Raw genomic sequence first — 72,089 nt, 5'->3', positions numbered from 1 at the left:
ATCCGGTGAAGTACGAAGACTTGCCCAAGTAGAGGGCCTCATAGTATCACAAAATTGATTTTAGGAGACTCTCCTATTCATTTAGAGATGCAGTTCCAAACCATCATTGTCTAAAAAATGTTGATGTATATTGTATAGATAAGGCCCGTCTCTAAAAATATTTTTTAAAGACGGACCATGTAACAACATTGGTTGTGTAAATATGGTCCAAGGGACATATAGCCGTGACTAACCCTAGAAAACTACCTCTCTCACCTTCTCTCTCCAAACCCGCACATCTCTATTCCACCCTCCTGTCTTCGGCAATGGTGAAGGGAGAACCGAATCTGATGAAGAGATGTCTCCATCACACTCCTCCAAACTCACTTCTCTCTGGTCCCCGACTATCCCAAATCACTCAATCGCTCAAACTCTACTGATGCCACCCAGTGCACCTCTCAGTCACCTCCCCATTGCTCATCAATCTCCACCCCACTCTATTTCCCTCAGCCGTTGCCTACTACTCATCTCGGTCCCTCCCTCTTCTATGTAGCGAAGGCACGGGATCAAGCAGCCATGTCTGAATACGTCTAGGAGGGCACATCGGGTTCATGGCATACTTCATTGACTTCCCTGACCCCGCCGAGATGCCACTTTGTCGGTGTTTTGTAAACCGGACTAGTAAATTTATACAATTGTCGCACTGCTCTAGAAAGACGATGCTAGCATCCAAAAGACACGAGGATTTATATTGGTTCAGGCCAGAGCCCTACGTCCAGTCTCAGATATGATCGAGTATGTGTTCCTCGCTTGAATGCTCTGAAGTCCTTATAATGGGGGGTGCAAGAATGGTAGAAGAGGTAGGAGAGCTAGAGCTAGGAGACGAGCTGCTTGAAGGGATGCTTCAGGAACCCTTCTACGGTGTAAGAATGAGTGAATCAATTTAGGATGGGTGCCCTGGCTACCCTTATATAGAGTTCGGGGCTAGCGCATGTACAAAAAAGAAGGTTCTCCCAACCAAAGGGTCATGAGCCTTAGGGAGGACCTAGCTAACTTGGCTTGCAAGCTACGCCATCTTGTGGTGCATGTCCGGGCGTGGTTGTCGTCATGGTCCTGTGGCCACGTCGCGGCATGGTGTGACGTGGTGCTACTGTGCCAGCCGTGGTGGCACTATACGCTCGATGGTGGTTCGCCAGCCGTCCTGTGCGATGTGGTCTATGTCATCGCCTCTTGGTTTCTCGGGGCGTCATACAGGAGTTGGTACACTGGTAGAGAACCGAGCTTTACTCCCGGTGGGGAACCCCCTCTAGTCCCGGTTCCCCACCCGGGAGCAAGCATCCGGGACTAAAGGGGGGTCCTTTAGTCCCGGGTCAGGAACCGGGACTAAAGGAGGACCTTTAGTCCCGGTGGATAACACCAACCGGGACTAAAGGTGCCTCCTGACATGCCACGATGGCCGGCACCTTTAGTCCCGGTTGGTAATACGAACCGGGACTAAAGGTTTTTTTCTTTTTTCTTTTTTTTCATTTTTTTGTTTTCTTTTCAAAATAGGTTTTCGAAGTCGTATTGTACGCTGCTAATTATACATTTATACGCGCATATAGTATGTTTCGGTTCAAGCACAATGAACGTATTAAATCACACAATTCAAGCATAGAAATATATATATATATATATATATATATATATATATATATATATATGCATCATATATATATTTACATGCATGCATGCATATGTGTATTTTACATTATATTATTTCATGTGCATATATTACAAAAGATTGCATTATAGTTGTTGTGACATAACAAGTTTCTTCTCATCTTCTAGCTTGGCTTCAATGGCAGTGTTGGGTCGAAGTAGAACTCGCCCTTGGAATCGATGACCTGCTCATTAAAAAATCCGGCTATAGACTCTTGAATTGCTTTGATTTGGTCTTGCCGTATGACCTTTTCCTCCAACCATCGAGTCTATAGGTTTGAATTAAAGGAAAATAAATTAATATATGTATATATATATATATAAAGACATAGTAACACAATCAATAATAACAATTAAATGAATATATAGTGTATTTTTAACGTACTTTGAGTCTCTCTGTAGGAGTTCTTTGGGAGAGCACCTTGATAAACTTGCAAACATAGTAACCACAGTAGTTGTTCCCCTGTTCCTGCCTCAGACACCACTTTACGAGAAAAAGATTTGTCATCCAATCTGGTGATCCGGTGAAAGCTATATGTTTAATTAATAAAGATGATGTGATTCAGGGGACTTACTTTCAATGGGATTACATTCAGTGGCGCTTTGCATTTTTCCATGTGTTGCTTCTCAATAAAGGTTTTCCAAACACTGCCCAATAAAAAATTTGCAACGTCATCAGATATAGTTAATCATTATGTTTGTGTGTATATATAGTTGCTAGAGATCCTGAAATTACCTCTGGATAATATCTATCATATCTTGGTAGTCTTGTTGTGGTTTTCTCATCGAGTCATAGATTATCAAGTGACTTTTCACCAGATCGATGTCCATTAATATCCAGTGATTACTGCATGTGTTTATAGGATATAACGCATAACACTCATTAATTAACTAGAATCATCATATGAGCCATTAAGGCTATGATCGACATGATTAACACTCACTTGAAGTTATAGGGAAAGAGTATATTCTTCTTGTGGTGTTGGTTCACTAAGAAGTTCATGAGGTTACTCTCTGACTCAGACTTCAATTAGTCTTTGGAGTAATTGGGTCTTTGAATACTATATGGGGATCAACAAAACCAATTTCATTGCAGCCTTCCTTTCTGAGCTCTGTCATTGTAAATCTGCATATATATAGTACTTGTTAGGATAATTTATATGCATATACACACATATGATGAGTTTAATAATAGATCGAAAGAATTATTACTTACAGGCAATAGCAGCTAATGATAACTTTGTCCAGAGAGGTCAGGTGGCATAGTTGATGAAATTCTGCAAAGTCAACATACATAACATCATCGCCACGGAACCAATGTTCGTCTCTAATTCTGACACCAACGCAGAAGTCTCCACTGGTAGACGCCTGCATGTACCACTTGTTTAGCAGGTACATTTACGTCCCCAGATCAGATAAGGCTTGAGGGTTGTATAGACTCTGGCCTAGTACAAATTTTTTTCTTCCAAATATCAACCTCCGCCGCACTCTCAATGTTTCCATCACCAAACATCTGGTAAAGGTCGAGACCAGTCTCATCAAGAAATTCACCAAGGTGATCCAAATCGACATCCGGAGGTATGTTTGCCTGATGCATTAATCCTAAATTCGAACCATATTCATTACCAACAACTAGCGGGGGGATTGATTGGTGCGCTTGTTGTCCGAGTTGGGCAACTCCTTTCCCTGCCCGCTTCTTTTTCTGTGCCGCCTCAATTGACTTGGTGAGAGTGCGGTCATAGTCTGATAACGTTGATTTGGACGGCTTACGAGATTCCCGCTGTTGTTGCTGGTAAGAAGTCACCTTTTTTCTTAAAATATCCGGAGCTACGAAGAAGTACGGTTTCTCCGGGTTTCTCCTTGCTTCTTGATTCATTTTAAGTTTGTCATAGAATCTAGACATGTCTTTTTATATGCATCAGTTCCTTCTTCCTTCTCTTCAGATATTATTTTGGGAATAGCCCTTGGTTTCACGGTGGCTTTCTTTGCAGGCGGGGACTGGTTCTTCGTTTGAGGGGCTGGCCTCTTGCTAGGCTTCTTGGTAGGCGGGGGCGGGGGAGGCGTTGGAGACCTCCTTGGAGGTGTTGGCAGCGGCGTTGGAGACCTCCTTGGAGGTGGCGGCTGTGGCGTTGGAGACCTCCTTGGAGAGGGTGTGGATGCAGCCTCGTCTTCCAACACAATGTCATCGTACAGAGCACTATGATGATCTGGCGATTGAACAATTGGATTTAGGTTGGGGGAGGATCTGCTACAAAAAAAGGAATGACATATTATTATGAGCAGATTGTTAATTATTTAAGCCAATACAAATTAATGATGTAGTGTTTTCATCCGCATGTACCTATGGTGAGGTAGTTCAGGAGGAGGTGGAGCCGACATCCCTGGAATGATGATGTAGCGCTTGCGCCATAGAATGAATGTCTTCTCCGCTTCTCCTAGAGTCTTCTCGCCATCACCTCTAGGAATGTCAAGAGGCAAATCACTAAAACCTTTTTCAGCTTTATCTACCGAGATGGTAGCATATCCTTCTTGGATTATATTCCCATGAATCCTTGGTGTCTTGGTTCGGTCGATAGGATTAACAAGACCGATAGCCACCTTAATTGTGGAATTCTCCTTCGAAATGTGTAGCTCACACGTTGTACAAGGTTCAGTGACGTCATCCACAGGGAAGCGCAGTCCTATGTCCCCTTGATTTGGTATCTCCATGGAAGCGCAGCTGCTTTTCAACTGAATAGATTGGCTAATGTTGATTCCTGGCTCTGATGCCTGCTTGCTTGCACTCACTGCTATTTGCACTTGCCTTTTGATTTCCTCCTGCATTCTCGCTTCAAGGTTTTTTCCCGCTCCTGTGCTTCATGCACCGCTTCCTCCAACCTCTAGAGCCGCTGTGCCTCTTCTTCCTTCTTTCTCTGGCGACTTCTGTAGGAAGGTCTGTCCTGAGGGAATCCATGCTCCCACGAGACACTTCCTTTGCCTCTAGTTCGGCCACCATGTTCAATAGTCCTGATGGCGTATGTCAGCTCATCCTTCTCTCTGTTGGGCCTGAACGCACCACTAGCAGTAGCTCTCTGAGCATAAAACAATCTTTCTGCTGCTTCTTGCAGTCTTGCGCCATAAACGCACTTCCCTGTCTCCTGGTCTAGTGTTCCCCCATGAGCAAAAAACCAATTCTTTGCACGTTCTCCCCACTCGAGTGATTCTGGTCTGATACCCTTGGCAAGAAGGTCTGCTTCCATTTTGTTCCACTTCTTAATGGCAGTCGGGTAGCCACCTGATCCCAAGGTATGGTGGTATGTCTTCTGTTGGGCATTACGTTGGTTCTTTATCACCCGACTCACACCCTCTTCCGAAGTCTTGTACTATACAAACTCATCCCAATAGGGCCTCTGCTTTGAGATCGGGCCTGGGACAGTAAAATCTGGTGCTATGTTCTTCTTGACATACGTCGTGTATAGGTGTTTCTTCCAAGTCTGAAACTGGGTGGCCATCTTCTTCATTGCCCAATCTCTAACTCGCTCCTTCAATTCATCACCATCTATTATATCATCATAACCATCTGTTTGGAGAGTGAAATGTACCAAGACATCATTCCAAATTAACGCCTTGTCACGATCGGAGACAAAACTGATATGAGGAGCATTGGTCTTCTTCTTCCATTCATGGGTACTAATTGGGAGCCGGTCCCGTACAAGGTAACCACAGTGGTGCACAAATTTCATTTTATTCGGCCCCCCCGGTTCTCCTGTATCCACATTGAACTCTGAGATGATGAAGCGACCCTCCAATGGCTTTTTGGGACCTCGAACATTTTTACTCTTCGTTGTAGTTGTTGATGTCGATCCAGAGGGCTACAAAACATAAACATTATTTTTAATGTCATGAGCACACATAAGACATATGATAATATATATATATAGCTAATAATAAAAAATATATACTTGGCCAATATGTTGTTGCTCATTTTGTTCAAGAGCTAAGTACTGACTCCTGTCATCTACATCCTCTTGCACGTTATTTTTAGCACCATCATCGCCGGCAACTTGAGTGCCAGTGTTGATCAAATTCATCATCAACTCCTCCTCATCCATATTTCTCGGGTCGGCCATCTAGCTTCAAAAAACAAAACCAATATATAGTACGTCAAATCTTTGCTTATTACATGCGTAAAATCTACAAACAATATGCATTATTAAATCTTGCCCCTCGATCACGGACGCAATTCGCCACACTAGGACAAACTACGTCGGTACTAGGGCGAATTAGGGCACGAGAAAGGGCGGTGTGACAAGAGTGGCGGTGCTCCACTCCGCCGTATATATGTCTGTACACATGGGTGAACGAGGGCGGCGGTGCTCCGCCGTATACATAGAAACGCATGGATGAAATGCATATGAATACAAATGACGTATATATACATGTCGGCGCGGTGGCCGGTGTGCTGACGACGATGACGTGAGGCGGGCCGGCGTGCTGACGACGACGACGACGTGAGGCGGGCCGGGGCGGTGTCGGTGCGTGATGTTGTGATCCTATGTACCATGTGAACCATGTAGTCATTCATCATATGAGAAAATTCTATGTTAATAATGTAAGTATAAGTCATTATGAAATGTAAGTATATGTGTCTTATTGCTCATATAACCATTACTATTTCCGAAATGATAAGAATTTATTTTCTTCTTCTACAGGCGATCTCTGATGCTATGATATAAAGTTTGAAGATAGTCTTCCCAGAAAAAAATATGTAATGCTCATATTACTTTAGCAACATTAATATATTATATCTGTATATTCAAAGTTCACAAATGAAGAAACATTGAAGTTTTCCTTCATTTGTCTGTAGCCATGCATGCAAGTCCAACAAAAACTGCTAACATCATCACATGTGATATTTTTGATAAACTAAAAAACGCTTAGTTTACAAACTGGGTATCAAAATTGAGTTCCTATTTGACCATTATATATCCTACAACAAATCCTTCAAAAAAAAGACCCTACATGAATATATTTGGATAAAATTTCATTAACAAACATTGATCTATGAAGATAGAAAAAATTCTTCTATTGAAACTGCATCTTGAAATAATGGCATATCATATAGTGATGAATATATGGCGGTTGATGGGCTGGATCATTTTCAGCTTTAGTGACAACGACAATGGTTGCCATCCTGAGGAGTTTGTAACGAAAGTTCATTAGCGGATGGTTCGTAGCGTTGTTTCCAAATAATATATAGTGTGTTTATTATACAAGCCATGGATTTACATCGATCTAATTAATTTCTAAAGTAATTTCATTGGTGGTCCTTAATTATACTTGTCATGAGTTCAGGTCCCAGTGATCTTAAAATGTATTTTTGTACCATAAAATGCAGTTTTTGACACTCTAATTAAACTTGCTAATTTATCCATATAATATCCAAATATTCAAAACTTGCCTTAAGATATGTTTTTATTTAAAATCATTTAGAGTTCCAAATATTCATTTTTAGTTTCTAGATTTTGTGATTCAAAATTTGGAATTTTCAATCGACCTCGACCGTTGACATGGCTTACACCAAAGTTGTAGTTTTCGACGTGATCTATAACTCGGCAGTGGAGGGCTCGGACGAATGTACAAAGAGATCGACGAATATATCACCTCGATCAAACTCGGCAGTGTACTGGAGGGCCTCGGGCGTGGTGGGGCAACGCGCGGCGGAGGGCCTCGGGCGCGGAGGAGGGCGCGGTGGAGGGCCACGGGCAAGCGTGGAGGAGGGGCACGGGCGCGTGCGGTGGAGGCCGCACGAGGAAGAAGACGGCGGTGCCGGTGTCACGGAAGGCGAACGGACGCGGCGCGAGGAAGAAGAGGGCAGCGGTGTTCGACGAGGAAGAAGACGAGCGGATCGATCTGCGCCAGGCGCTGGAGGTTATATAGCAGAGAGAATTACTCCCGGTGCCAGCCACCAACCGGGAGTAAAAACCCTTTACTCCCGGTGCGTATTACCAACCGGGAGTAAAGGTGCCTTTACTCCTGGTGCGTGTTACCAACCGGGAGTAAAGGTATACCTTTACTCCCGGTTGGTAACACGCACCGGGAGTAAAGACTTTTTTTTGGCGGGCCACGAAACTGCAGCCCACCTTTACTCCCGGGTGGGCTTCCCACCCGGGAGTAAAGGTGGCCTGCAGTTTCGTTTTCCGCCTGTTTTAAGCAATAGTCTTGTTAAATACAATAGAAATGCAATAGTTTTTATTAAATACATAGTAAATTAAATAAAAGGCATAAAATTATTTTGTTAAAAATATGAATTTTATTTTTGTTTATTGCACATAGGAAAAATCGATAACCTAACTTTTTTATTTTTTGTTAGAATTATAAAACATAATGTAACTAATATTTATTATTTCGTTAATGCAAAAATGTAGTGTTTAATTAAAATTATTAAAATTATTGGTTTTGGACAGGAAATTTGTTTTCACATCATTTTAACGTTAATATTTTAATTTTTCATCACTCAGTATCCTAATTTACCTTTTTGAGAGAGAAATCCCACCAAATCAAACATTGATTTAATTTGAAACATGACATAATAAACATCTGAATTCACAATTATTACATAATATCTCAAACACACACTATTAAATCACTATATCATCAAGTGGGCACAGCAGTGAACTTCTTCTTTACGTATGTCCCTTGGTTATGATCGCTTCATAACCATGGAGTGTCCTCATCATTTACCAAGATGCTAGGGTCTTTGTTCACTTTGAAGGGCAGAATTCGGTCATCCTTTTCATATTCTTCTGACATGTCCGACTTGTCCTCAATTCCCACGATGACTCTTTTCCCTGAAAGAACTATGTGGCGCTTTGGCTCTTTGGTTGAGTCATTATCGTTTTTCCCTCTTTTTGGTTTGGTAGACATATCATTGACATAGAACACCTGATTCACATCCTTGGCAAGGACGAATGGTTCGTCTTTGTACCCAATATTACTAAGGTCTATTATTGTCATTCCATACTCGTTGTCTACTGTTACCCCACCTCCGGTCACCTTGACCCATTGGCACTTGAACAATGGGATCTTCAAAGTAGGTGCATATTCTAGTTCCCATATTTCATCTATGCGTCCATAATATGTCTGCTTATTCCCATTCGGGTCTGTGGCATCTATGCGGACACCACTGTTTTGGTTGGTACTCCTTTTATCTTGGGCTACTGTGTAGAATATGTTCCCATTTATCTCGTACCCTTTGTATGTGACGATATGCCATGATGGTTGCATAGCCAATAAATACAGTTGCTCATGGATGCTCTCATCACCTTGACATTTTTTTCGCAACCAACCACCGAAAGTTTCCATGTGCTTATGCGTAATCCAAGCTTCAGTCTTCCCTGGAAACTCGGATCGTAAGAGATCCTTGTGTGTCTCAATATACGGATCTACCAAAGAGGAGTTCTGTAGAACTGTGTAGTGCGCTTTATTGAAATAATCATCATCCGTACCAATATATGTTTTCCTCCCTAGTGTCCCCTTTCCGCTTAGTCTCCCCTCATGTCTTGATTCAGGAACACCAATCGAGTCAAGGTCGGGAATAAAGTCAACACAGAACTCAATGACCTCTTCTGTTCCATAGCCCTTGGCGATGCTTCCTTCTGGGCGAGCACGGTTGTGAACATATTTCTTCAGGACTCCCATGAATCTCTCTAAGGGGAACATGTTGTGTAGGAACACAGGACCGAGAGTGAAAATCTCCTTGACTAGGTGAACTAGGAGGTGTGTCATAATATCAAAGAAGGAAGGAGGGAACACTAACTCAAAGCTGACGAGACATTGAACCACATCATTCTGTAGTTTAGCTAGATCAGTTGGATCAATTGCCTTCTGAGAAATTGCATTGAGGAATGCACATAGCTTTACGGTGGCTAGACGTACATTTGGAGGTAGAATTCCTCTTAATGCAACTAGGAAGTAATTGCGTCATGAGAACGTGACAGTCATGGGACTTTAAGTTACAGAATTTCTTCTCTGGCACATTTATAATACCCTTTATATTCGAGGAGAATCCAGATGGTACCTTGATGTTGTTTAAGCATTCAAACATGATTTCCTTCTCCTCTTTGCTTAGAGTGTAGCTAGCAGGACGTAAGTAATGGCGTCCATCATCTGTCTTCTCTGGATGCAGGTTGTCTCTTTCTCTCAAACAACGCAGGTCCTGTCGTGCTTCAAATGTGTCCTTAGGCTTTCCATACACACCCATAAAGCCTAGCAGGTTCACACAAAGATTCTTCGTCAGGTGCATCACGTCGATCGAGCTACGGACCTCCAGGACTTGCCAATAGGGTAGGTCCCAAAATATGGACTTTTTCTTCCACATGGGTGCGTGACCGTTAGCGTCTTTCGGAATAGGTTGGCTTCCATGTCCTTTTCCAAAGACGACTTTCACATCATTGACCATATCGAGTACATCCTCACCGGTTCGGTTAGCGAGGCTTGGTCAGGTGGTCTGCCTTCCCTTTAAAATGCTTACCTTTCTTTCTTACGGGGTGATTTGCAGGAAGAAATCGATGATGGCCAAGGTACACGACCTTTCGACATTTTTTCAAGAATACACCTCTAATATCACCGAAGCAGTGTGTGCATGCATTATATCCCTTGTTTGACTGTCCTGAAAGATTACTTAGAGCAGGCCAATCATTGATTGTTACGAACAACAATGCTCGCAGATCAAAGTGTTCCTGTTTGTACTCATCCCACACACGTACACCTTCTTTATTCCACAAAATGAGAAGTTCATCAATAAGTGGTCTCAGGTACACATCGATGTCATTGCCAGGTTGCTTCGGGCCTTGGATGAGCACAGGCATCATAATGAACTTCCGCTTCATGCATAACCAAGGAGGAATGTTGTAGATACTTAGAGTAACAGGCCAAGTGCTATGACTACTGTTCTGCTCTCCAAAAGGATTGATACCATCTGTACTTAAAGCAAACCTTAAGTTTCTTGCGTCATTTGCAAACTCCGGGAATTCTCTGTCGATTGCTCTCCACTGGGACCCATCAGCAGGGTGTCTCAACATATTGTCTACCTTACGGTCTTCTTTGTGCCATCGTAACAATTTTGCATGTTCTTTGTTTCTGAACAGACGTTTCAAGCGTGGTATTATAGGAGCATACCACATAACCTTGGCAGGGATTTTCTTACGTGGACGTTCGCCCTCAACATCACCAGGGTCATCTCGCCTGATCTTATACCGCGACGCATGGCATACCGGGCATGCATCCAATTTCTCGTACTCTTTGCCACGGTATAGGATGCAGTCATTAGGACATGCATGTATCTTCTCTATTTCTAGCCCCATAGGACAGACAACTTGTTTTGCTTCGTAGGTAGTGGCGGGCAATTCATTGTACTTCGGAAGCATCTTCTTTTGGATTTTTAGTAACTCTCCAAATCCCTTGTCAGATACACCATTCTTTGCCTTCCATTGTAGCAATTCTAGTGTGGTTCCCAATTTTTTCTGCCCTGCATCACAAGTTGGGTACAACAATTTCTTGTGATCTTCTAGCATCCGCTCGAACTTGATCTTCTCCTTTTCACTTTCACATTCTCTTTGTGCATCACGAATGACCTGACAAAGATCATCAGCCGGCTCATCTTCTGCGGCTACCTCTTCTTTAGCTTCTCCCATTGCAGTATCATTGAAGCACGCACCATCAGGAATAATATCATTGTCGTCCCATTGTTCTTCTTCACCTTCTTCCATTACAACACCGGTTTCTCCGTGCTTTGCCCAACAAATATAGTTTGGCATGAAACCCGACTTGAACAAGTGTGAATGAAGAGTCCTTGAGCAAGGATATTCCACCTGTATTCTTACATATGGCACATGGGCAGCACATGAAACCATCGCGTTTGTTTGCCTCGGCCGCACGTAACAAAGAATGCACGCCGTCAATGAACTCTTGGGAGCGGCGATCAGCATTATACATCCAATAACGGCTCATCTGCATTACATGACATAAATATCATATTAAAACCTAGATCATAATTAATTATTTATACAACATGCGTGTCACCACAAAAGATACAAATTTATGAAAGCATCGCTACAATGTAGACAATCCCAACTACTACTAAAAGAACTAAAGCTAAAATACATTTAGGAGCACAAGGATTTCGCGACCAATCTCAACTAAAACAGACAGATCCCTCGATTGTGCAACATCTTTGGGCTTCTTCGGCTGGATCACTGCCTCATTAGCCGCCGTATCTGCCTGTTGTGCAAGATATTTTTGCACGAGTTCAACATACTCTTCCTCCCAGTAGAAGCCTGAACATCGTCCACTGCCATCCCACTGAAATTAAAACAAAAAATTAGAACTTTAATCACAACCATCATGAAAATAGGTATAAACTAACCATAATCATTAAATACGATAAAATAACTCACATTGCGATCCAGGACACTTGTAGAAGATACGATCCTTGTTGGGACCCTCCTTCTTCACTCGGTACTCCATCACAATCTTCGTCTCATCACGACACTTGCCGCATGGAATGAGAGGAAGGCCCGGCCTAAGTCGCTTTGGAAACCCATGAGAGGCCGAGGACCCGGAAGCAGTTGCCATCTACTCTCTATACTCATTTTTTAATACACTATAAATTTCTCCTTTTATAAACAAATAAAATTAACAAACTATAAAATTATCTAGATCTCTAAACAATGATATTTTTAATGGTCATTGTGTTCTCGTCTTTTACTGCGGCAGGTAAGTAATTCATATGATATTTCCACAAATTAACAGAAGAATGGGAATGTACACACATAACAGACTACTACGTTTAGGTACGGTGATTGACAGACTACTGCGACGATATCGGGACATGTGAATAAATAACCATCCGTACTAGTTGACCTTGCTTACGTGATCAGCTCGGCGAGCATGTCTCCACCAGGACGGCACCGTACTTGGTCAAGGAAGAGCTCCGATTCTATGAGGAAGGGAACACGGTCTTCCACGACCGTTGTCGCTCTCCCTCGTAGAATCAAAGCTCCTCCTTGACGTCCGTTACCGCTCGGCAGAGAACATCCTCGCCGACCTGAACACGGTCCGCAAGTTCAACTAGTAAGGATTTGCTATAATTTTCTAACTATTTTCTAACTTTATATTTATATATACTACGTTTAGGTACGGTGATTGATAGACTACTGCGACGATATCGGGACATGTGAATAAATAACCATCCGTACTAGTTGACCTTGCTTACATGATCAGCTCGGCGAGCATTTCTCCACCGAACGACACCGTACTTGGTCAAGTAAGAGCTCCGATTCTACGAGGAAGGGAACACGGTCTTCCACGACCGTTGTCGCTCTCCCTCATAGAATCAAAGCTCCTCCTTGACGTCCGTTACCGCTCGGTAGAGAACATCCTCGCCGACCTGAACACGGTCCGCAAGTTCAACTAGTAAGGATTTGCTATAATTTTCTAACTATTTTCTAACTTTATATTTATATATACTTTAACCTTCTTTCATGTAAATATACAAGCTTGAAGTGATTTTGAGCTCAAATTGCTTACAAATGAAAAAAACCACAATAAAGAACCACAAATATATATAGTGAACAAAACGGCATAAGATAATGGTAAAAAATGAGAGTATGAGATTGGTAACCTTTACAACTGAAGAATCGACGGAGGAATCGAAGAAATCGACGGAGGAATTGAAGAATGGATGGAGGAACAATGGAGGGAGGGAGGAAGCAAGAACACTACTGCAGTGAGCTTCAAAATGTGCTGAGCTCGGGCTCGGGGCTGGGAGGAAGGAGGAGACGGCCGATTTATAAAGGGAGAACATTTAGTCCCGGTTGATGGATCCAACCGGGACTAAAGGTAACTTTCCAACCCCGGGCACAGCCACGGCCCGGGAGTAGACCTTTACTCCCGGTTGGAGCCACCAACCGGGAGTAAAAGTATACCTTTAGTCCCAGTTGGTGGCTCCAACCGGGACTAAAGGTCCCTGCCACCTCTGTCTGGCGCAGTAGCCGTTGGGCAGGGACCTTTAGTCCCGGTTGGAGCCTCCAACCGGGACTAAAGGTATTTCTAGTCCCGGGGGCAAAAAATTCCGGGACTAGAGCCCATTTTGGTCGAGGATCAAAGGTCTGTTCTCTACTAGTGGTAGCTGCACCCGGATCATCGGTCGCCCTGTTGGCTTGAGGAGCTGAGGGCCACAATCCTGATCATTGGGGTTGTGGCTCCCATTAGTCTAGGTGGCCTCTAAGTCAAGGCCTTCGTCGTGGATCCTATCCCATAGTGGGTAGAATTGTACATGCGTCTTGTTGAGTCATATTTGGTCGGTGGGCAACATACCGGTCATCACCGCTTTGGGCGGTGTTGTCTTGTCTGAGCTGCGTGGCGCAGGGGTAGTGTCTAACCGGACCAAGGTGACCGCTATCCCCTCAGTCCTTGCAGGGTTAGTGTAGCGTATCTACTCTTGTCAGAGCAGGCATGCTTGGTCAGGCTCAACCCCTCCCTGTTCCTCCTAGGGGTCGGAGCGGTTGGGAGGTCGTGAGTTTCTCGCGCGTCATGTGGCTAAGTCTGATAAAGGGGTCATGGCCGACCCCCGCCTTGGCACTTGGCCTAGCTTTCTTGGATAAGCTGGGCCTCGGTCATTCGAGCTCTTGCTGGCTGATGTATCATGGGCCGCTCAGCATGCTAATTAATCGGTGCCTTGAGACACCCCGAGGTAATAACCCTAACAGTAGCCCCCACGCATTTTTGTGATCACGAAGTGATCGTGAAAGCGATGTATTGCATGCATATCGAATGCGGGTTCGTAGCTCATGGCTTGTTCAAGGTTCATCGCTCGACCCCTTGTGGGCTGGTGCGTTCAACACGGTAGGTGGCCGTTGTGCTCTGCACCATTAGGACATCCTGACGATGTGGTACATAATTGATGAGCCCTACCATGTTAGTGTGCGGAGTATCAGGGTTTGTGACCTAGGCGGAACTGAGTAGTCCTGTCGACGCTGTTCTGGCCCTACCTCTGTGAGAGTCTTGGTTTTCCTAACCTCTCACGGGCATCTAACATCGGCTATGACCTCCCATAGTTCTCCACGCGGCGTGGAGGTTTCAGGTTGCTCAGTTGTCCCTAGCCTATAAATAGAGACCTTTCTACCATTATTGAACATCTATTGTCGTAACTATGAACTGTTCTTTCGCCTCTCTAAGCGGTTAGATGTTTAGAGAGTGAGGAGCGGAGAGAATTTTGGGAGAGAAGTGTGAGGAGGATTGTGCCATTTTCATGATGTGTCGTGCTGAGGGTTGTCTATGGTGGTCGGAATCCATTGCTGCCCCTTCCAGCGGCTGGTGCTAGAAGGAGCCTTTTGAGAAGGGTAGGATGGGGCGGCATAGCGGTCAGAAGTACAACTTTGTGACCTCCTCGCCTCCCGAGGCCCTTTGGCTTGGATGTGTGAGGTGGTCCTTGCTGTGGACAGTGCCACCATGCCAACCCTATCCTTGTGAGATGATGGCACTATTGCCATTCTCTCCCTTGTGTTCTATGCTCTGGGAGCTACGGTGCTAGGAGGAGGTTTGTGAGGTGCTCCTCTCCATTGTGTTCGCTAGCAATGGCAGAGGGGAGCGTCCCACAAGCCTCCTTCTAGCATCATAAATTCCATGGCTTGGGTCACTTCTACCATGTTAGATTAAGGGAAGATTTGTTTGTAGAATGTCGCGGTGCTCGACTATGTTTGTTTGCATCTGAGTTATTTTTCCTGAGTCTTGGCCCGAGATTGTTTCTTGTTTTGTTTTTTTGTGGGATTTGAGTTATGCTTCTGGGTGGTGTCGGGTTTCTAAGTCATCTTCCCTGACTAGGGTCGCTGTCTCGACCTGGCACCATCAGGATTATGGCCCTCACTGGATGCGTTGCTATTCGTTCAAGGGTCGAGAGTTTGAGGCCTAGGGAGAAGTCGGTTGAGGCTGGGCCTCGACTAATAGCAGGGCTGTTGGTGCCCACTTCCATCCCTTGGTGCTCCTCTTGACTAGAGGGGTCATGATGCCTTGTTATAGGCAAATTTTATTTTTACCCCACGCGGGGAGAGGCATGTCCACCGTAACCACGTGATCAGAGCGGTGCGCCTCGTCGGGGTCGATGGGTAATTCGAATGGGACCCGATATCCTCCCCAATTGATATGGAGTTCGGTTCTACCTCATTGAGAAACTGTTGGCATTTCTTAGTGTCACCACTAAGAATGGGGTTAGAATCCATCCCCGGTAATGGCGTCAGAAATACCGATTGGCAATACTGAGCATCGTTACTAGGTTTTATCCCTAGCAACAGTGTCAGAAGTGCCTTGTTAGTATTACTTATCAACATCACTAGTGATCAGCAATGTCACTAAGTAATAGCCTTGATAGTTCCTTAACAATTTTAGATATTTATCTGCAAGCGCACGGAGCTAAGTATTCAGGGTATCATCATTTATATTTTCCCAAAGGAAGGTATTTGATTAAGAGTCTAGTATGGATATGAACTTGAATAATAATGCTTCAAGTACACCAATGTTTATAGCAGGGGTAAAAATAGTGATTTCAAGACAGTGCACACACACTTGGCATTCCTCAAAGGATAAAATAGAAAAGAAAGAATAAAAGAATAATCCTAAGTCGAGCAGGCATTGGTCTAGTATAGTCATACAAATATTAGTTAATGATCATTCAAGTTACATAATTGGTCTGCCAACAACCTCATGTGATGATTTAGACTCCTACACCCCAAGCAAACATGGGGAATTACAAGGGATGGATAGGGTTGTCACCACCTGTCGCCTACCACCTCAACCGTGGAGAGGAACAATGCATTCACCTATCTCTCCATACCCAAGCACCACGCTTGCGTATATAAAAACTACCCAAATCCCCCTAGGTCCCCGACCCTACAGATCCATAGGTAAAGGACCTATGCACACCCAAAAGCATGATGAACTGTCACCTCAACTTAGCTCTAAACCCGATTATATAAGTTATATGAGTAGTTAAGCATAAAGTCAAGTATGCTACTTTCATGACACACAAACTATAGGCTAGTTAATATATCAAGATCATAACATAATAACTATACTCTAGTTTATAAGTATGATTATAAATATAAGATGAGGTCATGACTTTGGAAGAACTCATTTTTCTATTCATACCCAAAGGTCTCTTCTTCCAAGGAGCCAAGCTCTCCAAAGTAGCTTTGCCTTGCTCTAAAGCTACTAAAAAGTAAAAGTTACAACTAGATAGTGAGGTGTGTGAGGTGATGCTCAATGTGAGTGTGTGTTGTAGAGGGGGGTACCCCTCTATTTATATAAGGAGCTAGGCGGTGCTGGAGGCTATTCTTGGTGCGAAGACTGAGCTGCACCGCCTCAACATGGAGCCATGCCACCACTTGTCGAAGGAGAGGTAGAGGAGCGCTAGCAGGGGGGTCGTCCAACCCTAGGGGTCAACCCACTGCCTTCGCGTGGTGGGCTATGGCTAGACATGGATCACTCCATGTGGGTGTTTTGCCCTGTTGAGTCAAATTGATGGGTGTCTCCCTTGTTCCTTTGCACGAATCAGCGTCAAAAAGCACCTTTCAGTGAATTATTCTATGTATCTGTGTTTGTGACCTGCAAAATAATATTCTCCAAATACATGTGGAACTTGGTTAATAGTAAATGCATATGTGTTTTAAGATTTCCAATTTCTCCTCATTTTGTACCTTAGTTGGTAGTCGGATTTGATCGTTAATGATCGCCAACAGAGACATCCCATAAATTGTTAGTCGTCAAACCCGTTGGTCCCCGACTGCCTCCATAGCGGTCAGAGGGCAATATGCCTCCCCCCAGAGGGGGTCAACCCGGGTGACTTCAAAGCAGATGACTTGAACAGATAGATAGATGGTCGTGTGGCTCCGCACCACCGATTTGAGCCGCAGGGGCCCTTCTCGTCCCTGACCCTATCCCTTTGTGGCCTCGAGCCCTTCTAAGGACTAGCCTAGGAGTGAGTTTCCTATGCATGACATCAGGTCGTGGTCTCGATCGGTTGCCTTGCACATGGGCTTGGGGGCTTTCGGGCCTCCTTGGCCACGGTCATGACTTATCGGCGTTCACTTTGTCATGTGATCGCGTACGCGCTCTACGGTCATGATGACCAAGGGCCATGGCCAAAAGGGTGGCACAAGAGAAGGAGAGCGAGGAAGGGGATGGGGAGGGCGAGGTGAGGGAGAAAGAGCACCTAGGAGCGCTTACTGCCATCCCACGCATGAGATGGAGAGACAGCTGCATAGGAGCACGCGGCAGCAATGGTGGGGGCACGACTAGTGCATGGAGGACACATCGGCAATTCATCGAGCACGTGGTGAGCGATGGTGTGGCCGGCGTGGGAAGCATTTTTGGGCCAGTTATGGGCTGAATTGGATCTTGGGCCCAAAAGCAAGTTGAGGCCCACCTGATGATCTACAAAACTCATTAAAGGTACCTGGCCATTAGAGCTCTCCATTAGCGACTAATTAAGCCCCACGTTGATAGTGTCAACGACTTAGCAATGGTTAAGCTTTGCTCTGTTTGAGCTCGAATTACTTGGTCAAAATATGGTCAAATTTGATCCAACTTCTCCCTATTCCTTCTTCACGGAATTAGCTCCAAATCTTATTTTTTGGCTCAACTCAAGTTGCTTAACAAATATCCAAGAACGTGAGATGCCAATCATCATCAACATTGTAATCTCAGACTTGGCCAAATTTTTGAGATCCAAAACAACATTGGATTCAGTTTTGAGGCCTCAGTTTGACTAAGTTAGGGACCAAACTAGCTTTTGACCCTTAAACAAAGTTTGTTGTGCACAAACTAAATTACAACTTTCATTAAAGGATCAAGGTTTGGATTAGCTTGGTTTGCAAGATATAAGGCTCTAAAGTGTGGTACATGAAACTGAAACCGAGGCTCAGTTAACTCCTAGAAACAATTCGCATTTGTTTCTTTTGATACTACCTTTGAATGTCCAAACGTGCTTCAAAAGTGATGAGACTTATTTTGTTGTTTTCAACACAAAGTGTACTTCAACTCATATTAAGGAGCCCAGTTGAGTGACCATATAAATTTGGAAGATAAAAATGTCACAACATGTCAACTCGCTGTTGCCGATCAGGGACAAATATTTCAGAGCCCAAAGGAGCACTGCATTCAAATTTGAGGCCACTGTTTGAGCCACTTAGGAGTTGAATCAGGGCTTGGTCCAAAAATAAAGTTTATTGTACTCCACTCAAACTTAAAATTTTATTAAAGATCAAACTTCATATCTGGTTCCAAAATCATAGTTTCATCTTGGTCAAAGTAGCACCTCGTTAAACCCTAGAATTAGGGTTTTCGACCAATTGAGGCATTTTCTTAGACATTTGCTCAGCACGAACCCTTCATGGCTTTTGTTGTAGAATTCAATTAGAGTCATTTGGGCAAGGTAACAAGGTTTGGTCGACACCCCATGTTCCCATTCACCTAATGAAGCAATTCAAGAAAGATTATAACTTATCATTTCATGTGACTTCTTGACTCCAAACTTCATGAAACTTTTCCAATAGTCAATGTAGATGGAAATAGATGTGAGGCACATGAAAAGGGGCACCTTCCACATTACTCAAGCATACCTCTGAAAAGGGTCAACATAGAAGTAAAGGTGTGTTGTCCAAGTTTATGTTGGAGCTCATTCTTAGAGAGTTGATCCCAACACCATTGTCACCACTTACAAGTTTGAACTAGAGCTCTTGATTACCACTGAACTTATCATGTTGGAGCTCAAACCTACTGCTTAACTAGTGAAAAACACCTAGCGTGTGATAGAAATCGGCGCCGCCGACGCTACCGGGGTTGCCTCGCCGACCTCTAGTCCGGCGGTGTTGGCATCGGCGCCTCCTTCCTTGACCCTTTCCAACTACTACAGAACAAGTATTCACCGCTAGCTCCGGAACCCCATCACCACTGGTACAGTGTAAGTCGATGGTGATGCCCATTGTCATTACTGTCAGTTACGAAACCGGCGGTGATGAAAACTTATCACCACTGGTTCGTGTTACCAACTGGTGGTGATAAGAATTTTCAGAAATTCCAAAATCAAGTCTAAAAATAGCAAATTTTTTTAAATCCTGGGAAGGCCCCACCAGCCAACTGCACGGTCATGCGTCACAAGTCACGCAATTTTTTGCGCAATAATCCGTGTGTTGCGCATTGCTGGGATTCGAACCTGAGATATGTGCCCTCACGTGTAGCGGCTCTAACCACTCCGCCCCTAAGTCACTTGTGTCCATACAGCATGTATATTCCTTTAGTACTTACTTCTCAAGATTTTAAAATAAATATTTAGAACTCTAAATGACTTCAGATAAAAAAAAGTCATCAACTACGAAGTTGTTCCGATCGAGATCTACAAATTTGATGTTGGTGGTTTTGCCATCCAAGTTCGTTTGATAAATTTGAACTTCAAATCGTCAAAACTTCAGCCATACTGTTGGGATATCAAATGATTTCAAATGACAAAGTCATCAACTACAAAGTTGTAGTTCTCATCGAGATCAACAACTTTTGTTTTGGTTGATTTTCCATCCGAGATCATTTGCAAAATTTGAATTTCAAAATTTTTGAACTTCAAATACAAATTTAAGATGCTAAATGATTTTTAATAAAAAAGTTGTCAACTACAAAGTTGTAGATCATAGCGAGATCTGTAACTTTGCTTTTGATCATTTTTTCATCTGAAGTTGTTTGTATAATTCAAAAAAATTAAATTTTAAAATATAAGAGCTTCAAACAGAATTCTGGGACTATAAACAATTTCAAATAAAAAAGTCATCAACTACAAAGTTGTAGATCTCATCGAGATCTATAACTTTGATATAGTGTTTATTTTCATCTGACTTTGTTTGAAAAAGTTATGAATTTTATTGTGCTACATCATAAATCATCACCGTCAGTTCGTATTATGAACCATTAGTAAAAAGATTTTCACCACCGGTTAGTACCACAAACTGGCGGTACAAATGGGTCGACCATCACTATCGGTTGGTAACACAAACTGGCTATAGTGATAGGTTTATCACTGCCGGTTCGTGTTACTAGTCGGCGGTGATAACCACCCAATTTTTCACCAACGGTTCATAACGCGAACTGGCGGTGAAAATCATTCCACCAATGGTTCATAATACAAACCGGTGGTGATGAGTATCACCGCCAGTTTTTAGCAAACCGGTAGTGAAAGTGGCGGTGGTGATTACCCGTTATGTAGTAGTGTCCGTTGAGTTGTTCGCGGAAAGCCGGATCGTTGTGCCCTTTGTGGAGTGCTCCACTAGGTACGCCGTTCTTCGATCTCTTCCTTGCTGTGCTTGTTGATAATACTTAGTTGTCTGGTCTTCGTCGGTCTTTGTGGTGTAGAGAGCCCATCCCATGGTCTTCAGTCCTGAGGCTCTAGGCGTGGTGTGTGCCCTTCCGTGCGTCTAGAGTTGTTGGGCGGCAGCACTGCTCTAGGGACAATGTTCGGGCTCCCTTCCATTGTGGCCCTGCGTTTGCCCCTCGAGGAGGGGCTTGACCTAGGTGAGGATTCCTTCACATGGCCCCATCCCATGTGCCCCGATGAGGTGCTATTCGTGGTGGATGATGCGGCCGAGCGAGCCATGAGGGAGGTTGCCTCTAGGAGCCACTAGGGGGTCCAGACGACTATGGCCAAGATGGGCGACGTGATCGCCGTGGTCGCCTGACTGGGCATAGAGGCTTGTCGTTAGATGACCGATGAAGTGGTGGTCTAGGCGCAGGTGGACTTTCCATCCTTCTATCTCCATCGTGCTTGTTTTGTTTTTGTTATGATCATTTAATCATTCCTCCTTTCTATAGGGGTTGATGAAGATTTTAGAGAAGTCTCGGTTCTTGTGTCTGGCTTATCGGATGCAAGCAGAAGGTGCCACCAACCACGGCAGCCTAGGAGCGGTGGAGGCCAAGGTGCAGCACTTGCGTAGGGAGTTGGAGGTCTCCCAGAGGTCGAGGGAGGATCTGACCCACTGGGAGGCACAGACTTGGTCCTAGATCGAGGCTCTGACATCCTAGATAACCGGCCTCAAGGACATGATGGCTGCCCAAGAAACAGAGCTCATCTCGGTTGGCACCGCTTGGGACATGGCCGAGCAGGGGCGCCAGCGCCTCAAAGCTGAATGCCAGAGATTACGCTCTGCCTATAGCGGTGAGCCTTCGTCGACTCTTCATTGTGTCTTCATTCTGTTCCTATGCCCGGTCGTCAACCGGTTTATCATTCTTCAGGGTTGAACGCGAGGGCACTCTTGGATCAGGAGGAGAAGATGGCCATGAACCAAAGGATGCTAGAGATGGATGACCAGCTGGCAGCACTGACCACCTTCGGATGAGCTCTTTGTGACGTCATGCTCGATGCCAATCGGGGGAATACCCAGTTGGTGCCTTGTCTTGATGTGGCCCATTTCCAAGTGGATTCCCTCATTTTTGAGGGAGTTCACAGTGGCGCTCACATCGCTTTGATGTCGATCAGCTCACATTATGGTGGCGTCGATTTTGATGCCGTTGGACAAGGGTATGAGCCAGGGAAATCTGAGGGTGATGTCCTCACCATCGGTAGCGCCCCTACTCGAGGCATGGAGGTCCTCTCGAGCAAGATGTTGGCTGCGAGCATTCACCTCTAGTACCAATCTTCCCGTGTATGAGTGTTCTTGATGTGGATGCTTTGAAGTTGTATGAGTGATTTTGCTATGGTGAACATGCTTTGGGTTTTGTGTATGTATGGTATTTGATCGGCGTATTCGCTTTTGTCATTTTGTCATTTCCTCATTTTTCTTCTAGTTGGAGATAGGAATGTACGTGATCCCTCTCCATCCTATGCATGTGGGTGCGCATTTTAGCCTGGGGGCTAGCCCGCAGGGCTAAAAGGTGTGTGACCCGATTGCGCGGCAAGACATCGGGAAAAGTCGTAGATCCGGTGCGATGCAAGAAGGAAGCGAGCGAGTGGCTAGAGTTTTCTCTTCCTTTTGTTCCTCTCTCCTTACAACGAACGAGCTCCCCGTTTCCTTTCAAACCCATGTGCAGGTGCCTGGCCTTGCCCTGGAGCTGGTCCATGAGGCTTGGCTAGGCAACCCTTTTGGTGCGAGCGAGAAATTAGGATTTGGGTCACTAGTTCATCATGGCCCGAGGCGCAATCAGAAAAAACTCAAGGATGAATCGGTCACTCGGATGATGATAAGCAGTGCTACGCCATGGAATGTGTGTGTGACTATGTGTACTGCTCCTGCAAGTGAACCGTGTTCATCTGCTAGCGAGAGCTGGACCGAATCGCTTGGGAGTTCGGACATTCCAAGGGTGAAGTGTATAGACATCATGCTCCCTGGTTGGCTCTAAATTTATGAAACAATGGGTGAGCCTACACATGTATGTGAATGTGCTTGGGTAGAGAGGCTAAGGTCAAAGTGGATGCAACTGATCGAGGTACCGGAAGCTATCATGAGACTAGTTGTCGTTGCTCAGGGTGTGGCGAGCCCCCGAGCATCTACTCGTGACAAAGTCGTTGCGGTCTCTAGGCCATGAGCTGCTGATGGTACTTCTTTACCGCTCAGAATGATCCTAGCTAGTGCGAATCGACCTTTCGAAAGGCTCTGGGTCGACCTTTGCCGGCTTGACGTCCTCGGCGGGCCCACGAGCCCCCGAGGGTGACTTCTTTGAGTTCGGCCCGCTGTAGATTCTGGCCGGGAGGGTGAAGGCTCTAGTTTGGTTTTGGTGAATTGATGAAACCCTAAGTGCTAATCTAGTTTATCAAAATGATTATGAGATAGGTAGCACTACTCCAAGTGGTGAAGCAAATGAAGATCATGACTTAATGATGGTAATGCCATGGTGATGATCAAGTGCTTGGACTTCGAAAAGAAGAAAGAAAAACAAAAAGCTCAAGGTGGATAGGAGCTTTTTTGTTTTGGTGGTTGAGACACTTAGTGAGTGTGATCATATTTAGGCCCGACGATGCCATTGGCGCCCTGTACAGAAAAGATAGTGTTTCATAGAGTGCACCGGACGCTGGTCACGCAGTGACCGGACTTTGACCCAACGTCCAGTCAGTGGCGCGTAGTGAAGGACGCCCTTGGTCTCTTGATCAGACGCAGGTGACTGGACTTTGTCTGAACACTGCTTAGCGTCTGGTCATGCTGATGTGGTGGCACTCAGAGAAAAGGGAGAGTGACCAGATGCTAGGCATGTCCTGTCGGTGGTGACCGGACACGTCCGATCGCGGATGGAACCTTACAGGAAACGACCGGACGCCAATGATGGTGCGTCCGGTCACTTTGAGCAGCGCGTCCAGTCACAACTTAAATGCACTAATGACTATTGAGATCGGGCGATCAACATTTGAAGCAGGGAACACGTGGTGAGGATCTAAGGACCGGACGCTGGGGTCCTACATCCGGTCAATATGACCGGCACGTCCGATCACCCCAATTTTTAGTAAATAGAGGAGTCAACGGCTCTATTCGTGGGGGGGCTCTCTATTTAAGCCCCATGGCCGGCTCAAGCTCACTATATTGGCCATTTGCATTGACATAGCAACCTTGTGAGCTTAGCCAAAGCCCTCCCACTCATCTCCATCATTGATTCATCATCTTTGTGAGATTGGAAGTGAATCCAAGTGCATTGCTTGAGTGTTTGCATCTAGAGGCACTTGGTGTTCATGTTTTGCTACAGGATTCGCTTTTTATTCTTGGTGGTTGTCGCCACCTAGATAGCTTGGAGTAGCGAGGATCATCGAGCGGAGGTTGGTGATTGTCTCTGGCTCCGATCGTAGTGATTGTGAGGGGTTCTTGATCTTTCCCCGTTGGAGAGCCAAAAGGTACTCTAGTAAATTGCTCATGACTTGTGTGATCCTCATCTTGTGTTGGTTGTGCGGCACCCTATTGAGGGTTTGGCATGTGATGCCAATTAGCACGTGAACCTCCAAGTGAGTGAATCGCCACAACGAGGACTAGCTTGCCGGCAAGCAAGTGAACCTCGATAAAAATCATTGTGTCATCATTTGATTTTGAGGTAATTGGTCTTTATTGGTATTTATTCTTGTGATTGATTGGTTCATTCCTCGACTCGGCGGTATAACCATCTTGCTCTCTCTCTCTCTCTCTCTCTCTCTCTCTCTCTCTCTCTCTCTCTCTCTCTCTCTCTCTCTCTCTCTCTCTCTCTTTATGTTACCGCAAACTAATTATCAAGCTCTTTAGTGTAGCTAGTCATGAAAGCTTGTTGGTTTGGTTAGTGTTGCTCTTTAGTTAGCCTTTGAGAGCACACTAACTTGGTGTAGTGAAATAGCCAGTGTGCGGATAGATACTATAGAAACTAGAATTGTAGTAGGTGGCTTACATTTTTAGTAGGCTAGCGCAACACTCGCTTCGCCTCATATTTGTCTGACCGGTTTGCTAAGTGTTGTTGTAGAAATTTTTAATAGGCTATTCACCCCCCTCTAGTCATTAGGACCTTTTAGAGGGCTTACGTATTCTGATGCTCGAGCCTTCGCAGTGCGACAACGTTGCGGTCACCGCATCTCCACTCCTGGATACGGTTGCTGCTCTCGAGGAAGAGTTGGTGCGTCCTGTCGCCGCGAAAGCAGGTTCTAAGGGCAACGTGGTTTGGTCCGCTCAGCGCGGCGCGTGATGCGCTCAGGGAGCCCACTTCCTCGGATGCAAGTGCCTCCAAATAAAGGCTGATAGTTCACTATGATATGACGGATGGTTTGTCTACCGTGCAGGAATGGGTCCTAGTTCCGAGCTTGGCCTTGCGAGGCATGGCACCAGGTAGCCACCTGATCACTAATGATGACGCCACGTGGTGGCGGGTAATTTCATTGTTCATGCGTGCCCTGACACGCTGCGCTCCGTTGGTTATGGAGACGCTGCTTGGGGCATGGTCCTACCGCTGGACCTAGGCTTCCCACACGGATGGCCTGGACGGGGTAGAAGCTGATGATGGGCGTTGACCCATTAGTGCGGATAACCTCGTAGTTTAGCAAAAGGATATGGATAGTCGAGGCCATTCCCTGGGTAAGCTCACCATGAGTCGTGGGCCTCTGGCTTCCTGGGTGGAAGATTTGGCCATGGCCGACGACGAGAGAGGCTACTAGCCCTCCTGTGTAGGTGAACTCTAGGATGCTGTCGCCGAGGGTAGTTCCGAGAGTGTGTCCGCCGTGGACCATGGGATCTAGATCTCTAGGGTGGAGGTCTAGGCCACGGCTGAAAGCGGACGCGGGCGCTAGCCCTTCGATGCCATTGAACTCGTAGTTTTTGTGGCGGATGTGGCTGTCGTGGGCCATTCCGTGAGCGAGTCCACCAACGGTGCGAGGAGCCATCGCTTCCTTCTCAACAATCGAGAGTGCGCGACTATCCTCTACCTGGCGCACCAATTGTCGGTGTTTTGTAAACCGGCTCTAGGAAGACGATGGTAGCATTCAAAAGACATGAGAATTTATACTGGTTTAGGCCGGAGCCCTACATCCAGTCTCAGAGATGATCGAGTGCGTGTTCCTCGCTTGAATGCTTTGAAGTTCTTACAATGGGGGTGTAAGAATGGTGGAAGAGGTAGGAGAGCTAGAGCTAGGAGACGGGCTATCCAAAGGGAAGCTTTAGGAACCATTCTACGGTGTAAGAATAAGTGAATCAATTCGGCAAGGGTGCCCTGGCTGCCCTTATATAGAGTTCGGGGACAGAGCATGTACAAAGAACAAGGTTCTCCCGACCAGAGGGTCATGAGCCTGAGGGAGGACCTAGCTAACTTGGCTTTCAAGCTACACCATCTTGTGGTGTACATCCGGGCGTGGTTGTTGTCACGGTCCTATGGCCACATCACGGCATGGTGTGACGTGGTGCTACTATGCCAGCCGTGGCGGCACGGTAGGCATAGTGGTGGTTCGCCAGCCGTCCTGTGCGACGTCGTCACCGTCGTGGTCTTCGTCATCGCCTCCTGGTTTCCTGGAATGTCGTACAGGAGTTGGTAGCTGCCCCCAGGTCGTCGGTCGCCCTGTTGGCTTGAGGAGCTAAGGGCCACGATCCCGATCATTGGGGGCGTGGCTCCTGTCGGTCTGGGTGGCCTCTAAGTCAAGGCCTTCATTGTAGATCCCATCCCGTAGTGGGTAGAATCGTACATGCATCTTGTCGGGCTGTATTTGGCCGGTGGGCATCATACCGGTCGTCACCGTTTTGGGCAGTGTTGTCTTGTCTGAGCTGCGTGACGTAGGGGTGGCGTCTGACCGGACTGAGATGACCGCTATCCCATCGGTCCTTGCGGGGTCAGTGCGACGTATCTACTCTTGTCAGAACAAGCACGCTTGGTCAGGCTCGACCCCTCCCTGTTCCTCCTAGGTGTCAGAGCGGTGGGGAGGTCATGAGTCTCTTGCGCGTCGTGTGGCTAAGTCTGATGAATGGGTCGCTGGCTGATGTATCATGGGCCGCTCGGCCTACTAACTAATTAGTGCCTTAAGACACCTCAGGTTATAACCCCGACACACTTACTACATTGATACGGTGTAGTTGTCCCGGCCAACAGCTACGTACTTCCCTGAGACGTGAGCCTGTCTACCTCTCTCTGCAGTAGAGGTAACACATCTCCTTCCCCCTACCCCTCACTCTCTCCCATAATTGAGTACTTCATTCCTTTATAATTTAGGTCACATCGGCGGATCTACAGAGGGGCGACAACAAGAAGACTGCATTGCTGACGGCAAGGAGATGAGCTACTGCCTCATAATCGTTGGCAATGAGCTCCATGGTCGTTCATAGAAAGCTCAGTGGTGAGTTCTGTAGCGGGATTGATAGTGTGGATCCAGGGGCTAGATGGTGAGGATATGTTTTTTATTGATTTGCAGAGGTGGTCAAAAGTAACCGTCCAAGTAAATCTCCATTAACAGGGACCTTAGCATAGAGACAGAGTCCTGAGTGGCCTCTGAATGACTTTTGCCGGTCTCTAAAATTAAAAAAAAAATGTAGTAGTACTATAGGCGCATGGGATCGTTGTATCATCTATCGTTCAGCCTGTTCGCCTATTGATTTCAGCCAGGGTTTATCAGCCAGTCAACAGTGTTTTTCTCTCATAACAAACCAGCATCAGCCAAACAGGCTCATTGAGACCTTGCTCGTCCGATATAGTACAAAAACTTAGCATGGCCTGAGGTCCCCTGTGAGCAGGATCATTGTATCATCTGTCAGGTGAAATGAAACAACCGGAAAATCATTCCATTCCATGATGACTAGAAACATGACAGGATTGCCTTGTCCGATTCGTGTTGGATCAGGATTCTTGCCTAAGCTGAATTTGGGAGTCTTTGGTGCTTCCCCTATAGGAAACCCGATGGAGAAGTCCACGCCTCCCTCATAAATAGTAGATGATGGTGACCATAGATTGACAACACACACAATCAAACAAAAACACATCTTCCACATCATTTTGCACATAGTGTTTCTTATTTCCCCCTGCTCTTCTGGTTCTTGTTCTTCATTGCCATCTAATACATTAATTGTTGCAATGATCTACAAGGCTCTAGGGGCGGCTAGAGGCTGACCTAGGGCAGCCCACGGCCACCACACACCCTGGCGAGGTTTGTCGCAGGCACATGGGATTTCGGATTCTTAAGGAGCTCTCACTGGTGTGTCCTGCGAGCTCCCTACAAGACTCTCCTTGTGACATGTTTTTTGCATTGTACTTGTCGTCGGGTACATGTTGATGTGTTTTTGCGTGTACATTATCGTGAGTGTTGCCATTTGTCAAGTGTTAATAAGTTCCTCGCACGTTGGCCTACCACACCAGGAGGCCATCTCCTGTTATCCTTTGATGTGGTAGGGAGAGCTCATGGTGAAAGGGAAAAAAAGAACTAGTAACAAAGCATAGTTATCAAAGAAGGGAAAGTGTGTGTGGCAACAATTACTTCACCTTTCTATTGGCATCATGCCATTCCATGCCCAATGCTGCTGCATGCCGCCCCACTGTGAACTGAGAAGCGAGCAGAACGAGTTGACCCCAACAAATACTATTCTAGGTTGATTTAATATACTAATCTTGGACATGACTGATGATGTGATGTGCTGCAGAGCTGGACATGACACCTTGACCAATCATGGAAGCTAAGGCCCGGATTCGCCCTCTATATATCTCTGGCCGCAGAAATCAAATTGAAATGCATGGACTATACCTACTCGTAATGTTGCAGTCATAGTCAAACTGAGAGCCTGAGAGGAGATATATATAGGGAGCAAGGCCATGGACGCTTTCAGTGCCTCGGTAACACGCCCTAGAGTCTTTTTGCCTCTTTGCGGAAGGAGCTGGAGTGAGGCAGAAGCAAAAACCCTGGCTGCCTGTAGCTGGTTTACAGCACAGTACTCATTCAACAGTGTGCATCAATGTCCCCTCTCTCCCCTACGATTCAGATTCACGGTCATCAGATTTAGTACTACACATGTTGCGACCATGCATCTCTTTGGCTGGCTGGATTCAGGTGTCTTGTCGTGGAGAAAGGCACCTGCACGCCTTGCAAATGCATGTCACTTAGTCTTGCCCAGAATGGCTGCCATTGTTCTGACGGTATCTTGGCTGTAGCATCAATTGCGTGCCGCTTCTGCTCCATCTCGGTATGCACCTCTATCCATCTGATATCTATCTGTCCGAGCAAACAAACGAGTTGCTTTGATTACAAAGCTCCTCTCTCTCATGCTGTCCTGTTGGCAGCCAGCCAATGTGCTTTATTTGCAAAAACGAGAGCAAATGAAATGTGCAAAGAGCTAAGGTAACACTATGCAGTATAGGAGTATACCAAGTATTATATATACAAGCAAGGTGCTGGTTGCATATGCATGTTTCACTTAGACACAAAAATACTACTATCTAGCTGCCTGCCTACAAGACCACACCACACCGCCGGCCACCCACAATGGAGAGTAGTGGAGACCACGGCCGCCGCCTCAAGCCGTTGCAGCCGTGGACGACGACGATGCCGGCAGGCCACAACTTCAGCCTGGCCGCTGGCTGCTTCCCGTGGCCGCCGCCACTGCCGTCGTCCTGCTACACCTGCGGGTACTGCAGGCGGGAGTTCCGGTCGGCGCAGGCGCTGGGAGGCCACATGAACGTCCACCGGAGGGACAGGGCCAGGCTCCGGCAGTGCTGCTCGGCCTCGGCAGCGCACGGTCCATCTTCCCTTCCGAGCCCCAGCCTGATGACCGCACACCACCTGCACAGCAGAGCTCCGCTTCCCAACCTCCACTTCTCGCCGCCGCACCGCGCCGCCGGCGGCTCGATGGCCTCCTCCGACCCCGTCATCTACAGCTTCTTCTCGGCGACCACGACGTCGGCCGCCGCTGCGGCCACGAATAAGGCGGCCCTTGAGGTGAGCTTGGAGCTGGGGATTGGGGTCTGCGGCAGCGGCAGCGGCAGCGGCTGTGGTGGTGGTGGTGTCGAGGAGGACGGGCTGGATCTTGAGCTCAGGCTCGGGTGCGCCTGGGAGTGATGAGGCACACGTAGTATGTCCTAAGTGTGAACCATGCATGCATGCAGGTCGGTGCAGGGTTAAATGGTCGTTGTAGTTGCCATTATTATGTGAACCTTACTTCCTTTTATTAACGTACTGTCTTCTTCCTCCCTCGTCCATGTCTGAAGTCTGAACTATGTGCATGAGCTTGCTATTGCTAGTTGATGAGCCATTATGTTAACCTTATGTCCTTATAGCTAGCTATATATGTTGTGCTTTGATCAGTGGCTGTGGTTCCATTTCGCTCTTTCATGTTTGTGGTTGTGTTTTCTTTTCAAGTTGAAACGCCATGTTTAATTAATAATTACCAGTACAAGGTTTCTGAGACTAGGTATACCGATATGACAACACACTGTATAAAGTGATGATATGGAAATGCCTCTAGCTAGATCAACTGTGACAATATGGAAACCCTTTTCTAAAATTTTGTAATAGTTTAAGGTCTTTTGTTTGGATGTTGTTGGATTTACCTCAGTCCACATGTGTTGTGGTGGAATTATTAGTTCAAATCCCATTCCAATCTACCTAACAGATGTGGATTGATGCGAATCCGACTACATCCAAACAAGGCCTAAATTGTTTCAAAATCAAAACCAGGAAAATATAATGCATGCTTAAGATTTAAGTGAAGAGTATAATCTTGAGTAGGACTTAAACTATAGGACTAAAAGAAACACATAGGTGAATCAGAACCAAAATAAATGGCACTTATGCTGCTTAATTAGTTCAGTATAAATTTATTTTCTGAGGATTATTGCATCCTTCACATATGACTAGTAAGGAACAATGCTTCAAGGAGACCACACAGTACCTTATATATAGAGCATGATTATGATTATCTACAGCTAAAAATAGAACTGAGTATATATGTTGGCTTTTTAATATAATGAAAGAAAAAACTGCCAAAGCATTTCCTTTTTCAAGTGGAAAGAAGTTTGAACTAGCCGCAGTCTGCAGCCTAAGTGTATGGATACTGGAGTAGAAATCAAGGCCCATGGATGGATACTGGGCTATTGGCCCATCTTTGGTTCGGAAAAGTTACTGCGCTCCCTCCTCTTCAGAACCCAATTACTACTTCAATTCATTCATGGATCATGGATGCAAAATGCCATGACCGAGGCGGAAAGCGCAAAAGAATATAAGAAGCGGCTAAATTACGGTAGGCCATAATTTGGCTTATCGCACGGTCTTTATTGGGGCTTAAACGTTTCTACCCATATTTTAAAGCGAAATTGTGATTCTACTCTTATTTTTTTAACTTTGTGATTTTACCTCTGTGATTTCGAAACGAATCGAGATTTTACCCCTATTCTGTGAGCTGCACCTAACGGTGTTAATTTTTAAACCAAATGATAACTTTTCTCATGCGTTTTTACTCCTGTTTTTATTTTGATATTTGTGTTTTTACTCCTATTTTCAAATGAGCAATTTGACAATTTTGATATAGAATTATACAATTCAATCAGTGCAGAACTAGTAGTTTTCACATAAAAAAATATGGTAACATTGCACAATCCTCCAAACAACCGTAGTATGTGGCGTGACACTTTAGTGCCCAACCTTTCGGTGAGATGAGATGCCTTCTAATTATGAGGATGACTCACACGATCCAGACTACTGGCTAAGAGGTTCCAATAGCCTAGCAACCGCTGAACCAACCCTTGAGATGTTAGCAACCTAGCCAAAACCAAGCTGACCTGGCCACTAGGGTCTGTTCCTACAAGAAATGGAAGAAAACCAGCAAGAATAAGGTACAAACAATCTGAAATTGTAAGTATGTAGTGAAATATTAAGATGAGGCTTTGAGTAGAGGTTGGTCCGTGGGTCTAACCGACACAAGAGACAACACAAGCAGTAGTTTCCAAAGGAATTGAACTGAACTAAAACAAAACCCAACTCTTACATATGGAGGTACCCCTCCTTTTATAGCCAAAATGGTTGCCGCTACAGTACATGCTACTACAATGTACCGGCGACATCTAAGTCTATTGCTACCATTAATATGGAGGTTGTTCCATGAATCTGGACAGCTAACAAGTAACAAACAAATAGTTTAGCCTACTATACTCTAGCTGGCTGCAAACGGTGACTGCCTGTGGACAGCCATAAATACAGCATAAAATATCAGTTCAAATATCTTTGTCTTCAACTCCAAAGTTCTTGATTAGGAGCACATTTCAATCTCTTCTTGTATAAAATTTGTGAATTGCTGGCCTAGCTTCAGGTGGTGGAATGGATAGTACTATAGTTGTATGTGGTGTGGTTGTATCTATAGAAGTGATGTCCTCATCATCCTCCCCTTCTTGGAATGGAGTCGTCCTCGACTCAAGTTCATCTTCATTTCTCATGTATGGCTTCAAATCTAAAACATTAAAGGTGGGACTAGCCCTAAAATCTATAGGCAGATCCAGTTTATAAGCATTATCATTTATCCTCTCTAGTATATGAAAAGGACCATCAGCTCTAGGCACTAACTTTGATTTTCTTAAATTTGGGAACCAATCCTTTCGTAAATGTAGCCAAACTAGATCTCCAGGTTTAAATGTGATTTCCTTTCTACCTTGACTACCTGTAATTTTATACTTTTCATTCATGTTTTCTATGTTTGCTTTAGTAATTTCATGCATTTTCAAGATCAACTCTAGCATGTTCTTTAGCATCAAAATTTACCTTGTCTTAAGACGATAGAGGCAATAAATCAATTGGTGCACGAGGCATAAAACTATAAACAACTTGAAAAGGACACATCTTGGTTGTAGAATGTACTGAATGATTATAAACAAATTCTACGTGAGGCAAACATTGCTCCCACATTTTCAAATTCTTCTTTGAAATAGCTCTAAGCATGGTTGATAGAGTACGATTAACAACTTTAGTTTGGTCATCTGTTTGGCGATGACAAGTAGTAGAAAATAGTAACTTTGTCCCTAATTTAGCCCAAAGTGTCCTCCAGAAATGACTTAAAATTTTTGTATCACGATTGGAGACTATTGTATTAGGGACTCCATGTAAGCGAATTATTTCCCTAAAAAATAAATCAGCAATATGTGTAGCATCATCACTTTTATTACAAGATATGAAGTGTACCATTTTAGAGAACCTATCCATGACAACAAAAATGCTATCCCTCCCCTTCTTTATACTAGGCAGTCCTAGAACAAAATCCATCGAGATATCCTTCCAAGGAGCACTAGGAACAGGTAGAGGCATGTATAAACCATATGGGTTAAGATGTGACTTGGCTTTTTGACAAGTGGTGCAGAGTGCCACATAGTGCTCGACATCACGTCTCATCTTTAGCCAATAGAAATGGTCGCTTAGCACATTTTATGTCTTCTTCACATCAAAATGTCCCATTAGTCCACCTCTATGGGCCTCCTATAACAGCAAAAGATGGACAGAGCTAGCTAGAATGCATAGCTTGTTAGCACAAAATAAAAGTCTATCACTCACAATGTACTTATTCCAGCCCTTTTCTTCCTTGCAATGCAACATTATTTCTTTAAAATCAGCATCATGCTCATATAGCTCTTTGATAGTTTCCAAACCAAATATTTTTATAATCAAGTTGAGATAACATGGTATAACGTCTAGACATTACATCAACAATGATATTTTTCTTTTCTTTTTTATGTTTTATGATATAAGAAAAAGATTCAATAAATTCCATCCATTTTGCATGTCTACGATTTAGTTTGTTTTGACTTCTAATATGTTTGAGAGACTCATGACCGGAACGAATCACAAATTCCTTTGGTCACAAGTAATGTTGCCTGGTCTATAGGGTGCGAACTAAGGCATATAATTCTTTATCATAAGTAGAATAATTCAGATTAGGTCCACTTAATTTCTCACTAAAATAGGCTACAGGCTTACCATCTTGAATTAATACACCTCCAATGCCTATCCCGCTAGCATCACATTCGAGTTCAAAAGGTTTACCAAAATCAGGAAGTTGGAATAGGGGAGCATTGATGAGTTTCTCTTTGAGGAGGCTGAAGGCATTCTCCTGTGCTGGCCCACAATGGAAGGGAGCTCCTTTCTTCGTCAACTCATTCAATGGTGCGGCGATGGTACTGAATTCTTGGACAAAACGTTTATAAAATCCGACAAGTCCAAGAAAGCTCCGTACTTGTGTGACTGTGTTTGGAGTCGGCCAACTCTTGATGACATCAATCTTGGCTGCATCAACTTTAATTCCCAGCGGGGTCACAACATAGCCAAGAAAAGATACTCGATCTGTGCAAAATGTAGACTTTTCGAGGTTACCAAACAAACATGCATTTCTTAAAGCATTAAAAACAACACATAAATGCTCAAGATGTTCAGAAAGTGACTTACTATAAATCAAGATATCATCAAAGTATACTACCACAAATTTTCCAATGAAAGCAAGTCGTTCATCAATCGCATAAATATACTAGGTGCATTAGTTAAACCAAAAGGCATGACTAACCACTCATATAAGCCAAATTTAGTTTTAAAAGCTGTTTTTCATTCATCTCCTAGTTTCATTCTAATTTGGTGATAACCACTACGCAAGTCAACTTTAGAGAACATTTTAGCACCACTTTATTCATCAAGCATATCATCTAACCTAGAAATAGGGTGACAATATCTAAAGGTGATATTATTAATAGCCCTACAATCAACACACATACGTCATGATCCATCTTTTTTGAACCAAAATAACCAGAACAACACAAGGACTAAGGCTTTCATGTATATACCCTTTGTCAAGCAAGCCCTGCACTTGACGTGCAATAGGATTAGTCCTATATGGTGCACGATTAGGTAGGAAAGCACCTGGTATTAGATCAATTTAATGTTCAATTCCTCGGATTGGTGGCACCCAGGTGGTATTTCCTTTGGAAACATATCTCTATACTCCTGCAAAAGGTCAGCAACAGCAGGAGACATAGAAAGAGGCATATCCTCATATTAAAATAATGCTTCTTTGAACATTATAGCATAGAAAACAAAATTACTTGTTGTCATCTCAGTAATTTTAGATTTTGTAGCTAGTAAAACAGGGCCTTTCAACATAATTCCATCTTTCTTAGCATTAGGTTCCTTTTTTTATTTGAAGCAAGTTCCTTAGCTATAACTTGATTTTCATTTTTGCTAGTTTTCTTGTTCTCTATTAGCTCTTTCTATTTCATCTTTTAGAATAGCTTCAGGAGACATAGGTAGCAAAGTAATTTTCTTCCCTTTAAACATGAGCATGTACTGATTGGTTCTACCATGATGCAAGGTATCTCTATCATGTTGCCATGGTCTTCCTAATAACAAAGAGCATATTTGCATTGGAACCACATCACAATCAGCATAATCATGATATGAACCAAGTGAAATTGTATCCTCGCAATACGAGTTACCTTTAGCTTACCACAAATATAGTAGGGCCTACGATGTTTTGTGGTTAAGCCAAGCTTCTCAACCATGTCCATGCTTGCCAAGTTGTTATAGCTTCCGCCATCAATGATCACCCGACATGATCGATTGTTGGTGACAAATTTAGTTTGGAACAGATTGTGGCGTTGACTCTGTTCAGCTTGTTCCATTTGCACGCTAAGCACACGCTATACAATGAGACTCAAATACTTATCTGCTGATTCAGCACCATACTGCTTTTCCTCTTCCTCTTCCTCATTATCATGATGATTACCTACGGGGTCAGTTGCAAGCATAGTATATTCTTCCTCAATATCACTAGCTGACGTGTACTCACCATTGTCTTTGATTAGAACTCGCTTGCTAGGACAGTCCCGCATCATGTATCCATAGCCCTTACAGCAATGGCATTATGTATCTCATGATCTTCCTGTTGAATTAACTGACGAGGAACTTGGAGCAGGGGCTGGTGCTGGGCTCTTACTTGCCTCAGGTGCACATGTAGGTGTAGTAGAGGAAGTAGACTACACACAGTTGTTGGAGAAGCTTGGTGCAGATGTGCAACTAGAGGAAGTTGCGGACGTCTTTGCTTTCCTTTGATTTGGCCAACCTGTATGAAAACCCCAGAAGGGCCCCTTGTCCTTTGCTGGTCCTACACTTCTCTTTCAACTTTACAAGCAAGGTGAAATAAACGAGTGATAGAATTATATTCTTTATAATCAAGTATGGTCCAAATTTCCCTGTTAAGCCCCCCCAAAAAATCTAGCCATCTTAGCTTCCGGTGTTTCTTCTAACTCACAACGTAGCATACCAATTTATAATTCCTGATGATATTCTTCTACATTATTTTTACCTTGTTTCAAACATTGTAATTTATTTAATAAATCACGAGAATAATATGAAGGTACAAAATGGGTTCTCATAACTCGCTTCATACCCTCCCAGGTAGTAGGAACATCCCTATTTGTACGGCAGTATTCTTGCCACCAAATAGATGCAAAATCAGTAAACTCACTAGTGGCAGCTCTAATTCCTTTATTATTAGGGATATCATAACACTCAAATTTTTGTTCTATGGCTATTTCCCAAGTGAGATATGCATAGGGATCATATTTACTAGCAAAAGGAGGTATTGAAAATTTTATTTTCAGTAGAGGATCATCACGGTCTCGTACCTCTCTGCGGCGGTCAATGTTTTCAAGTCATCCGATTAATCGCGATTAATTGTCCTAATTGGTCACTGCTGACTGATTAGGGGTACCGTCAACTTGTACAAGTCATCCGATTAATCACGATTAATCATGATTAATCGTCCTAGTCAGTGCCATGGCGACTAGGTTCGACTAGACGACTTGAAAACATTGGCAGCGGTGGTGGCGTCAATGTGCATGGTCGCTATTTGTATTAACCACATCATCTAGTTCAGTATCTGCAACGAGTCATCAGTAGCAGCAGTAGCACGAGATGTTGTGGCAGAAGATAATTGTGCTTGTTCAAGTTGCACTATGTGAGAGTCGAGGGTTGTGATGATTGTGTTGGTGCTGTTCAAAGCCTCTCTGGTCTCGTTCACCACTTTTGTGATGTTTTCAGTATGTTCATTTAGCAAGCGTGCCAAGTAATCCCTAGTTGCTTGTGTCTTTGGTGTGAGGGGTTCGTCTTCCTCGCCTTGCTCACCTGCCATTGTTAGCAGCAAACAACAAATAATACAACAAGATTATATGTGCCTACCAACTACTAGGATGTGGAAAGTGGAAATTCAAATGCACTCACACTCAAACTCTTACCAAGTACTTACAGGTTCTTACCAAAATCAGCAGGTGGTGCAACTGATAGCTGGGCCAGCCTTCAACGATCTTTAGGGTTGAGTTCAGCCAATGCAAGCTTATATTACCTGAATGGCCAGTAAAGAGTGTAGCTAGGGCAGGTTTATTTATGTAGCAAGGATTAAACAAAATCAAATCAGTAGGTGCTAAATTGAAAATCTGCTCAAAGTCCTAGTCAACATTGCTGGCCCTATAGAAGACTAAAAGCTGGTTAAGAAGCTTAGAAAACAAGGGATGGCAAAAGGGCTGCAAGCCTGCAACAAGGCTACCACTTTTTTTCAGAAGTGCAACTCAATCACCGGCTATAACTAACTTAGTTTTGGCAAGGAAAACCAAAAGTAGAACAGTGAAATAAGTGCACACTTGTTGTTATTCAAATGGTCTAGCACTAGAACAATCCAGACAGAAAATGACTCCTCTCTTTCTTTCTTTCTTTCTTTCCTTTTTTTAACTCTAGTGTTGTATTTACTGCAGCCTAGCACTTGCAACTGGACAGCTATCTCTCAGCTGCTATTCCTTTTTAGCTTTCACACTAAGGTTGCCAAAGACAAATTTACTTTCTCTTCTTTCTTTTTCAAGATAGATCTCAACTAGAAGCTTTAAGCAAGAACTATGACCAGCAACTTAACATATGACAATGCAACCCAGAGATTCAACAAAACATAAACTGAAAAGAGATTGCAAACTAGGCTCAAACTGGTTTGGATAGGATGTGGCAAACTCTCTCTCTCTTTATTATAGGTAAAATAACACTACTACTAAAAACTCAATCTCACCAATTAACCTTTGCTCCGAATACCCGGCGTGACACTTTAGTGGCCCAACCTTTCAGTGAGATAAGATGCCTTCCAATTATGAGGGTGACTCACATGATCCAGGCTACTGACCAAGATGTTCTAATAGCCTAGCAACCGCTGAACCAACCCTTGAGATATTATCAACCTAGCCAAAACCAAGCTGACCTGACCACTAGAGTCTGTTCCTACAAGAAATAGAAGACAACCAGCAAGAACAAGGTGCAAGTAATCTGAAATTGTAAGTATGTAGTGAAATATTAAGATGGGGCTTTGAGTATAGATTGGTCTGTTGGTCTGACCAACACAAGAGACAACACAAGCAGTAGTTTCCAAAGGAACTAAACTGAACTAAAACAAAACCCAACTCTTACATATGGAGGTACCCCTCCTTTTATAGCCAAAATGGCTGCTGCTCCTACAGTGCATGCTACTACAATGTACTGGCGACAACTAAGTCTATTACTACTGTTAATATGGAGGTTGTTCTATGAATCTAGATAGATAACAAGTAACAAACAAATAATTTGGCCTACTATACTCTAGCTGGCGGTGACTGTTTGTGGACAGCCACAAATATAGCACAAAATATCAGCTCAAATATCTTTGTCTTCAATTCCAAGGTTCCTGGTGAGGAGCACATTTCGATCTCTTCTTGTGTAAAATTTGTGAATTGCTGGCCTAGCTTCAGGTGGTGGAATGGATGGTACTATAGCTGTAGGTGGTGTGGTTGTACCTGTAGAAGTGATGTCCTCATCATCCTCCACTTCTTGGAATGGAGTCGTCCTCGACTAAGTTCATCTTCATTTCCCATGTATGGTTTTAAATGTTTTGAACAGAAAAAACAAAGAGAGATTAGAGAAAGAATGATGTAAAAATTGCCTAATGTTTTGAATTATTTTGCCTTCATCTTGCCACAATATTGCCTGGGCAGAGTACATTTAGTTGTGTATTCCCAATGAAGTTTAGTAAGTATGTGTTTAGTTGGAGGGTTGGATTGGGTTGGGGTGGGTTGAACCTAGATTTAGAGGTGTTTGGTTCTAGGATGTCTAGGTTGGGTTCAACCCGCATAGGGAATATTCCCAGTAGATGCGGGTTCAGTTGGTTTCTCCAAATCGAGCGGACCGGCTCGACCCACTTCAACGCCGTCGCGACTCCGTTCCTTCCCTTCTCTCTCCCTTGGACGCGGGCGGGCCTGGCTAGGGCAGATGCGGGGTGCGGGACAGTGCTGGCCACCGGGGCGGCGCGGCGCGGCGCAAGATGTGGAGGCCGGACGCACGCAGGCATGGCTTGGGCGCGCGGCGAGGGGACACGGGATGCGGGGCGGGACGGCGCTAGCGCGAGATGCGGAGCCGGACGCGCGCGCGCCTGGCTGGGGCGCGGCGAGCGGATGCGGGGAGGTGCAGGCCACCGGGGCGGGCGGGCGCTAATTGCCGAGGCGGAGCGTTGGGGCCGCGCAGTGCTCTGCGCCTCTGGCTGGGCAACGACGAGAGGTGGAAGATGGGTTGAAGTTGGCTGACAACTGGGTCCAACGTAAATAGCAAGTGACGGTATTAAAGATGCCATCCATCCTAACCCACCCCATCCCTCAAACCAAACAAAAAAATGGAATGACTCCAACCCTCAAACCAAACACAATGCGGGTTCAACCCGACCCTTAAAACTGGGATGGATCCAACCCAACCCACATGGCCCCAGAACCAAACACATGCTAACTAATCAATGCACATGTACATTTAGTTGCTCTAAAATGTTGATTATTGACACCTCCATAAAACCTAACACCACAGTCAATTCAAGAATCACCGATCAACAGTCACTAGGCATTGCTCCAAATGTGGGAGAACCCCAAAAAAAAATGGAGAATCAACGTCTCTAATTTTTATTTAAGGGACAGGACATATATTTTCTATGAAAAGCCATTTAGTGGAGTATAGCAGTAAGTGATCCCCAAAAGTGCGGCTGCAAGTGAGAAACTACCACTTAAAAAAAAACTCGGCCTACGGTGGGCAGACAGCCCCCGCAACTTTGTGCTTAAGGAAGAAGACCTTCTCACGCAGGCCGATAAAACCCCCGAACACCGTGTCCTGCTCTTACACAGGGGCCCGTTACCCTGTGAATGGGCCGGTCCGTTGCCTGTGCTTTGGGAAACTCGAGACAGGTGAGGGGATTTTTTTAACTCCGGGCAGGCGAACGAGCGCACCCGTGGGGGCTCGAACCCTGCCCGCGAGAGTACCAGGCGGACGTCCCGACCAACCGGTCAGAGGAGCCGCTGGTAGAAACTACCACTTATGTGCAAAGAGTTCAATACTTACAGCACCAAAGGACCCCATGGACCCAAGTTCTCCTTGATCCAAACCAGAAAGTCCTTTAAAATCTGCCAATGTAAACTTAAACCAATAAGTACCTGATGCGGAAGTTAAATTAATCTACATTTTAAGGTCCATAATCTTAAGATTTATAGGCAACAAGAAAGTGAGAAGGGAAGTACGAACTTCGTAGCGTGCGTTCACATTATGTGCCATCATCTGAGACTGTTGTATCCACCAACAAAATTTCGTGTCTTTAGTCTTCATTACTGTTTTTCTGATAAAAGAAATACAATAGTAAACAGAACCGAATTAAGGAAGTTTGAATCTTTTGCTTCTCTAAAACTAAAGCTTCTGTGATTTTGTTTCAAGAAGTGAGATGCGGATGATAATTGGACGTGTAATAACAGTTACAGATTTTCATACTTTTTCAGTCTACCCACTGCCTCACTGCATTCTCATGAACATCCAATTGCAGGTAGAGTTACAAACCTTGTGGCTAAGAAAGCTGTAGCTTTAGCTACACGGATTGAATAGGCAATCAATAAAACGAGAGCCTGCAAGCTCTCACGACTAGCCAAGCAACTCGCAGGTATAAGTATTTATTACTATACTACTACTTACCTCATCTTCAACATACATATTGTTATATTGACTTAGTGTAAATAATAATAATAAAACAGGCTTTAATATCAAATGTGTAGTTGCCACAAGAACCACAGGATATCTGATGACTCTACGAACGACCTTAGAAGAGGAGCTGAGCTACCTAACAGTTGTTCAGATAACCTGATGATGTAAATATTAGCTTCCCAGAATAGTACTCCAGTGGTACTATCAAAAATACTACTCTAGCCTACTGACGCTTAGGGGGGCATCATGTCATATTTTCTACCACAATTAGACACTAACATGACCAGCTAATCTGAGTAGCATTGCTTGGATACAATATGTAACAATCCGGGTTTTTGGAGAAGCCAAAAATACGAACTTTTTAAAAATTTTCCTGCAATATGTGAAGCATGTAGATGCTAGGTCAAACAAAGAACAATTTATAAATAAATTGTTGCATACATATAGTGATGCTTGTAGGAGCTTGCCAGAGTTCCTTATTTGGTTTAGGGTTTTGTGTTGGAGAGCACAAATCCGTAGCGAATCCTTTTAACTCCTTCTGGAATCTCTCATGAACCCTTGACCTAAATTCTATAATCAACCAACTATCTTTATCAACTCAATGCCCGTGAATTGCCGACCCTTGGCCTGGATCCCCACCACCCTAGCTGACTCTTACTGGACCCCACATAGAAGCCCTTGGTTTATTTAGAAGGGGAAAATAAAAATAGAAAGGAATAGAACAGGGAGGAGAAAAAGGAAATGGCCAAACCAGCCCAAGCAACAGAGTCGGCCCAGCTCGCCTCCTTGGCCCGTGAACACCTCACCTCCCAGCCGGCCTCTCCCACTTGAGCTGGAGGCCCAACCCGTCACCCCATCCTCTTCTGGCCCATGCGGGCAGCAGCAACCCAACAACCGAGCCCCCCCCCCCCCCCCCCCCCCCCGCCTCTCCTTGCTCGGCCGGCCTCCCAGCCGAAAGCCCAGCAGCCGCAGCGTAGTGCCCATGCCCCCGCTCCCAGCCGCCGCCGCCAGACCGCGTGCGGGCGCCCGACACCGCCCCGCGTTCCACGCCGCACGATGTGCGCCGCGTGCCCCTTCTTTGCACGGAAGCCGAGGATCGCTGTCCACAGTGCCTAGAGCCCTAGCCGCTCACCCTATAAAAACGCCGCAACCGGCCGCCCCTCTTCTTCTTCCTCCAAGCCGCCGCCATCCCCTTCTTCCTCCTCCAGTGTGCCGCCGCTCTCCACAACCGTCGCCACGGCCATGACCTCGCTCTCCACCGGAGCCGCCCACCGCCGCTTCGAGCTCGCCGTGGAGACACTCAACGCGATGCACCGCGCCGCCGACGACGGGCTCCGTCGTCCTCGCTGCCGGTGGCCCCTCGCCGGTCCACTCCGCTGCCGGGACTGCTCCACCGCGCGTCCGTCTCTTCGTCCGCAAGCACCTCCAGCCGAGTCGTGTCCACCACGCCCTGCCAAGCCTCGCCTTCGGCCACCGATGACAGCCGCAGCCGCTCCGTCGACCATCACCGGCCACCGGCTCTCCTCCACCATGATGCCGAGCCAAGAACTGGTGACTAGGGTCACCACGTCCGGCTGCAGCAGCACCAGCCGCGAGCTCCATCCTCGGCTGCTGCGGTCACCACCTCGCTTAGCACCTCTTCATCCCTGTCGGGAGGCACGCCCCTGCGCGTGCTCCAAGTTTTCGAACAGCAGCAGCAACCCTTCCTCACTATGCACCACCGACCACTTCGCTGATGGACCGCAACATTTTCCCAGTGTCGACCGTCGTCATCTTCTGTGACCGGCCTTCGAGCTGTGTAACTCTATGTGCAGGGAAGAAGCCGGCCCCTTGCGGCGTCTTTCGTGAACCATGGCTGAGCTCCGTCCAACAGCCACCACCGAGCCCCTCTTTCCAACCCCGACTTTGCTTACCGGCCATGGCGTTCCAACCATGGGACGCGTAGACCGAGGCCACCTCCGGCCTTTGGACACAAGCACACACACACATGACTAACCCAAGCCAAATCGAACCGCCGGAGTTCCAAGAATGCCGGTGTGGTTGTCGACTACCATTGAAGCATTCTCTAAAGCCATGCCTCGTCCACCGTGAACCACGCCCGAATGAGTCAAGCCTTGATCGCCGTCTCTGACGTTGCGATGAAGCTCTACCACTCCTAGACATGCCCGCACTCACTAGCACGAGACCGGACTTAGCCAAACGGATCCACGGTGTAGGAGACGCCAGAAAGGACTTGTCACCTGTAAAACCCGTCATGGCCAAGCCATGCCGCGGCGAAGAGTTACCATGACCTCATCGTGAGCCCCGAAGCCATAATTGGACCACATGGTATTGATCGCCGCATCATGGACTGCAAGATTCCCTTTTTGGTTGCCCTGATGGTTCCGTGGAACCCTATGCCCGTGTTTCACCACTGTTCCGGCTACCTCGAGTTACGAGAACATGCCGTCGAGATCTACCGGGACCCACACAAAGGCCTTTTGAAGTAGTCAAATTGCACAACTCACGGACAAAGCCCTGGCATACACCGCATGACCTAGCACCGTGCCGTCGTGGTACTGAGTCCGTTCCCGACATTCCAGCTACCTCATTAAACGAGGGCGAACCGTTGAGAAACCGTGTGATCCCTAGCATCGTACCGATGACAAGTGGAGTCTTTCCGACGTTCCGGTCGCCTTGCCTTGCAAGTGCATGCCGTTGAGGAGATATCATAACCCCATCTACTGCAAGACGTAACCTCTGGACCATGGACCCTAGTCGTATGTCTTATCGAGACAATGGAAAGCCCCCATCTTCTATCTTTCCGTATACATATGTTATCGCCGTTATGCTCCGTCCTTACAACCCGTCTGTATGTCTGCCATACAGGAATTCATCTATCACCCAGCTATGGAATGTGCTACTCTGCAGTCGTGTCGAGTTGTTGCGTCTTTCGGTCGTGTTTGGTTCTTATCGCTGTGTTGTTGCCTGTGTGCCGAGCTTTCGAGCCGGCTGAGGGATCGTACCTCATTCGAACGTTACGATCGCAGAATTTGTCTCGCCATGGCCGTGATGCCGAGTGTAACTCGACCCCTCGCTTTTTAGTTGACTTCATAGTACCATGAGTGTTAGCTCCTGTCTTCGGCCCTAGAACATGGTCGTGATGGATTTGATGTCAATACTAACATCGATGCGGATATCACCCGCACGCCTTGAGCCCTTCATGACCAAGTCCTGTGGGAGATGACCTGGGAGATAACAATCATGGAACGATGGATGCCAACTCGTTGGTGTAGCTTGTGGCCGCGAGTTCGCCTCGCCATGACCATGGAGCTACGCCACTCTTTTGCTTTTACTTGCCTCTTCGTGCTCAAACCCCCGTATGCTTGTACCTTGTATGACCATCGCATTTCTTTGATTCCCGCGGTGACAAACACACCGCTATAAATTAGAGAGATGTCTTAGTGCCAATGCACCTAAGTCGGGTACCCTACGAGTGGTTTGTGCACTTGATGTTTGTCGCTTCCTTCCAATGCCCCGTCTTTTGTCGTGGTGCGAGTGTTGGAAGAAGTAGACCTTGTCCCTTGTTGTTCTTGCTCTTGTTGCACCGTTAGCCCGCTCTGTTCGATTCCGTCTTGCCCATGACAATTGGATCAAAGACCGGACTATCCCCTTTGGGTTAGCGAAGTTATGGTCTATGTCGTACCTCGGACCCGTGCGTGTCGACCCAATAGACCGTCTAAAACCATCTTTCCCGAAGATGTGTCTGAGAACATGACATGGATGTGCCTAGCTAACCCCCGCATCTTTAGCCGTGTTGAGCGACCCTCTTCTCAGCTCCCGACGTTATTGTGTCGTGTGGATCGAGGGGAACCGATGATGTCCAATCTCTTTGCGCTACCGCTTTCTACCATAGCGGGCGAGCCGAAGTACGTTGGAGCCAAGTCACAGTAGTGTTAAGCGTTCTTGTTTGCTACTCGTGTCCAATTGTGACTTGCGGGATAAGGCTATAAGAGCCGAACCCCGTCGTTCTTCTTTCTTGGGGCCCGACTTCCAATCCTCGTCAATTCAATGACACCGGATCGAAAGATCGTGAGCCGTGGTGTTTGCTCTGGATAAGCTCTGGCTTAAACCGTTTATCGTAAAGCCATACTGGCTTGGCCATGACTTAAGCTTGTGCTCAGCATACCACCACTCGTGTTTCTTTGGCCCGAGGGAATCGGACAACCGCCGAGAGGGCTAAGCCGTGTATCTTTTATTGTCTCGTTGGTGTTATTGGATCTTCCTGCGCCTTGTCGTCTTTTTGGGTGTCAAGTATTCTCTTGGCTTGTGTGACGCTTAGCGGAGTAGCTAGCGATCAGACCAAGAGAACGTGGGCGACGACAAGGACTGTGGAATGGAGTCGACGCAGGAGGAGGTGACCCCGCTAATGGAACACCAACAAATGGAGAATTGTACCACTACTACCTCTACATCGCAGGTGTCATGGCAGCACCCTCTTTTAGAGAATCCTATTAGACATTGCATAATATCTAGAACTACTAGCGCTTTATAATTATTCCTTTGATAGTACTTTGATGTATGCTACTACCTGAGCCATTATTACCCTGATGCAACCCACTCTACCACGTCACCTTGCTTTGCGCATTCACTCACTTATATATGTTTACTTGCCTGCTTGCTTGCATATTACACCACTATACTTATTATTAACTCCACTTCGCATTATATCGGGGATGTGATGCTGGTGGTGAACCCCCTGGGAATGGTTTGGCTATGGGTGCCGGACTTGGTGGTGTGTGAGCGTGCTGCGTGTGTCTTGGGTGCGTGGAGAGTGAGGGTTGTGTCGACCGAGCTGGAATAACGACAAGCCTGGGGCGAGTCTTGCCATGTGGTGCTACCTGGGCACTTGGATATGGAGTACCTGTGGCGGGTAAATGGTAATTGGAGGTGGCCTTGGGTGTGAACCTCGGAGAGGTGGAGCCCGGGGTAGAGGTGCTGTGGTGGCACGTAAAATGGAAACCCTGATGAAGACATTCTGGCTTGGTCAATCCCTAAGGACTTACTAGTACTCAGACTCACCGGAAATCCTTACACCCCACTCGCCCTATATGGTGCGGGACGGTCGGACTACTTGGTAGAGCGATGCCACTACTGCTAGGCGAACGTGTGCAAGGAGGTACGGGGCGTGCGGTTTTTCTCCACACCCTTCCGAGACTTCAGGAGGCCTTGTGGACCCGGCTCTTAGACATCCGGAGAGCCCTGGCTCTATCTACGACACAGTATCAGCCATCCCAGACTAGACTTGGGATGTTCCAGGGCTGAGAGGTAGGGTGGCATCGTTCTAGGCTAGCAAGCGACCGGAATCTGCCTAAACGGGGCACCGTCGAGGATGGCTATCTTGTGGGTATGTGAAACCTCTGCAGAGTGTATGGTTGATCGATCGATACATATACCGACTTGTCGGCTATGGACCTTTCCTGGGTTTCGCTTAAACTAGATAGGAGATGAGTCCTTTCCTCCCTCCAGGGTTTGGGGTATTTTCCGGTCGTGAGCCTTGGGGCTGCGGGCCGTTGAGACAAGGCCGAGAGGGAGTTGGCCTGTCGACCTGAGTGTGTGTGAGATGAGATGTGGTGTGGTGGTGTGGAGATGGTTTGGGATGGATGATTGGTGGATGAATATGGATGGGGTGGTGGTGAATGTGTTAAAAATTGAATATTATTATTATATTACTAATGTTATTTACTTCTCATGCGCTAAGGATGCAAACCACAGCCAAATATTAGGATCGCTAGATCCCTTGTTTATCTTTTCCACTAAAGCTCATTGGTGCTAACCATGGCCTGCACACATCTGGCGATGTGCAGATTTCCTGCTTCTCAGAGATGCTGACTTAGAAGGATTAGAAGGTCTCGTGCCTACGCTAAGTTTGGTTCGAAGATGGAATCTACGCTGCACTACGCCAACTCTGATAATTCCCGTGAAGGAGGAGCCTCTACTCGATAGTCTTCCACTAGATTAACTCTGTAATAGGTGTGTTCTCCAGTGATGTAATATCTTGTATTCTTGTAATCTTACGATGTATGACTGTGACATCGACTGAAATATGATAATATGATGGAATCAGTTCTTGGTTTTATCATATTAAAATTCATTCTGTGGATTTTCCCTTCAAGGAAAATTGAGGATGTTTCACAATACAAATGTACAACTTCCTAACACAATGTGGTCATCCACTGATACAGTGGTAGGCTCCAAACAGGGTGCGGCAAAGCCGCGCCGGTTTTTCGAGTGAAATACTAAAGAACTAACGAACAGGAGTGCACAAATGGCAGACGCACAAAATTTAGAAAGTTCACCTAACTGTGTACATCCAGGGAAGAATTTAGAAAGATTACCTAACTGTGTACTTCCAGGGAAGAAACATGACTGTTCTGATCAACACCACTGCCCAAAAATACTACCAGAAAAACAAAATTTGGATATTAACTTGCCTGATGGAGAGCAGCTTTCATGAACAGAACCAGTAGGGGAACCATGACGGTCCTCAGTTGCTTGCATAGGGCCATCCAGCTTTCTGTTACCTTTTGGTTTATCGGAAGCATTTTCCCTATTGGTAGCAGTGACTCTACTTTGGGGGGCAGCTGGGGAAGGTTGATTGCCCTCTAGCTTCCAAAGGTGCAGGTCAAGACTCCTGAGTAATTTATGTGGGGTTTCAAGGCACTGATATCTTCAAAGACAAGGATTTCATAGTTTACTTAAGCGCGTAACTAAAGATACTTATAGCTGTGGATCCCATTGAATAGTCTTTCACAGATGGGTGCTCCAACAATGCTGGCCAGGTTAATTTACTTTGAGGCACCTATTACATACCATGTAGAATTAGAAAAGAAAAAGGCACAGATGAACTCGTTAGATGTGATCTGGTGGGGAAATGCCAGTAATGAGTTTATGACCTTATTGAGTAAACCCTTCAGGATTCAGGAAGCTCTTAAAGTTTGTGCTCATATTATCTGGATATTTTACAGGATCCTAACATATCGATGAAATCATATAAATCAGTTCTGACAATTTAAAGATGCAAGCACAACTAAATAAGCCTGGTAACCTTGACAATGTGCCGGATAAGTGCGTAGACTGAATTTGTATAAAAAGGGGATGTCCAACAAACAGTTCATACCTGCTCAACCAAACATTAAATTTAGCTTGATAGATAGATTATCAAACACAAAGCAGAGTAGATGGCACCAAGTTGAACCATGTGCTAAGGCCAGCAGTATTTATTAAGATTAGAACTACATAAGGAATGTGATACAATAGCATCCAGAATGTAATAGTATGAGAAGATTGCAAAAGTAATCAAGTCTAGATAGAAAAGCGAAGATGTACATACAAGATGGCCCTAAGGGACCATAAAACTACAGGAAGTTGGAAAAAGTTGGTCCGGGAAAATCCCAGATTTCCCCATAACCTTGAGTTCTCTTAATCTACTCAATTTGCATTGCCACAATGAGCCCATGAAGAACAGAACATGTTAAGATATTGTAAAGACATCAGAAATATTGCGAGATCGCTAGACCCCTGAACCCTGACATGTTTAGTTTTGCTAGAGCAATTATTCAGTACTGATCATGATGCTTGCTCAACACTTGCCCTACCCCTGTTCTGATTACATAAAAATTGCTTTGCCCTAACCTACCCTATTCTATACTAATATATAATGATCTTCAGGCAATTGTATTGTGGAAGTGACACCACCTCATAAGAATTCTAATTAGTAACACAAACTATACATTGCAGCAAAAACGGAAAAAGTCTACTTAACCCCCCACCTATCAACCATGGTCTACTTCACCCCTCAAACTATAAAACCGTCTATTTTACCCCCCTGAACTTTTCAAAACCGTCTATTTTACCCTCCGGGCGGTTTTCAACGGTGGTTTTGCTACAGTAAGGTGGTTTTGCTACAGTGATGGTGGTTTTGTCTTTTCCTTTTTTATTTATTTCTGGTGAATCTTTAAAAAGTCATAGTAAATCACAGAAAAATTATAAAATGGAAAATCTAATTTTGTTGGACTCCACATGACTAGATCTACACAATGAACATATAATATGATATGCTTTAGTACAAAATTTTTACTGTAGTTTTAGATTAATTGAAAAATCCAATTTTGTCTGTAATTAATTGGAACAATTCATAGCTGCAGCTTCTGTGATCCAATTATGGTGAAATGGTAGGCTAATTATTGTATGCTTGAACTATAGTAAAAATTTCGTATTCATTGGACCATGCATAACTTAGTTATAAATAAATTTCAATTAATTACAGACAAAAATGTGGTATGCTTTAGTACAAAGGTTTTGCTGTACCTTTAGATTAATTGAAAAATCTAATTTTGTCTGTAATTAATTAAAATTTATCTATAACTAAGTTATACATGGTCCAATGAGTACGAAATTTTTACTATAGTTCAAGCATATAATAATTAGCATACCATAAAAATTTGACCATAATTGGACCACAGAAGCTGCAGATATGAATTGTTCCAATTAATTACAAACAAAATTGGATTTTCCAATTAATCTAAAACTACAGCAAAAAATTTGTACTAAAACATATCATATTATATGTTCATTGTGTAGATCTACTCATGTGGAGTCCAATAAAATTAGATTTTCCATTTTATAATTTTTCTGTGATTTACTATGATTTTTTAAAGATTCACCAGAAATAAATAAAAAAGAAAAAGACAAAACCATCATCACTGTAGCAAAACCACCTTATTGTAGCAAAACCACCGTCGAAAACCGCCCGGGAGGTAAAATAGACGGTTTTGAAAAGTTCAGGGGGTAAAATAGACGGTTTTATAGTTTGGGGGTGAAGTAGACCATGGTTGATAGATGGGGGGTTAAGTAGACTTTTTCCCAGCAAAAACCATACATCCAGAGTGCAGAACAATAACGTTTCGCATGAACTCTCCACCACCCACAAATTGCAAGGAATGGATTATTCACCTATTCTTCCTGTGGAATAGCATGCCAAAATTTAATCTGGGATAATGCAGCATGCTCCATATTTTCAGTAACAAAAACACCCTGAATGAAAACTGAACTGTAATAAGTAAGCTAAGTAAGGCAGGTTATCAATTTGTGCGAAAACTCAAGAACAAAAAACACAGTAAGCTAAAGTAAGACAGGTTATCAATTATCACAGGATTGAAAACTTGAACTCAGTCACAAATTAACCAGATCTGAACATGCCTAATATACTCTTATCAGTTAACACAAGCTCAGTAGCTCACCATTAGTCATGTCGTCAAGCTTGGAGCAGAGCAGCAGGTTCTGGACTCTGGAGTTGGAGACTTGAGCGTCGACTGCTCACTGCTGGAGCAGAGTAGCAGGCAGCAGACTAGCAGAGGCAAAGCAAGCAGGGCAGCACCTGCAGCCCACCGCACCCATAGGGCCGCAGCACCCGACGGCCGCGCACGCGCATCACGCACCGGCCACGCCGCACCCCGCAGGCCACAGCGCCCGCCGACCGCAGCAGGCAGCACCCGGCAGCGGGGAGGCGCGGCGACGCAGGCTGCCTCTGCCTCGGCGAGGCGGCGGTTCTCGGCCTCGGCTCGCTTCTCCGCGGCAGAGCGGGCCGCATCTGCCTTGGAGTTCACGTCCATCTTCTTCGGCATCACGGGCCCCTCGTGCGGCGACTGGCGGCGCGGCGTGGGGTTGGTGTGGCAGCTGGGGGCATGTTCGGAACGGAGGAAAAGAAAACAGACGAACCGGAAAAACACAGGAAATAAGGATATATGAAGTGAGAAAATAGAGGATCGAAAAACCGCAGGAAATATGTGAGAGAGGTGTTTGAAACGTAGGAATTATAACATAGAAATATGAAAAATAAGACTAATAAAATAGTATTTCACACAATAATTTTCTCTAAATTAAGAGCTACGTGTAAATGATTTTGTACAGATGGCAATTCCTCTCCGATCATTATTTAGGTCTGGTCCATAGACCTAGTCCATTCATAGGCTCTTCACGCACCAACAGTCCAGTATACGTCCTCATCCTCTTCTATCCTTCCCGTTCCTCTACTGTCTCCCATGGTTGTAGTTGTTCTATGTTCTACTCTCTTTGCTCTCGATCTCTTCAATCAAGAAGCCAGTAGCTCTAGCACATGGCAAAATAGAACAGGCAACAACCAAGAAGGGTGGGCTACTGCTAGTCTTTGGGGTGCACTCCAGGGCTCTTTGGACAGTGAGAACGCGAGACGGCTCAGTCCATGACACCATTAACAACTCCTGAGTGCTCAAGGTAAGCACTCTTGTTAAGCAGAGAGCTATGCGAGTGCCAACGATTCCCTTGGTTTGGATTGGATTCTTTTTTTCCTATGTTTTGCCACTGAGACCAATCCTTTCCTCGGGAATGTGGAAGTTGCTTTCCTCCATTCCAAATGCTACATGACATCAGTAAAAATAGAGGAAAGGGATTTCTTTAAAATTCCTGTGAAGATCCCCTTTCCAAATAGGCTCTGGATGGGCAAATCCTCTACCAATCACACACCAAACCCACCCACCCCACCTACGAGTTGGCTGGATATCGAGCCAACTCGCCTTGGCTCGTTAATATTATGAGCTAAAAAGGTAGCTCGGTTCAACTCGTTACCGAGCTTGAGCTGACTTGTTTAGCTCACGAGCTACTAAAAATTAGGACAAAACATGTTTATAATGTTTATGCTACATTAATTTCAGAAGGTGACGTACACCATTATGCAACCATACATAATTAATACATATCAGGTTTATCAAAAGTATCAACCATGCAACATAACTGGTTCATCCGTGATCATGCAGTTCCAGCCTACTAACTAGTTGCTTGCCGCCACAAACTTAGGAAAATCCACATATTCAATATCAGCATTGTTATCTTCTCCTTGAAAAACAATCCATAAAATCAATATTTAAGTACCACAATAATTATAAAATTAAAATTTATATGAAATAGCTAAAAATAAGGATTATATACAATAGGTGTACACTTTTAGGTCAGCATCATCATCTTCTAGATTCATAGTCGTGGGCAGATAGGCCTCAGCTCGTTTCAGCTCATGAGCAGCTCGCGAGCTGGCTCGTTAAAATAGCGAGCTAGACTTCCAGCTTAACTCGTGAAAAGTTAAAACAAACCGCTGAGCCGACCACAAGTCGGGTGAGTTGGCGAGCCGCAAGTATTTTGTCTAGCCTAGAGCACGATTTGCACTCCCCTCCGAGTGAAATCGCCTAGATCGAATGAGATATGGAGAAATCTGTCATGTTCGCTTGGCTGATAAACCATGGTTTAAAGTACCATTGGCTGAATTGTTATGAGAAAAAAATATTATTCATTGACTGAAAAAGTACAGCTTCTAAGCTAAGCGAACAGGGCAATCGTTGAGGGGAAGAAAAGAGAGGAACCCTAGAGTGAGAGTGAACTGACAAAGGAAGACGACGGGAACTGGAACGGCACGGTGGCTCTTTCTCTGGCTACTGGACGCGCTGTAGACGCGTCGGTGGCGGCAGGCCGTGCGGAGCCATAAAATGACGGCCGGCCGAAACTTTACCAAGAATATATTTCTAAAAAACAATATGATGCCCAGAAAAGGTATCTATTTTCATTTGAATTTTGTTGAAATCTTTTGTTTGTCACCACTTATGTACTAGCTTCATCGGAGGAAGTGCAATTTTAGCTTTATCCCTAGTGAAAACTTTCTAAAATTTGATCAAGTTTATATAAAACAATACAATATTTATAACACAAAATAGATATTGTATTCTATATAAATATATCTCATGAGTCATGACAAACCTAGTGGCATTTATTTAGAATCATAAACATTGATACATTTTTATGTAAATAAACTTTGTCAAATTTATAAGGCCCCTTTGATGTACGGGAAAGTTCATTGAATATTGTGTTTTTCTGTAAAAAATGGACTAATTCTTATAAATTTTTTTGGACAGTCGCTGTAAAAATCCTACATTCTGAAAGAGATCTTGATTATTTTACTTGATACAATGTTAGAAATATATATTTTCCTCGACTAATTGAGTATATATTATTTTTAGATAATGGAAAAAAGAGTTCCAGTTTCATACTTTTTTAGTGAAGAAGAATCGGTCCACATTTGTTATAAACACATCCAAAGAAAAAAGTAGGTTTTAAGGGCATGTTTGGATCCTAGTTGTTAAAAATTAGCACTATGCATGTTTGATGCTAATTAGAAGAACTAAAATTGAACTAATTTCAAAACTAATTACATAAGTCGTGACTACTGGAGAGACAAATCTATTAATCCTAATTAGCCCTTAATTAGCCAATGTTTACTATAGCACGATACAGGCTAACCATGGCCAAACTAGAATAAATAGATTTGTCTCACTAATTAGTCACTGCTTATGTAATTAGTTTTAAAATTAGTTCATGTTTGATCCTTCAAATTAGCATTTAAACATAGTGCTAATTTTTAGTACTAAAGATCCAAACAGGCCCTAAACCCCCCTAGAACACAGAAATTTATATGAATCATACATAAATTTAGCAGAAATCAGTTTATTTTGACATGAAAAAACACAGAAAATAAGAAAATTTCAGCATTCAAAGGAAACCTAATAAACCATTGACCAATCCGAAAGCAAGATGGAGTATATTATGGGAACAAGAGTCTGATACTGCCTGGCTGGTGTGGTTGGGCCCATGCTGTGAGGATTCGCTCGTGTTGGGCCCGACTTACGTACTCTTATATAATTTTCAAAAGACTAAATAGAAAAGGAAAAAAAAACAATGAGGCTCTCAAGGAGGAAGACCCAAGCATGGACCAACTGACCAAACATCAGTCGTGTCCAAGGCCGCGTTTAGTTGCGCTCAAACTTGGCACCGCCTGAATTCTGTAGCACTGTAGCATTTTATTTGTATTTGGTAATAATTGTTCAATCGTTGACTAATTAGGCTCAAAACGTTCGTCTCACAAAGTACAACCAAACTGTGCAATTAGTTTTTGATTTCGTCAACATTTAGTACTCTATGCATGGACCGTAAATTTAATGTGATGGGAAATCTTCTTTTTATATAGTGCCAAAGTTAGATTCTAGATGAACTAAACAATGGCCAAGTCGACTCACGCTTTTGACGTGTTTTGGTTGTCCTGATCGCCGAGTACGTAGAAAAGGAGTTTGGTTCACCTACATGAACTGTACATTTCTGGCCCGATGGTGTGGAGTTCTACGCATGTTATGTATTTTATTATCTCCTTAAAATTATATATAACGTCTTATTTTTTCTAGATACATAATTTTTATTACTCTCCGTGTCCCGCTATATCTGCTGTTGTTGTGGCAATGCATTTAATTTGAATGTCTATGCTCACACCATGTATGTGGACACTCCAAATATCCAGGTTCATAGAATCTCTGTTGTACCTGCTACGAAGCTAAAACGACACAAATAAGAAGACAGAGGGAGTACGCACTTAAATATCACAGTTACATGGTGAAAGTAATATATATAGAAAAACTAAATGTCTTAATTTGAAACGAAACATCTTCTTAGAGCCTGTTTGAATACGACTACAATTTAATTCTTGTTGGCCGACAGCGTGTAGCTCGCCAAACGCATCGTGGTGGCCGACAGCAGGTAGATACGGTTTTCACTCGTGGCCCACCCAGTATTTCTCATGCAGCGTATACAACCAAAGACCAAGTTGCTTTCTGATCCGGCAATCCCCAAGACACAAGATATAAGCCAGCGAAAACGCAAGTCATTTTTAATTTGTCCCCGTTTCAGGAGTTACCAGCTCTTGATTTGATTAACCAGCTCAAGAAATATACAAAAAAGCTTATAAAAAAAGAAAATATAAAAAAGGTGCGTGAACTCCTGTTCCAGGGGTGGGCCACATGTCAAATGGATAAGGTATATGGCACCATCGCCCCAGGTTCCGACCACGATACGTGGCGGGCAGCCGCAGGGGAACAACAACAACGACACGTCGGATTGCTCCCTGGGTCCCACATCCCCGATGATGTGGCATTCCCAGAATTCTACTGCGGCTTGTCTGATACGGTTTCTAAACCCCCAGCCTGTCAACCGAAAGTGACTTTAGCCCTTGTTTAGTTTCAAAAAGTTTTCTCAAAAAGTGTTATAGTAGCTGTCACATTGAATCTTGCGATATGTACATAGAGCATTAAATGTAGACGAAAAAAACTAATTGCACAGTTTGGTTGAAAATCACGAGACGAACGTTTTAAGCCTAATTAGTCCATGATTGAATACTAATTGCCAAATAAAAAACAAAAGTGCTACAGTAACCAAATTTCACCCAACTAAACACAGCGTTAGAGTCACACGTACACGTACACAACGAGTCGCTGGGTCATCAGCTATCCTAGCATTAGTTTCCCCTTTTCAGTGGAAGCAAAGTTATTTTTATTATTTTGTTATGCGTGTAGCATTCTCTAATCCTGTTTCGTCATCCCGGTTTTGCAAGTTTGTAACTCCACTGATTTCCCGGAATTTTCTTTTGTATATAAAATTCCAATCCAGTGTCACGGCTTTGATAGAGGTCAATTCTTTGTCTACACTGCTCAAGTTTTGATAATATTCCCATTGTTTTTTTTTCACAACAAGTTCTTATTATTTGAATACATATGCTGATGGAGCCTCCCGCTCCTCTCCTTTCTCCTCCCCGCCGCCTGCTATCAGAAAACAGATCTTTCACCTACTTCGATTTTAGCCTTTAGTCTCGATATTTTTTGCGTTCGGGACTAAAAGACTTTCCCGGTTCGTAATACCAACTGGAACTAAAAGTCATCTTTAGTCCCGGTTGGTAACACCAACCGAGACTAAAGGGTGACCTTTTAGTCTCGGTTGATGTCTTCAACTGGGACTAAAGGTCTTTTACCCGGGACTAAAGGTCTCCCACGAGTCTATTCAAAAGGAGAGCGCACATGACTCTGTCACAAGTGGTGTACAGTTGAGTTAGTAATGTACCTATGCGCGAGAAGAGAGGTGTTGGATTTGAATCTCACGTAGAGCAAGCGAGGCCTCGAGGAGTTTTTCTTCCGTGGGTGACCTTTAGTCTCGAAAATTTAGTCCCGGTTGAGAAAATCGGGACTAAAGGAAAACCCGTTTCTCGGCCCCTGCACCTAACCCACCCAGATCCGCATCATCCCCAGCTCCAATCCTATCAATCGCAAGATCCAAATCCCCCACCGCCGGATCTACACACTGATGGGTCTCAAGCTGAAGCGCATCCAAGAACCAGTGAGAGCGAAGTGCCTGAAGAGCGGGTCCATGGAGGACCGAAGTCAGCGGCGCCTCCGCCGCAGTCGCTGCTAGCTGCTCAGTCGCCACCAGCTCAACAGCCGGCACCGGCTCCAGCTGCTCAGTCGGCACCAGCTCAAGTTTTCCCTCTACCGGCAAGTCCAACACTGATCGACCCTGATCTGCAGGAGAGGGGCTGGGCGCTGCTCCCAGATTTGGCAAAAGATTTAAACAAGTTCAAGGAGCAATGGGCGGGCATGGAAGCGAGAGATAGCAGACCCGTCATCAATCCTCAGACAACAAAGCATCCAGCCAAGAGATTCATTCAGTGGTACAAGCTCACAAAGAAGGTACGGTCAATGAGGCTACAATCCTCCGCTCCAGGATTCCAGAAGGCCTTAAGGGGAAACAAATTCAAGAGGGGGACAACATTCATGGCGGCCAGCAACCGTTTAGCTTTTCAGAGCCCCCGGCCTCCTCCTCAGCCACGCCGAGGAAGACGACCTCTGCCTCTCTACTTGGAGCGTCGAGCTCGCGCCAGAGGAGCATCAAATGAGCTCTGCCACCAATGAGGATGGATGGGAACCGGCTAGGGCATCTCACAAGCGCAGTGAGGCTGACACAGAGGATAAGGTAATTCAATCCTCCAACCTACCAAGATTCAAAATAGAGGGTTTCGAGTTCTTCAGAAAGAAGATGGAGGGGAGATGCTTTAACTGTTTTTCCCCAAATCATATTGCACGCTTCTGCCACTCATCCCACAGATGTTGGAAATGCTTCCATTCTGGACACAGAGCCAACAAATGCAGCTCCGAGGTTTCAACTCAACACCATATATCTAGGACCTCCCAGCAGCACAAGATGCTCACCCACAAACCCATCCACAAGCTCAGCACCTCACCAGCGTCTCCCGAGAGGGATCTCCGATCCTACGCGGAGGTGGTCCGTGGGTCGGAACCCATGGCAGCAAGGTACCCAGGTGACCCGCGTGCGAGGCCGGCACGCGACATCTGTGCTGTGACGGCAACCGGCTCCATCAAGCGCCGTCGTGACGACCTTGTCAACAGGGCCGCGGTCTGTTGGCTCAACTCCAACAACCATGACACAGAGCCCCATCATCTCAGCGACGCCCTCCTCAACAAGCTTCGTCTGTGCCATGGCGAGTTCCAGGTAGTCAAGCACTACCCTAAGTAGTTGTTGATGATCTGCTCTGAGCCGGAGATCAACCAGCGCCTGCTGGACTGGAGGGGGCTCTCTGATACGGGCCGCAACTTCCACTTCGCCCCCTAGAGCGAGCGCCGCAACACCACCAACACCAACCGGGAGTTCCGCGTCAAGGTGCGCATCGAGGGCATCCCTGTCCACAGTTGGGCAGAGGATGTGGCGGCCCGGGGGCTCGGGAAGAGCTGCACGGTGCACTACCTGGAGGAGAAGACATGTCACCACGAGCGCACTAGGACCTTCGACCTGTGGGCGTGGTGTTGCGACCCCTACGACATCCCCACCGAGGTCTGGCTCATGGTAACCGAGCCAGATAGAGAGCTGCCGCCGACAGCCATGGCGCCTCCACACTACAACGAGCCTATCGACGACCTCAAGCACGGCCAAGTCTACATCCCGCGCAACCACTTGGAGGTAGTGGAGGATCTATCCTTCTTGCAGGGCCATGGTAGGATTTGTGGCCCTCCAAATTGCAAGCCACGCAGAGACTTCATCTGGACCTACGGTGCATCGGACACGGTCGGCGAACGCCTCCCGGGCAGGCGGGGAAATGACCATGGTTGGGACATGGGGCGCCATCAAAGACGGGACGACGACTACTACGACCACGGGCGCCACAACTAGGGTACCCGTCGCCACCGCAGCGTCTCCAGCTGGGTCAGGAACCTGCGCTGCAGGAGCGGGGTGGAGGAGGAAGAAGCAGAGTCGCTCCGGAGCTTCACCAAGCACCAACCATGGTCTGGAAGGTGAAGGCAGCCAAGGAAGGAAAGAAGCAGAAGAAGGTCTCCTTCGCAGACCCCATCGCAACTGAGCTCAAGCCACCCAAGCACATCCTGCCAGATGACAGCATCATGCTCATCAAGGGTAACCATCATAGTCAATCCATGCTTGTCTATGTCCCCCTCCCTATTAATGATATTCTTGATGGGGAAACATGTTTAACAATTGATCCTTCGATTCCCCCACACACAGCAATGGAGGCCGACAAGGAGTATGTGCAGGAAGACAACGCCGCCACGAGCAAGGATCAACTCAACATGGAAAATGGAGCAGTCGGGACTGAAAGGGTGCAGCAGGCGCTAGCCCAGATCCTCAAGCTGATGGAGATAAAGCTTGCCCTACCAGACAACAATCTGGTGAGTCAATCCACATCAAACCGGCCTATTATAGTAGATGTGCAGGATGACTCAGTAGTAAACAATGTTAGCATCCCAGCCCATTCCAACCTTGTGGCTGATCATGTTGATGAATTAGAGGATGGGCACATAGTTGATTTCTTAATGGAGGGACAAGTCGGGTCACTTATGAATCAAGCACACGAACAGGTTGATACAACCCAGTTGACTACCACCTCAATCGATGAGATTATAGAGTCCACCATAACCAATGTCCACACTTACACTGCAGTTCCTGAACCTACATAACCAATGTCCACACTTACACTGCAGTTCCTGAACCTACCGACATGATAGAAGCGAACTGTTGGGTATCGATATTAGGGATATCCGGAGGAAGGAAGTTAACGGTCATGAACGTTAATTCGTCCAGATGGTCCAAGACGTATTTAAGGTCTCGTCCGACCCCGAGGGTGCGGGGCCCGTCTCGCCAGACCCACCCGGGCACGGGCTCCGTCTCGCCCAACCCCGAGGGCGCGAGCTCCGTCTCGCCAGACCCCTCGGGCACGGGCTCCGTCTCGCCCGACTCCGAGGGCATGGGCTCCGTCTTGTCAGATCCCTTGGGCGCGGGCTCCATCTCGCCCGACCCCGAGGGTACGGGGCCCATCTCGCCAGAACCCTCGGGCGCAGGTTCCGTCTCGTCCAACGGGGATCCATACCACCTCCAACCACTACAGGTCTAAGAGTACGACCCCAGGGTCAAACTTCTGACACCGGGTGGGAAGCGGGCACGTCTCGACGTGACCCGTGGCCACGACGGACCATACCTGGGGGCTCACGTCGCCAACAGTGTCGGGCGTGCCGGCGCTATGCTGCCTAATCCTCATACGGATTCTGACAAGAGTACCTGTTGACCACGCCGCCCGCCGGAATGGAGTGGAGCGCCGCGACCAGCTGACAACGCCTGCGTATAGCGCAAGTGACGAACAGGGGATATCAGTCCAACGCACAATAGGGCTTCACCCACACATGCTCAATCTGTTGATGAATTTCTAGAATCAATTTCTTTACCCTTGCAGCAACCTTTAATTCAAGAGGGGTTTCAGACGCCTCATGCACAAGTAGTGAACATGGCCAATAGATGGGGGTCTCAATGGCACCCACAGAATTCAACACAAAGGAAAAACGCTAGGCTTGCAAAAAAGGCAGAGTTGAATGTAGGCAAAGACACAATTCCAGTTGCACAAGGCCTGCTGATTAGGAAACTAGGGGACCTATCGGGGGAGGAAATTAATCAAGATGAAACTGACTTTGATTTCTATGCACAGCAGTTTGAGAGGCCGATTGACAAGAGCAAGATGGAGGCCATACAGGTGCTGATCGAGCAGGGCAACAAGAAGCTGAAGAAGAGCAGCATCAACAGGAAGATGACTGCTCAGGTGGGCATGGATGCCTAGATGGGCTTCCAGCACAAGTAGACTCAGTTATCCATGTCAGTCCCTCTGCTCACAAGGGGTTGGGCCGAGCGCCCAATGTATCGTAGGGCCATACGTGGCATTTGCGGGCCAATCGGGCCCATGTTGTTAGTGGAATTTGCTGATGAACCTACCATTTGTGCCTGCTGGCCCAGTAGCCTTCGGCAAGCTGTTTGTAACCTTAAGACCTGGATCGGATTCGGCCTGCTGGCTCTGTTGCCTTCGGCCATCGTCAATGAGGTTAGCGGAGTTTCGTATTCACATATGTGCACATATCATGTGGTTTGTAGCCTCGATCAGACGGCATATCGGGGTCATTTCTCTGGAGTGTGCCTCAAAGTAGATCAAACCGTTGATTAATGTCGATTAAGGATTGCAATATTCTTTGCTGGAACGTTAGAGGACTAAATGATGGAGCTAAAAGAGCAAGTGTGCAAAACCAAATCATCTCATCGGGAGCATCTGTGGTATGTCTTCAAGAAACAAAGGTCACAACTTGGACACACACAATGCTGGTAGAGACAGTAGGCGGGGACATGGCCCAAAATGTGGTTTTCTTACCTTCAGCTGGCGCATCCGGAGGAATTCTGATGGCAGCATCTGAACGTTTCTTTCGTCTTGACAGCCCCCACCTGACGGCCAACACGGTTTCAACAACCCTGACGATGCTGGCCGCAATCAGACAATGAAAAGGTCCTATTCATGCAGGAAATCACTGGCCTCAAGCAGCTTATGCTCCCGGCATGTCTCATACTAGGGGATTTTAACTTGATCTACCGGGCACAAGACAAAAACAACGGCCGTCTAAATCTACCAATGCTAAATGGTTTCAGATCTACAATAGACAATCTATTGCTGGCACCGATCGAGCTGCAAGGGAAAAAAATACACTTGGTGTAATGATCAACAGACGCCCACAATGACAAAGATTGACCATTTTTTTTTGCATCATCTGAGGCGCTGGGATTAGCGGCGCTGTAGAAGGCTAGAGCCAGACAACACTCGCGATTAACATGGATCAGGAAAGGGGACACAAATACTAGATTTTTTCAGTTGCACGCCAACGCAAGAAGAAAAAAGACCGTCATCCCTTCTCTAACTGGACATTCGGGGACAGTAGTCTTGCAAGAGGAAAAATCAAGCTTGATACACACACATTTCTCTCAGGTTATGGGGACACCGAACACAAGAACAAAGGCTATCAACTGGGAAGAACTAGGCTACGTACAACATAACCTGGAAGATCTAGACGCCCCCTTCACCCAAGATGAGATTGCGTCGGTTATCAAAGAGATGCCATCAGAGAAAGCGCCGGGGCCAGACCGTTTCATAGGCCTCTTCTACAAGAACTGCTGGACGATTATAAAAGACGACCTTACCCAAGCGATTTTGAGTTTTTACTCACACCGGACAGCCATATTTAATCTTATAAATGAAGCAAACATAGTCCTCTTGCCCAAGAACCAGGTGACAGCCACAATATCGGACTACAGACCGATCAGTCTTATCAACAGCGTGGCAAAAATAATAACCAAACTTCTAGCAAATCGGCTCGCTCAACACACGAATGAGCTGGTATCATCAAAAGAAGGTGCATTCATGACAACTTCATATACTCCCAGAGAGTTATCCAGCTACTACACCGGAAGAAGAAACCGGCACTCTTTCATTAAGTTAGATATCTCTAAAGCATTCGACTCTATTGGATGGACGTCCCTGTTAGAGGTCATGCAAGCGCTGGGTTTTAGCACCAAATGGAGAGATTGGATTGCAGCATTACTGGGTACTGCCTCCTCAAAAATTATGGTAAACGGCCAGCCGACAAGTGGGATCAAGCACGCAAGAGGGTTAAGACAGGGAGATCCCCTCTCCCCAATGCTTTTCATATTGGCTATAGATCCTCTTCAGCGCATTATTGAAGTCGCGGCACAAAAAGGTTTCCTCAAACCAATACTACCAAAGGCGGCGAAGCTACGGTGATCACTCTATGCGGATGATGCAGCAATTTTCTCAGACCCCTCGGCCTCGGAGTTAGACAGACTACTCAAGATATTGACGTTCTTCGGGGATTGCTCGGGTCTCAAAATTAACATCTCAAAGACTGAAATTTTTCCAATTCGAATGGAGGACTCGGTGGTGGCTCAACTCCTCCAAAACTTCCCAGGCAAAATCTGCAAATTCCCTGGCAAAGACCTGGGACTCCCCCTTCATATCCGGAAATTGCGTAGGATCGAGGTACAGCCACTGATCGATAAAATAGGAGCCAGGCTACCCGGGTGGAAAGGCAAACTCCTCTCCACGGCAGGGAGAGAAACATTGTTCAAGACTGTACTCTCTTCGCAACCCATTTACCATATGACGGCCTTCCCTGAGCATAAATGGCTCATCCGAAAGATTGACCAGTTACGTAGGAGTTTTCTCTGGAGGGGAGAAACACCGGACAAAGTGTATGGAGGCCATTCACCGGTAAACTGGCCGAGGACTTGCCGCCCAAAAATAAAAGGAGAACTGGGGATTCTAGACTTAGAGCGTTTTGCTAGGGCGCTGCGACTGAGATGGCTTTGGTTCCAATGGAAACACAAAGAATGTGCATGGAACGAGCTGGAACTCCATTGTGATGGGCGAGATCGAGAGCTTTTTGTTGCCTCGACAGTGGTTTCAATTGGCGACGGGAAGACAGCTGGTTTTTGGACGTCCTCTTGGATTGAAGGACAAACCCCAAGAACCTTGGCACCGACTCTATTTCGCAAATCGAGGATGAAAAAATTGTCAGTATACGAGGCATTACAAGAGAATAGATGGATAACACATATTTTACCACTACAAACACCCCAAGAGATACATGAATATGTTGCACTATGGGAACATGTGAGTAGTGTTCGTCTAGTTGAATACAGAGAAGACACAATTAGATGGCGCTGGACACCAAATGGAGAATACACAACCAAAAGCGCATACCGTATACAATTTGAGGGCTGCTATAGCAAGCTAAAGCTCACGCCAATTTGGAGAGCAAGGGCGGAAACCAAATGCCGTTTCTTTGCATGGACTCTTTTACACAAGAAGATTCTTACCGCCAACGATTTGACCAAGCGCAATTGGCCCAATGATCTGACATGCAAATTATGCAGAATCGACCCTGAAACACCTAACCACCTATGCAAAGATTGCCCGTGCTCGCAGCAAGGCCTTGTTTAGTTGGCGAATTTTTTTGGAAAATAGTACTGTAGCACTTTCGTTGTTATTTGGCAATTAGTGTCCAATCATAGTCTAATTAGGCTTAAAAGATTCGTCTCGTGAATTTCGTCTAAGCTGTGTAATTAGTTTTATTTTTTATTTATATTTAATGCTTTATGCATACGTCCAAAGATTCGATGTGACGAGGAATCTTGAAAAAATTTGTAAAATGAAGTGGAACTAAATGGTACCCAAGTATGGTCTTACCTCAAACAGTGGCTAAACCTATCAGTGCTAGAATCAGTGGACATGACTGGGTCAATCCATGGATACTGGTGGAGATGCCGTGCCAAATTCAACAGAGCACAGAAGCGGAGGATTGATGGAATCATGATCTATTTTTGGTGAAATATTTGGAAAGAACGGAAGAACTTTCCAATAAAAATCCCTACAAGCAGACTAAGTAGCGATGCTTTGCAAAGATGAAATTTTGCAATACCAGTATGCAACAAACCCGGCAAGCCAACAAGAGTAGTCCATCCTGTTTCGTAGTGCTTGTAGTTTTATGTTTTTCTAATTGCTGTTTTCCTTTTAGCTCTCAGTGTTGGGGCTACAACGGTGCCCTCTGTGCGGTATTAGTTTTAGTCGCGGGCTTAGTAGTTCAGTTGTTAGGTAGGGCCCTAGTAGTTCAGTGGTTTTTCTTTGTAATCGCTGTGTTTTCCTTTTCCCTCGTCTAATAAAATTTCAGCAAAACTCTTGCCGTCTTTCTAAAAAAAAATTCTTTGTCTACTCTCTCATCAAACTCAAACTAATTTATGTTTGACTATTTTTTTATAAAATATTATCAAAGAGTACTCTCTTACCACGCTGGTGATTTATCTAGAAACTAATTTCATGTTATTGTCGTGTTTATTTATTTTCGTGTTTATTTATTTGCATCATAGTACGACGTGGTACTACAGCAACTGGGTGCCATCATAGCTACTTTCTACTACGTTTTCCTTCATATATCTTGTATACTTCTGTTTTTGTGTTTGCACGTTATACATACAGTAGGGGACCGTGACACCTAAGAGAAGGGATAAATTAGACAATTTAAAATTTTTCTCTTTTTCTAACCCTAGCAAAACATATGCAAAAGATAAACTATCTAAATATGTAACTACGATTTTGGGCGCGTTCAGTTGGCTTGCCGGCTGGGGCTGGGCTGGCCAGCGCACTCACAATAACACTGTTCACGTGAACAGTGTTTTCAGATAGAACAATATTTTTCCCTCACAACAACAGCCGGAACAGTATTTTGGCTTATTTTTCAGTCCTGCCGAACAACCTCTTTGCTATTGTGTTGCTATCTCTACCGTAAAAAGAGTAATACAATCAATGTAAATGCGTAAGGTATAGAGTAAGGTAGAGATATGCATACTCCCGTCAATGACTCCGGTATTTTTACCGAGGTATCGAGAAGCACGCAAGTTTCCCCCTAGTCCTCGTTGAAGTCCCTTGTAAGGAATCCCTCGCAAGGACCAACCTCCCGGTCGGGTAACTCCGTGGATAGCCTCGGACCTTCCCCACGCGCAAGTGGGTCTCTGACGTGCCTTCCGGCAAGCCTCTCCCAGATGCTTCTCGTCGTCTTCACTATCAAGCTTCCAGCCGAAACGCCGCGGGCCTTGTTCCCTCCGGTACACGGTGGCGGCCACACCACAAACGTGGTTGGTGTGATCTCGCAAGACTACAAGCCCCTCTAATGTACAACAATAGTGCGCACAAGCACCGAGTGGTAAGAGGTATGCAAACCTCACTAAACACTAGGCCTAACCCTAGAGCAAGCGTATAAGCGGTGGTTTAATCAACCTAAGCACTTCGCAAAGCACCTACGCTAATCACCTAATAAAACACTAAGCACTATGCATGCGGAGATCACTCAAATGATGTATCAACACCCTAGATATGTTTTATCAGCTCCACACTCTTTAAATGGCCGGTGGGGGGTCTATTTATAAGCCCCACTGAGAAAGTAGCCGTTAGAGATGAAATCCCGCTTTTCTGCTACTGACTGAACGCTGATCACGTCCTGTCCGGACGCGTCCGGTTGTCTCGACCGTTAAAGCCGCGATTAACTGATCGGACGCTGCCAGCGTCCGGTCACATGCCACTGGACGTGCCCGGTCACAATTTTGCCACTCTGGAACCTTTCTGTACTCGATCGGACGCTGCAGTTTTGCGTCCTGTCGATTTGCCGCCAGCGTCCGGTCACTGTTGTCGACGCCTGCTGTATTCGAGTCACTGATCGGAGCGTCCTATCGATCGCCTGCCAGTGTCCGGTCACCTCTGTGAGCTCGTATCTTCGCGATCTTGCATCCAGCTTGGTTCCTATCTTCGTGCTTGGACTTTGTTTGATATCCTGAGTGTTCTTTTGTGCTTCTAGGGTCTTGCTTAAGGTGTTGATCATCGGATCATCACGTCGCCTTCGTCCAAGTCACATCTTATACCCTATTGAACTACAAAACAATTACTTACAAATTTATTAGTCCAATTTGGTTGTGTTGGTCATCAAACACTAAAATCCAAAGTAAATGGGCATATGGTCCATTTTTCTTACAATCTCCCCCTTTTTGGTGATTGATGACAACACGACCAAAGCAAGCAAATAATGAGAATTTAAAATTTAAAGACTATCTACTTGCTAGGATGCAATGCAATGGACAAGGTTATATGATGCTAAAAGGTACTACTTGTAAGACTAGAATATATCACTTGAACACTTATCTTGCCCTTGCAAAAATCCCCATGTGGTATTATGGATTTAAGCCACAAATTTTCCCCATTACATAGGCTAATCCATAATCCACTATCCTTCCTTTCTCGGACCATTACCATTTGTAGATCATTACTACTTGTAAATTATTATGATCTAACTTTTGTTCCCTGCAAAATAATTGTCGGGTTCATAAACCCAGAGTCCCTCGGGGACCAGCTTCCACACCAAGGCTCGGCCCAAGAGTCTAAATACAACAGGCCGGAAGGATGGCCCAGTCACCGACCGGAAGGTCTGGACAAAAAGGAGCGGCGTCCGCTCGTCGACCCCTTGGGCCCACCACTCCGATCGGAGCACTCGCTTTAGCCTCTGGACGCCCTCTCTGATCAGAAGGCCTGGTCCAAAGCGCTACTTCCGACTCCGACCCCGCGTCCCTCCGACCGGGGCTCATAGGAACCCTGCTCACCGCTCTTCTCCGACCGGCGCACTCAGAGCCGACTAGAGCAATCCGACCGGAGATGCCTGTTCGGTAGGAACCAAAAGACGTGTGGAGAAAGGCAAGGCAAGGCTCACAAGTCAAAACCACTGTACCAGGGACCATACCCTGCACAGAACAGTACTCTGCAGCCACCCTGACTCAAATAGTATTGTAGGCGCCGACATCTCCCTCTATAGTATTGTAGGGGCCGCTAAAACTCCCATACAATAAGGCCCCCCGCGTGTCTCTGGACATCGATAGTGGTATGGGCACCTGGATTTACCGTACCAGGTGAACATAGCGAGACTCCTCACATGACTCTAGGCATCAAATAGTATTTGCAGGTACCGACGTCCACCATCCCTAAAAAAGGCAGCACGACCTCCCATGTGCATCTGACATTCTACAGTAACAGCAATAGTGTTGTAGGCGCCTACCACTATCTTGTACCCGCCGATGTGGGCAACAAGGCTCGGTAGGCATGGGCAACAAGGCTCGGCAGCATACGTACCCTCACCCTCTCACTTGTAAAGCTGTCCCCTTCATCTATAAAAGGGGGTGCGCTTCCTCCAACAAAAGGGACTGATTCCAGTAGGCCAGAGTTCCTTAGATCGATAGCTCATAACCACAGAACCACCAGGTTTAGACCTCAAGCATCCGCTTGAACACTTAGCTCATAGCGAAGTTCCTGTCACTCTCGGCCCTTCCGACCAGAGCCAACCGGACCTCTTGTACACTCCATCTTTCTCCGTCTCGTTTTTAACCCCACTGCAGACTTTGAGCATCTGAGCTTAGGAATAAAGTCACCGACCGACCCTGACTGGACGTAGGGCACGTTGCCTGAACCAGTATAAATCATGTGTCATTGAGTGCGAGGCCACCTCCGATCACAACGTACAACAAAACTACAAATATTCACTAGTTGGTCACTTTCTGCATCGACTGTTGGCGCCGTCCGTGGGGAAGACGCTGTACGTTCAACACTTTTTGGTCATCGGATGGCCCACTTTTCCACCACCCTCACCATGGCGGGCTTGGGCGATACGATTCGCTTCGGCTCGCTGAAGTTTCCCACACTTTCACTCGCTGGGATGCGAGTTCCACCCGTCTTCGAGCCATCCCAGGCCTTCCTCTTCGGAAGCCTGGACTTCATCACCGATCGACTCGGTGTACTACACCTCCGCTAGGAGGCTCGTGACCTGGCACCCGTCAGAGGGACGTCCTCCATCGACTCCGGGATGCGTGACTTCGACGACGCGGCATCTGCACTTCTTTCCGAGCAAACTCTCTGCTCAAACCCTACTGTAAGTAATATACACGCTGTTATTTACTTACTATTCTTTATCTTTCGCCGATTACCCGGCGGAACCCCGTTGTCCCCAATGCAACCGCCATATGACCGGTTCCCCTATGGCCTCACGTCTTCCGCGGATGCATACGCCCGGGGCTCCGAAGGATGCCTGCGCCGCCCCCTCTCGCATCCAAATTTGTGGGAATGGCGAGCTATGCTCCCACCTATTTCCTCGACCTCATGGATGACGATGGCGAGAGTGATGGCTCTAGCATCGGCAACATGGCACCTAGCCACCGTCTGTTTTGGGAGTGTGCCATGGCGGACCCTCTAGGACACCCACCGGCGAAAGCGGAGTCCTCACGAACTCACACCTCTCCGAGCCCTAACGTGGAGACCCCCGAGCTCACACTTGAGCACGGGGATGAACTACGACAACGGCGGCTGCATCAGCCACCAACAGCGCTAGCACGCCCGGCGCACCACACTATGCCCCGCACGCATAGACCGGCGAGCGGCGCCCGGGGGCGCACTCGTCAGGTCTAGCACAACACCATGGACAGGGGGAACGATCCCTCGCACTTTGCTCGGGCGAACCAAAACATCGCCGCCGCGGTAATGCTTCTGCGCGGCCTGTCCGAACTGAATGACCCTTGTGAATAGGCGATCCACCGGAACCTCTGGGCACTAGTGGAGACCGTCGCCATTCAACAAGCGGAGTGCTCCATATCACGACACCGACTCACGACCTCGCTCCCCGTCCGGGGAACAGGGACGCAGCAGATGGGGCACTACACCCTATCACCACAACAACCATAGAGTGCGGCCTAGGAAGCCACAATGGCACCTCACCTCGACTTGATGATTGCTCCATGCCAACCACCTGTCCACGCACGGCTCGAGCTAAACCGAGATACGCGCAGCGTCGACCGGAGTCCCAGCCCTGACAGCCTGGGACCATAGACCTTTGTCCAACACCTCCAGCAAGCGCTGTTCCCACCGTGCTTCAACGAAGGCCACGACAAAGGTAAGGCCAAGCGCCAGGATCAAGATGAGGGCCCCTCCACGTAGAGGGGAAAAAAGAACAGAAAGGATCGTCGCCGACTGGCCAACTCTGCGTTGGTCGCCGTGGCGAATCACGTGGGCACTTAGCCCTAGCAAGACCCTCCGAACCACTTTCATGAGCTCATGGAGAGCCCATGCACCAACCACGACTATCCCGTCAATCATCTCTATAAGGACTGCCAGCTCCTCAAGCGCCTGCTGAGGTAGACTGGCATGCCAAGAAAAGAAAAAGGTGAAGAGGCAGCAACCGAAGAAGGGGGCGCAGCGAGCAAGGATCCAGATGACTGAAGGATGAAGTGATCCGACCGGACGCCTACCAACTAAAGGACAACAACAACGACGCTCTCTCCGAGCACCTTGGAACAGCTATGTCATTTTTTCTTTTCCTAAGTTTTAGTCTTACCTTTGTTTACTTAGCGAACGCTCCTATAGAGCACCCCGACCCAAACACTTTTTGGCTCAGGGCGCTCGGGGGCTCCTCTAGGGGCTCTACTACCCCTCTATTTTGTTTTTACTTTGAGTACTCTTTTACTTTCATATGGAGAAACTCCTTCCTACCCAAACAAAAGGGCAATTTGTTCCTTTGACTTACCTTACGTAGCTTAGCTTTAGAACATTCCGACTGATCGCACCCCGCCTTTTCCTATGGTTGCGAGCGGCTGAGCCTCGCGGGCCACGCCTCGGGCTCACAAGGTTGCAGCCTATGGGACAAATGGGTAGGTATGAGAAAGAAAGAAATAAAAAACAAAATTATGCTAAGGGAAAACTAAGGAACGAAAGGGAACAAGCTCCCCCGAATGGAGCAACTCCATCACAAAAACAAAAACCGATTGCAGTCATTAAAACACACACGAACGTTTTACACAGGGGCTCCCCCATGAACTTAAACTTTTTACGTTTACTAACTACTTATATTCTGCAAGCTATTAAACTGGCCCAACGGCATCTGCTGACGTCCTCATGGTGGACGACCTCCAGTCCGACATTACCGCAGCGGTAGATGAAGAACAGGCAAAAGAATGGAACAAAAACCCTCTCCCTTCTCCTACTTAAGGAAAAGGGAACAGCGGGTAGGGAAGGACGCGCCGATTGGGGAAGCCAGAACGACAGAGCGAGAACCTCTCTCTTTTCCATTTAATGTAGATAAGACATGCCCTGACTGATGAGACATGCTCTGCTCGACGGAACGGATCCTGATCAGAATGGACGTGGCCTAGCCATGGCCCACCACTACCACATGATCAACCACTACCACATGATAGGCATAGGAACCGAAGCGCTACCGCATGCGGGTGGCTCCCCACTTCCCTAGGACAGACCTGGGGAGACCAAAAATGAAATCTCCATCGAGAAACCATTCGACCCCCTGAGTCAATCGAATCACTTAGGATAGACACCAAGAGACAGGTGAGGAAGCAGCGACCAAAGAAGGGGGCACAGCGGGTGAGGATCCAGACAACTGAAGGTTGAAGTGATCCGACCGGACGCCTACCGACCAAAGGACGACAATGATGCCCATCTCTCCAAACTACTGGAACAGCTATGTCGTTTTTTCTAAGCTTCAATCTTACCATTGTTTACTTAGTATATGCTCCTACAAAAGCGCCCCGACCCGAACACTTTTTTGCCTGGGGCGCTCAGGGGCTCCACTAGGGTACACTACTATCATTATGCTTAATGACTACCTCCCTATTTTGTTTACCTATGGTGGAATTCCTTCCTACCCAACCAATGGGATAGTTTGTTCCTTAGTTTTGCTTTACGTAGCATTGCTTTAAAAACATTCCAACCGATCGCACCCTGCCTTTCCCTACGTTTACGAGCAACCGAGCCACACGGGCCACGCCCCAAGCTCCCAAGGTCGTGGCCTACGGGACAAACGAGCAGGTATGAGAAAGAAAGAATAAAAAACAAAATTATGCTAAGGGAAAACTAAGGAACGAAAGGGAACAGGCTCCCCCAAATGGAGCAATTCCATCACAGAAAACAAAACCGACGGTAGTCATTAAACACAGTAATATTTACACGGGGCTCCCCCACAAACTTAACTTTTACATTTTCTACTACTGCAAATGCTACTGCGACCGCAAGGGATCCGCTCGGTTCCGCTCCCTCGGCTTCATCAAGCGCAACGGGTAGGAAGCGAAGGGACGCCCCATGTAGGCCATGCTGACTCCATCACGAACGACGAGCACGGGTCCCGGTCGAACATTTTCGACTAAAGCTCTCCAAACCCCATCACTTAGGTCATCAAGGTCCCGGTCGGATATTTCCAACTGAAGCTCTCCGAACCCCGTCACTTAGGTCATCAAGGTGAGCATGCGTTCATTAATACAAAAACTGTTCACACAAGGGCTCACCCACGATTGATGAGTGCAGGTCCCGATCGGACATTTCCGACTAAAGCTCTCCAAACCCCGTCACTTAAGCCATTAAAGTGAGCACTACCAACCCCCTCTATTTCCTTACAATCATTTCATACATCCATACGCGCATTCATTCCATATGCCCGTGCCTCCCGGACGATTCGGGCCCTGAACCGCTCGAGGGCTCAGGAACAAGCATCGCACGTGCAGTGAAATGCATTAGAACACTCTGTGTTGCGTCACGAAGCGGCGGTTGCCTCATTCAACATGAGCAACCAACAGAGCCAGGGGAGAAAACCATAGATGAGCACTATGCGGCCCTCGCCTGGTCCGGCAGACCGGGTCATCTCAACCTTCTCGTTCGATCCTAAACCTCTCGCTAGGCCCACAGCCATCAAGGGGAGGCCGTTAGGCCACCTATGTCAGTCTCCGGAATGACCTAGGCATCTGCCGGGTTGTAGGTAAAGGAATAGTGGGATGTCACAAGAGGGCTATGCCGACCCCATCACGAACGACGGGCCTGGATTCTGCTCGATCACACCCGTTAGCGAACTCACCGAGCTAGTCTTCGAGCTCGAGCGATCAGGACAAGCGACGAAACTCAGCCCCTCCAGTTGTGAGGAACCAGATGGGGTAACGCACACAACTCACATCGACCCCCATGAAGGCCCAACAGGGCTCGAGGGCTCAAGAC

General features: G+C 45.9%; 2 protein-coding genes and 2 long non-coding RNA genes across 8 annotated transcripts; 2 read left to right on the top strand and 2 right to left on the bottom strand.

Moving 5' to 3' along the window:
- The first annotated feature begins 26,428 nt into the window (after window positions 1–26,428).
- Window positions 26,429–30,208, top strand: LOC136491615 (uncharacterized). Its single transcript, XM_066487905.1, has 3 exons — window positions 26,429–26,709; window positions 29,204–29,336; window positions 29,594–30,208. Exons 1-3 carry the CDS (start codon window positions 26,429–26,431, stop codon window positions 30,206–30,208), a joined length of 1,029 nt encoding a protein of 342 aa, XP_066344002.1.
- A 2,252-nt stretch (window positions 30,209–32,460) lies between these two features.
- On the bottom strand, window positions 32,461–47,849 carry LOC136494407 (uncharacterized). 3 transcript variants are annotated; one of them, XR_010768594.1, is made up of 4 exons: window positions 47,656–47,849; window positions 40,736–40,826; window positions 40,556–40,617; window positions 32,461–32,564 (listed from the first exon to the last, which is right to left on the bottom strand). It is a non-coding gene; the product is annotated as an uncharacterized lncRNA (long non-coding RNA). The 3 variants fall into 3 exon arrangements; XR_010768595.1 differs by lacking the exon at window positions 32,461–32,564 and adding an exon at window positions 33,238–34,468; XR_010768593.1 differs by lacking the exon at window positions 32,461–32,564 and having other exon boundaries at window positions 40,529–40,617.
- Window positions 47,850–47,945: 96 nt separating this feature from the next.
- LOC136494408 (uncharacterized) lies at window positions 47,946–50,912 on the bottom strand. The gene is made up of 5 exons (XR_010768596.1): window positions 50,464–50,912; window positions 50,177–50,257; window positions 48,270–48,341; window positions 48,118–48,193; window positions 47,946–48,023 (listed from the first exon to the last, which is right to left on the bottom strand). It is a non-coding gene; the product is annotated as an uncharacterized lncRNA (long non-coding RNA).
- Window positions 50,913–56,330: 5,418 nt separating this feature from the next.
- Window positions 56,331–60,520, top strand: LOC136492984 (uncharacterized). Of its 3 annotated transcripts, XM_066489009.1 has the most exons (3): window positions 56,331–58,537; window positions 58,646–58,809; window positions 60,117–60,520. In XM_066489009.1, the coding sequence occupies exons 1-3, from the start codon at window positions 58,408–58,410 to the stop codon at window positions 60,243–60,245; spliced, it is 423 nt and encodes a 140-aa protein (XP_066345106.1). In that variant the 5' UTR covers window positions 56,331–58,407; the 3' UTR covers window positions 60,246–60,520. The 3 variants fall into 3 exon arrangements, with proteins under 3 accessions (XP_066345106.1, XP_066345105.1, XP_066345104.1); XM_066489008.1 differs by having other exon boundaries at window positions 56,331–58,809; window positions 60,120–60,520; XM_066489007.1 differs by having other exon boundaries at window positions 56,331–58,809.
- The last annotated feature ends 11,569 nt before the right edge of the window (window positions 60,521–72,089 follow it).

Source organism: Miscanthus floridulus, chromosome 11 (assembly GCF_019320115.1).
Source record: "Miscanthus floridulus cultivar M001 chromosome 11, ASM1932011v1, whole genome shotgun sequence".
Taxonomy (NCBI): Eukaryota; Viridiplantae; Streptophyta; class Magnoliopsida; order Poales; family Poaceae; genus Miscanthus; species Miscanthus floridulus.
The sequence above is the reverse complement of the archived record's forward strand: the minus strand, read 5'-3'. Positions and strand labels throughout refer to the sequence as shown.

What these genes read in the sequence shown, in the direction of transcription:
- LOC136491615 (XM_066487905.1), top strand. Translation starts at nt 26,429, where the DNA reads ATGTACAAAGAACAAGGTTCTCCCGACCAGAGGGTCATGAGCCTGAGG. An exon ending in GGAATGTCGTACAGGAGTTG is followed by an intron (nt 26,710 to 29,203) that starts GTAGCTGCCCCC and finishes GGCTGGATTCAG; the next exon opens with GTGTCTTGTCGTGGAGAAAG. An exon ending in GCCGCTTCTGCTCCATCTCG is followed by an intron (nt 29,337 to 29,593) that starts GTATGCACCTCT and finishes ACTACTATCTAG; the next exon opens with CTGCCTGCCTACAAGACCAC.
- LOC136492984 (XM_066489007.1), top strand. Translation starts at nt 58,408, where the DNA reads ATGGTCTGGAAGGTGAAGGCAGCCAAGGAAGGAAAGAAGCAGAAGAAG. An exon ending in CCCTACCAGACAACAATCTG is followed by an intron (nt 58,810 to 60,116) that starts GTGAGTCAATCC and finishes TTCTATGCACAG; the next exon opens with CAGTTTGAGAGGCCGATTGA.